General features: G+C 50.1%; 2 protein-coding genes across 2 annotated transcripts in view; both read right to left on the minus strand.

Annotated features, from left to right (window-relative positions):
- Positions 1-6,981, minus strand: part of SERINC3 (serine incorporator 3) — a 7,956-nt gene extending 975 nt beyond the window's left edge. Inside the window, exons 1-9 of the mRNA XM_080354788.1 lie at positions 6,832-6,981; positions 6,288-6,449; positions 5,637-5,830; positions 4,432-4,511; positions 3,583-3,720; positions 2,554-2,723; positions 1,766-1,856; positions 1,194-1,371; positions 564-791 (exon numbers count right to left, since the gene is read on the minus strand). Of these exons, the coding sequence (XP_080210914.1) occupies positions 564-791; positions 1,194-1,371; positions 1,766-1,856; positions 2,554-2,723; positions 3,583-3,720; positions 4,432-4,511; positions 5,637-5,830; positions 6,288-6,449; positions 6,832-6,870 (1,280 nt within the window). The 5' untranslated portion in view covers positions 6,871-6,981. The remainder of the gene's footprint in view (positions 1-563; positions 792-1,193; positions 1,372-1,765; positions 1,857-2,553; positions 2,724-3,582; positions 3,721-4,431; positions 4,512-5,636; positions 5,831-6,287; positions 6,450-6,831) is intronic.
- A 32,849-nt stretch (positions 6,982-39,830) lies between these two features.
- On the minus strand, positions 39,831-60,402 carry ADA (adenosine deaminase). Its single transcript, XM_080354845.1, has 11 exons — positions 60,320-60,402; positions 53,303-53,364; positions 50,058-50,180; positions 49,776-49,919; positions 48,864-48,979; positions 46,859-46,983; positions 44,377-44,448; positions 43,993-44,094; positions 43,190-43,257; positions 42,590-42,719; positions 39,831-41,365 (listed from the first exon to the last, which is right to left on the minus strand). Exons 1-11 carry the CDS (start codon positions 60,353-60,355, stop codon positions 41,264-41,266), a joined length of 1,080 nt encoding a protein of 359 aa, XP_080210971.1. The 5' UTR covers positions 60,356-60,402; the 3' UTR covers positions 39,831-41,263.
- Between the last annotated feature and the right edge of the window lie 7,126 nt (positions 60,403-67,528).

Below are 67,528 nucleotides of genomic sequence, written 5' to 3' on the forward strand. Positions count from 1 at the left end.
CCTTCCACTATTCCTTGCTACCTCTCATATCAGTCTGAAGGCAGGACAATCATTTGGGACACTCTAACGCAAGAGCCTTTGCTAAAGGAAACCTTTTGAAGAGCTGTGCAATACTCTCCTCACAGCTGCTGCTCTGTATTTGCCCATTTATACAATCTGGCACTCCTGGGGACAGCAGTTCAAAGCTGCAGCACCAGAGGATATGTCTCTGTTTAAGTGGTACATATGGCTGTCCTGCACATCTTTCTCAAGGTGATGAGCCAGTAATGTTAGTCTGGCCTCTGACAGATGTCCCAGGAGGCCACCTTCAGCCACTGTCACATGTGTCCTTCCTGCTGACTGCCCATCTGAAGGACAGTAAACACACTTTCTGCCCTTGCAGCTGTGAAGCAGCTCCCTAGGACTACAGCTGCCGATCTTCCCTTTTTACCTCTTAATTCAGCCACACAAAATTGAGAAGGCACAACTCTAATGCAACTGGCAGGGGCAGCCCATAGGGGCTTTTGCCCACCTAGAACCACTGTCTGGCACATACAACTCATCGCTTTGTGTCTTGCTCTTACCTGTACCAGTTGGTGAGTGTCATCATGATGTAAAGAGAGGCAAGAAAGAGCATGAAGTGAAAGAAGGTGTAGCTGTACTGAACACCATCCTTCTCATTATCCGTGACCCGGCGCACTTCTCCTTCCTCCGCAGCCCCGCTGCCTGTCCCCACAGTCTCCTCCAGGATGGCACTGTCACTCCCAGACAGCGTCAGTTTGTTCACCTGGCTGTTACTTGAAGAGCGGATGCTGCAGGGTAACCCAAAGATAGATGGGGTTAAAAACTCCCTTGTCAGTGAGTTATGGTTGCTAATAAAGCAAGTGACAGACCACAACACATGTCTGGGACTAGCAAATAATGTTTTTTAAATCCATCTGGAAACACAAGGAAGCTTGTCAAAACGATCTGTTTTCATCTGAGCTTTTGGTAACTTAAACAGTGCCCCTTGCACAGGTCTTGTTAACACATTTTGTTGTTTTATCTAATTGGGCTAATAAAGCCTCATCCACAAAACAATGCAATTTTAGCACCGGTATTTGGCTTGGGCCTGAGGCTGCAGCCGGCCATGAATAAATGCAGATACATTTTTCACTAGACGCAGATTCAAACAAAGGCAGACAAATCACGACTGATAGCAGTGCAGATCCTACCTGGAATACAAGAGGCAAAGGACGAAGATAACCAGTCCGACAATGCTCTGGGCATCCCACCACTGGAGGGACTTGGGCGGAGCTGGAGTGGCAGGTACAACAGTGGTATTTGCTGGAGCAAGCGTGGGTGTAGCTATCTGGGTAATGATGTTCAGCAAACTTGGGTTACAGCTTCGTTCTGAAAGGGATTTCGAGGCAGACGAGAGATGAGCTTTGACAGAATTTAGCTAAGAAAAGATGACAGAAAAGCCTGCAGTTCATTCCCTTCAACTGCTGATCTCCTGAGTCCCCAGACACAGCAATGGCATGGAATATTTTTCCTTCCCGTGAGCTAGGCAAGGGTATAATAAATAAATAAATAAAATCAGAATGCCTTGATACTGTTTTCTTTCCCCTCACAAATACCCCAGTTTATTTCTGGAATGGGAAAATGTGATGGTTTCGGTAAAGTCAGCTTTCTTGCCTCACTGAATTTAATCTTCACAGCTCAGAGACGTGTAATAACCAAGAGCCCCATCAGCAGCTTCTGCTTTCGCACCAAAAGATGCCACTCCAGACAGGCAGTTGCTTACCAGGCTCGTTGGACATGGCTGACCAGGTGAGGTACATGGTGTAGAGCGTGATCACCGAGGACTGGAGGAGACCGGAGCGACTCTGGTGTTCCTGTTCAATGACAGAGAAGCAAGCCAACGTCAAAGGGGCAAGTTCTTCCTACAGCTGGGCAGTTTTACCCAACTGCCACAGATTCAACAATTCTTAGCATGAAAAACTCTTTTTCAGAAATGCACTGGGCTTTGTTCTATGTTTAAAAACAAAACAAAACAGAAGAAACTCCTTAGAACAATACCATTTATGCAGCGGGCAACTCAAATGTGGAAGGAATAAGCAAACCCAATCCAGTTTTTCTGTGCCCAAGACTAAGTTATGGGGTCTTACTGAGTTAATCCCAACTTGCTTACACAGTCTTGTAGAGGTGAATCTAGCACGTGGTTTATTTGAGCCTTACTGGTTCAGAATCAAGTAACATGCAAGCTTCCTCTCATATTAAACACACGTACCCATAATTTCAAAGCTCCGATATTAAGCCAAAAAATTCCCAGCTTATTTTGCTTTGCCCTAATGAGTTTCTTTTTTCTGTCAGAACCTCCAACACTAAAACCATGCCAGCAGTGGCCTACATAGAAACAAAGTCCAAAACAATGATAGCATTGATTTCAGAGCAAGACGTTTTTTGATGTTCCTAGCTAGCATAGCTATGATAGCCAAATTCTGAAGTTCTTATGTCTTACTGAATTGGTACTACATCCTTCTTACTTCCCTGCTTTGTATGTCAGAAGACAATAGCAGATAAAAACAATACCTGAACTTTTGGAAGGATAGAAACAATGGAGACAGCAATGCACAGGAGCATATTAATGGTTATGAAGAACTTGTTCTCAGTGCAGCCATCAGGCTTCGTGTAGAAAACATAGAAGAGCACAACGAAAACCAGCGACAAGGAGTAGAACAAGCTTGTACAGGACAGCAGAGCTGGAGGGAAAAAAAATAACTGTTACAATATGCAGACAGTTTAGCAGCACATTTAAGGTGGTTTAACGACCAGCTACCACTGTAAAGAGACAGTCTCTCCTCCTCACTTGGGAGTCTAGGTCAGAAAACCAGACTAGCAGAATGCAATTGTATTAGGTCTGGCTAAATTTCTGCTTTGGCTCGTTCAGTAGTGTAGCTCAGAGGAAAGCCAGCACTGCCATCAGGGGAACACAACCTGCCTTTCAGCGTCTGTTTAATTGGTTTAATTGATGTCAGGCCAGAGTGTCAAAATATGATTGCTTTTTCCAAACTTCTGGGCTATTTACAAGCCCCAAGTTCCTCCTTCTACGCTAGAGGCCATGCATTTTCATTTCCATTCTGCTACGTTCTTTATAAGAAGCTACAAAATGCTGTTGTGGCATTCATAGCTATGAGCAAACAACCACAACAATTAGCACTCTGTAACTGAGCGGTCAGCGTGGGAGCAGGCGCTGAGGAGCGCTGTGTGGTACTGCGGCCCCTGTCAGCGACACAGCTGACTTGTGACGACCTCAGAAGGGGAGGCTGGCAAAGCAGAGTTTGAGCTGAAGAGACCCAGGCCGCCAGCTCTGCGTTCGCACTGCAAACCAGCCAAGTGCTGTTTATTATGACTGTCAGATCTGCTAATCACAAACTGAGAGTATTTTGCATTTTATTTAATGGGAAAAAGGCCACCCTGCAGCTATTAATTCCAAATGTTTACAGGAGTGACTCAAGCAGACTGTGGAGTGTAATTCTGGGCATGCTTGCAGACTAGTAAGTGATATTCTGCAGATGGCTGGCCAGCAGAAACAAATGCTTTAGAGGTTAAGACTCCTACCTGCGTACCAACATTTAGAATTTCCCTCCTCCATTCTGTCAACCCAGCTCTCATTCCAGGAGTGAGCAAAGTCCACAAGAAGCACCAACTGGATAAGAATGAAGCAGAAGGCTCCACAAACACCAATAGCAAACCAAGCTAGAAAAGGGAGCAAGAAAAACAGGGTTAGCTTTCATCATGTGCATGCTACCCCAGCTAAAAACAAAACAAAACAAAACCAGTTCCTAATTATACTGCAGACAAATAATAATGAAAAAATCTGACACTATATTTATAAATCCAGATGCTGTTAATAATTTTGGCACCTGTCCTGCAGAAGCATGTGAGGAGTGCAGCTATTTCAAGGGTGCAGCCTATTCTAGTTGGGCTGAGCATGGGAACATTTAGCCCAACATGTTTTCAGAACAAATGCAAGACCTAACACAAGACACCTTTGCATATGTAAGTACCATCACGCCACATTTCTCTGAGGATCAACAACCCTACCAAGCTCCTTGTGATGTGGCCAGACAGTAAAGGTTTCTTGCATGGATTTTTCAGAGACTCAAGAGAAGTATTCAGCACTTTTCAGTGTTCTGAGCTGCCTCTAAACAGTGTCAGAAGACTCAGCCCAATAGTGACCGTGTCACAAAGTGCTAGATTATTAGTACACAACACTTCTGTGCTTCTGGCTTATTACCATAACTTCAGTTGGTCACCAAAATACTGAATGAACCACAATACTCTAAAGAAGCAGGACAGAATCTGTGTCTTCTACAAGATAACTTCCCCCATCAACTACAGCCTACTAAGTCTGTAAAAAGGTTTGAGTTTATTAAACAGAATTCCACACTGACATATTAACTGTACCTCTTGTGAAAGGCCCTTCAGGAATGTAAAACGCTCCAACCATGATGGCCACAATGGCAGCTATTTTGAAGAACCAGAACCTTTAAAAGAAGATATGAGTTGAAAATATTGGTCTTGCTCTGCACACACCAGTCATGTTTTACAACTGCAACAGAGAGGAGTATCTAACAGAAATTTAAAGAAAAACACAGTTGTATTCAGTGGGATTACAGATCAAGATGTTCACCAAATCGAGGGGAGAGGGTGAAGCAACAGTCAATGCAACAGAGACACAGATTGACAGAAACCTCAAAGTTCAACAAGGGCAAGAGTGTTACACGTGGGCCAGAGAAACCCCCTGCAGGGAGACAGACTGGGGCGGACTGCCTGGAAGGGTTTGCTGGAAGAGTTACCCCTCTCCAGCTAAGGAACATGAGTCAGCAGCTGACCCTTGCAGGCAGGGAGGCTGACTCTGCGCTGTTCAGCTTGGAGAAGGGAAAGGGAGATCTCATTACTGTCTTCAGCTGCCTAAGGGAAAGATGTAAAGATGACAAGAAGAGACTTTTCTGGCAGGTGCACAGGGGAAAGACAAGAGGCAATATAAGGAAGTTGCAGAAAGAGCAACCACAATTAGATGTTGCAAAAAAATTGCACAGGTTGCCCATAGGGATCAAAGCATCCCCATCCTGTGGGACATTCAAAACTCATATATACAAAACCCTAAATAACCTGCTCCACTTGGGTCCTGCTCTGACCAGGGGGCTGGACCAGGTGATCTCCAAAGGTCCCATTCCAATTAAATGACTCTATGATAATCTGGTGTAGCCCATAACTAACCCAGTTAAATCAGTGAATCAGAAACCAGTTTCTGCTGGGTTACCGGGTCAGACTGGCCTAGCGGAAGACACAGTGAGTGCCAGAGCCAGTGCAAGGGAGGGGATATAAACTACCTGAACTCTGGTGTCCCTGTGGGGTGCCCAGAGCATCACCCTTCTGGTTACCCAACCTCAGAGCACTGGCAGTGACATCTGGCTTCCCATTTCCACTACACTGATGTGTTAAATAGGAAGCTTTTTAGGAGACTAAAGTGTCATTTTGCATTCAGTTCAAAATAAGCTCGAGGCTGCCAATGTATGCGTAAACAATTTGCCACTGTGTTCAGCAAAGAACCTTGAGAGGGGAAAGGAAAGAAGCTGGAAGAGCAGACAGCTGGCTCACACACATACCCGTTGTGCACCGAGGCTCTTGGATCGTTACTTGTTTTCACTTCTATCATGAGCAGAGAGAGGAGAAAGAAGAACACTGCCATGGCAAAGCTGATTCGATAGACTGCTCTGTATCCAACAAACACATCGCAGCTGACAAAGCCGTTCAGATGCGCTATATGGGTATGAAGCCCCTCATCACAAAATCCGGGTATCTGAGTAAAGACACATTTAGTTATTAATTTACTTCTGTATTTTCAATTACATTCTTAAGCACTCTAACAGTGAAGGCTCTCAGTCAGCCGCCTTCTGTGAGATCCGATAACAAAAGCCCTTGTGCTCAGCCAGCTCGCACAGACCTTATTACCATCTTTGTTTCCCCATGTCATCACTAAAAGCATCCAGGAAGATTAAGATACCAAAGCAGCAGGCCTCTGATAATGACTGGCAATCTCCAGGTTTGCTCCAGTTTTGGAGATGGAGCATGTACTTAAAAACATGTATTTGATCAATCTGCTATTTGAGCTGGAAGCTTCTCAGTACATGCAACCTCTTAACTCAGGGGACGAAGCACATTTGGGCATTTGTGTCCCACCCAGCGAAGAGAATCAATAGTCACTGGCACTAGTAAGGGTCTTGTGGACAGTCAGAAAGAGGTTTTCCCCTCCGTACCTTTTTCAGCTGCTCCTCCATCCCCGGCGCCAGCATGATGCAGGCGAGAACGGTGCTGAGGAGGAGGAGGAAGGCGTAGATGAGCCGGGTCACTGTTGAGTTCTTGCTGTTGGGACAACATCGGCACAGCAAACACGAGGCTCCGCTGCACAGACAGGGAATCTGAAGGACAAACGGACACGGTCAGGGCAGCGCCCTCGGCGCCCACAGAACCCGGACGCCGCTCCGGGACACTCCCGGCCGGACCTCGCGGACAAACCGTTTAACGGCATTTCCGGCACGGCGTTTGAAAGCACCCGCAGATCACCCCTCTCACCGGCCCGGGCTCTGTGCCCGCGGCCACCGCCCAGCCCGTTCGCGGCCCCTCGCCGCTCAGGGGCAGGAGCACGATCGCCGCCCCCCGCTCCGCCAGGCTGCCGCCCACAGCCCGCGGTGGGGACACCGAGGGGTGACGGGCCCCGGGCTCCAGGCGGACCCCGGGGGACACCGCTCCGGGCAGGGCCCGCTCCCCAGGGCCCGGTGTGGCCGCCCCGCCCGCACTCACCCAGCTGGCCAGCGAGCAGACCCCCAGAGCCGCCCCCATGGCGCCGCCGAGCCCCCGCCGGACACTTCCGGCTTCCGCCCCACCCCGCGGTGTCAGGCGGCCGCCGGCCAGCGCCGGCGCCGCTCATTGGCTGTGCCCCGCCAGGCTGGCGCGCCCTGAGGCCGCTGTCCACCAATGAGAAGGCAGAATGACGCCGCGCGCAAGCAGGCGGCTGGCAGGACGGGCGAAGGGCGGAGGAGGGCGAACTGTTGTTTACGAACGCTTCTTCCGCCCTCTGCGGTGCGAGGCGCTCCTAGGAGGGAACGCTGATTGGTCCGAAGAGTCAGTGAGTGGGCGGTTCCTCTGGCGGGACAGCCAATGATCGAGGCTGATGTGCAGCCATTCAATACCTCCCTCCCCCTGAGGCCGCTGGGGGCGCTCGGCGGTGCCTTTGGCACGCGGCGGTTGCCATGGCAGCAGCGCGGGCGGGGCTGTGCCCGGGGCTGTCACCAGGTCACCCCCGGGACACCCCCGGGACACCCCCGGGACACCCCCGGGACACCGCTGCCCCAGGCGGAATGTGGGGCCGATCGCATTGACCCTCCCTGCCCCTGAGCGCCCGCCGCCCGCACGGCGCCCCGTCGCAGCCTGTGCCCCGTCCGCACGGGCGCCACTGACCCCGCGGGCGCCGGGGGGACGAGGCGTCACCGGGCGCGGTCACTCGCGTCACGTCCGTGCGAGGGTTGTGTTGAGGCTGTGTGAGCTACAGCGGTGTCACCGCTGACCTCACCGCAGAGACAGCGACCACCGGGCTGCCCCCTGCCGTCTCAGGTACGGCCCTGTGTGGGTCCCCAGGCTGGGGACAGCGCGGCCGCCTCGCAGAGCCACAGACTCACAGGCTGGCTGGGCTTGAAGGGACCTCTGGAGATCATCCAGTCCAACCCACCTGCTAGAGCAGGGTCACCAGAGCAGGGCACACAGGGTCGTGTCCAGGCGGGTTTGAATGTCTCCAGAGAAGGAGACTCCACAGCCTCTCCGGGCAGCCTGTTCCAGGCTCTGGCACCTCATAGGAAAGACGTTTCTCCTCCCGTGTGTCAGTCTGTGCCCGTTGCCCCTCGTCCTGTCATTGGGCACCACTGAGAAGAATCTGGTCCACCCTCTGACACCCACCCTGGAGATATTTATCAGCATAAATAAGACCCCCAGCCCGAGCCCGGGATCTGCTCAGAATCTCAGAGCTGTTTGACTGGGGCAGAAAGTCTGTAGCTCATTCCCATTCTTGTCCCATCACGATATAGACACAAGCGCTAGTGTCATGGAACTCATATCATGTTTCTGCCCCTTTTCTCCTGCTTTGCTGAGCACCGAATGGTGTCCGTGAGTCCGTGAGGCGTCCTAACGGGGCTCTGGGTGGAAGGGGAGAGCGCAGGAGATTCAGAGGTGAGGAGGATTCTCAAGGAGACACTTGCGCACCAGTTCACACTTGGCTCAGTCCGCATTTTGAAGGTGCATGGCTGTAAAAACTGGAGATGTGCTCCTGTAAAACGGAGGAAGAGGGAAAGGAACCATGTGAAAAGAGACATTGTTCTGGTGCTGGCCAGAGCGCGGGGGCCTCTCCGGTTTTGGATTACCAGCCGACTGTGCGACTCGCGGTTTGGAGGAGCTGGAAACAGCTGAGTGACTACACGCCTTGTCACTCAAGTCTGGGAGCAAATGAAATGGATGAGAGGCGGCTGTGAGGATGTAACAGTGAGATTGTGACAGAAGTTTACACAGACGTTTAGCAAAGCAGTTTGAAACTATTTAATTGCCATCAGTGTTGCAAAATATCAGAGGGCAGGGTCGGAACAGACCAGTTTGGGTTACAGGATATATTCTGGCTCTAGCAATTCCAGCTATTGCACATCGCTTCTCACTATGTCAGACCCTTCTTTCCTTCACACAGTCCCTTCCAAAAAAACCTGCTTCCATCACAGAAAGGGACAAATAATCAGAATGGCATCTTTATTGCCATCTGAAATTGCCAAGAAATGACAAAAAGCATCCAGTAAACCAGCCACTTATTTTCCACAGCAGATTTAACATTCAGAATGTGTGAACTTTCTGTTAACACTATCTCATGTAATCAGCTTCGTTCATGAAGACATACAGGCTTCTTTCAGAAAAAGACCACACCATAAATTAGTAAAACTCTGCTTCCTTCGGATAATACATGAGCTTTTGTTATTAACTTGTTTTTATTACTCTTTTGAATGCACCACTCGCATCTGTAAGAAGGCTTTTGCCATGTCCCTGCTGCTTCGCTTTTCACATGAATGTATGCAGAATAAAGACAATCCAAAATTCTGTGTTCCTTTCCCGGTAATCCTGAGTAAATCATTTCATAGGTATATTACTAATACAGTGATGAATCTCAGCTAAATCCTGAGTCTGAGATGTTTTCCTCACAGGAAATTTATGAGACTGGTAGTTTTGTTAAGTACCGTGGGATCCTCCAAGACAAAGAATACAGATAAAAAGCTTTTTCCTTCCACTGTCCACGTAACAAGAGATTTCCAAGTGCTCATTTTACTCGCCAACGTCAGTCCCCTCTGATTCTGCATAACATCACCTCAAACCACACGTGTTTAACAGGAGATAAGGATGAAGTCAGCGCAGCGACTGTCGGCTCTGGGAACGCGACAGGATATGGCAAGAGGTTATCCCAGTTTGTACAAAAATACCCTGCTCTGGTGTGCTAATCAGTTCTGACAGCAGAACAAAATGGTGCATCCCTGTGTATCTATACCTTACACCACATCCATATCTATATCTTAGTCGCAGCGCCTAGAATAAAAACCTTGCAATTACGTAATGTTTAAAGGAAATGTGTCACATATTGTCATTTGAAAGCAGTTTTCTGCAGTTCTTTGTGCAACTGAGCTCATTACAAAAATGTCACTCAAGCTTGTGTGTTAGTGCTATTCTTGTTAATCTCAAGAGTCCCCCTGTCATGATAACAAAAATCCAGATTTTTTCCTGATGCTCCCTGGGCTATTTGAGGCTCCCTACTCTGCACAGGCTGTATTTTTGCAGGTCTGAGATTCCATACACAGGTTATAATCGAACAATCCTTTGACCATTCAGAATCTTTCAGTCAGGTGGAGGGAACTGCAAATTTGACTGGGTCAAACCAACTGTAAAAATTAAGAAATCATATACAGTCTGTATTTCTGCGGTGGTGTCGCCTTGACCCATATACAGGTCTAAACACCGTGCAGTGCTCTGGCCTGTATAAACTGCCAGATTTTGAGGTATTTGCATCAGCTTTCTAATATAAGGCTCCTAATTAATGGACTTGCGTAAAGTGTTTGGCTTTAAATAGTATTTATAACTGTGCTTTGATTAGATCTCCAGAGCATAAAGTATTACAGAGTTTTCTTTAGGGACAACTGCTTTTCCAGCTGTTTAGTTCAGGCTTTGGCTTGAGCTCTGCTCCACCACCCAGATTTTAAACTGTGCTTTGAGAACAGGCATCAAAGTCCTCCGTCTGTGAGGAAGTTAGTCATTTGATAATGGGCAAAATACTGGTGGCTGAAACCACCAGTGGGTTTAATTAGTCTTTAAATGGTCAGATTTAATAGCGCCTACAAAACCATGATGTTACAGAAGGGTAGAAAGTTCCCTCAAGTTTAAATATCATCATGTTTATGGAGCTCCCAGAGGACTTTCATCTGCACATGTGCTGTGGATCGGGGACTCCTGGGCACTCACACCAGGTGTCACCATGACCCGTCTGCTCCGTCCCCAGGGATGCACGGCGACCGGTGCCAGCAGCACGGCTTTGTGCTCACAAGCCCCTGCAATCTGAGATCAAGAAAAATCAACCTCGTCCACACCTTTGAGTCTTCAAACCTGCAAAAGCTGCTTTTCTCCGCAGTCTTTTGCTGGCGATGGGATCATTCTGCGCTCCCCTCGCTCTGCGGCTGCGCTCGCACCTGCCTCTGCGCTGCCTGGCTCTCCATTTTCCTATCATGTCATGGAGACGTGAGTCATCTTATTTGTGATCTGCTGAGCTGAGGGAGAGTCATAGCAGAGTTGTGCGCTTCAAGGCCATTAGTAACGCTGCTAAAACTTGCATAATAAATTCTTCTGTGTCTAAATCCCTGAGAGATTGAGTAACTGTTTTCTTTTTCGCCCCAAGTGACTATGCAGCGGGGTGAGTCACTGCTGTTATGATAGAGGAATTGGAATCTTTGTGCCTTTCTAGTTTTGTTTGGCCCGAAATTTATTTTACAGGACACCTTTGTTCAATCTCATCTAAGTCCTTATAAGTCACCAGGGACCTTTTCACTGACTTTAGTTCACTTTAGATCGTGTGCTCTGGCCTGGAAACTGCCTTAGTTTAGCTTATTGGTAAAACAGATGGAAAGAAGTGTTCACCTTTATCCAATACCCTGCAATATCACCGAGCTCTTTCATCTCATTATTTATGGAAGTGTTAGTGAAACTTAAACATATTGTAAAGAAAATAACAATAAATAAAAGCTTGTTTTAAAAAGAAATAAATAAATGGTTAAATAAATAAATGCACAAACCACCAACAGAGCTCTACTGGAGGAAATATTTTGTACAAAAAAATCTGCAGTGACATCTGTGAGTGAACCACAGAAGGCATCAGCAACAGATGGCTGGTAAAAAAGGAGGAGGGAGTGAACGGTGGCCAGTTGTGACAGGCAAACAGGTGTCCCTGCGGCAGGACGGATGCTCCCATGGGGCCCTGTGGGGAGCAGGATCTGACCCAGAGGTGCTGACCCTGCTGGACCTTGGCACCTTCCCCGCTTAGCGCAGAACTGGGCACCAGCCCTGCCCAGCAATGCTGATCTGGGCTCAGATTTGATCCCGGGGCACCTCAGGCTGGACCAGGCATCAAGGGTTCTCCTTTCAAGTAGCCACAAAGCAAGCCAATCTTCTACTTGAGCATTGTCCAAGCACCGTTACAAATGTTGCTGAGTTTAGCATTTTAAATGTTTTAATGCTTTTTCTTTGCTTTATTTTTTTCTTTCAATTAAGCCAGGATTTATTTCGTCGGTGACTCCGTCTCTCCCATGAGAGCCTGCCCTGAAATCCCTCTGACCAGCCTTCTTGTACCAGCCATCACTGCAGCAGAGCAGCTTCTAGTGAAACAATACTGGGCAGAAAAGTCAGGAATTTCTGGATTTAATCCCGCCTGGAGCAGTGACGAGCTGTGTGGCTTTAGGTGAACCGCAGGACTACGTGAGTCAATATGTAACACGAGGAAACAAGCACATCCCATGGCAGGCTCCGTTTGTTCAGCTTTCCACACAGCTTCAAATCAGATGATTGCCTGACCCAATTTTTTCTTGTACTGAAAAGACCAACATAGGATCACACTGGCCACGGTCTTTTCTTTTAGCTGGAGGTTTCTTTTCCCCTCTTTTTCCATTGTGCCCCACACTGGTGCTGCTGCTTTCCAAGATGCTTTGAAGCTAATGAAATAGTTTTTTTCTCATAAATCTTTTAAATCATGTAAATCCTCCGGGCATACCAGCTGACATCTTAGACGTTGCATTTTTGCATTTGTGCCAGGAAGCATTTAGCATGTTACAGTTGCTTATGTTGTTGTATTTTTTAAAGAAGGGAAAACAGTTCCTTCCTTTTGTGTCTCCAGCAGAGAGACATTTTCTCCTTGAGGAAGGAATTCACATGATCATATAGATGCGTCAGATAAATCCCTTCCCATGTTTGATATTTGCTAAGTTGAATGATTGTTATTCCAGAGCCAATAGCTGGGATAGTTGTGCGATTTAACATCTCCAGAGCAATTTTTTCTTCAGTTCACAAGGTTTCAAGAAATTAATTCTAAAATATTAAATCCTTCAACTTAGAAAGACTCATTAACCAAACACTCTCAACCAACGTTATCTTCACAAATATTTCTCCCTGTTTGTTTGTTTAAAGCTGGCCAAAAGTTCCAGAAATACTTTTAAGATAACAAAAATGGGCATCCAGATTGGAAAGGAACTCTGTGTTTAGAAACTCTGAAATACTGCCGGGGGGTGGCTGTGCCGTTAACTCTTCTCTGGTTGCTCTGAACCTCCGTGGTGTTGGAGGGTGAGTCATGGCATTCTTCTTTCTATAAATGTTTTTCCCATCCTAGATGATTTAGACAAAAAAAGTACCCAAAGGAAGTCTAATAATATACCACCATCTCTAGTCCCACTGCTGAGTTCAATAGGGTTGTTGCTCGAAAGCAACTAAATGAAATTGTTTCCTGAGGACGATGTGGGGCCGGGGCTGATGAGCTCAATGTTCACTGTGTCCACATGCACGGAGCAGAAAGAGCCACGGGCTGGAAAGCAGGAAAGAGGGAGAACAGAGAGCTGAGTGTTGGGTTATCAGGGGATCTTACAAACCAGCAGAACACACTTGAGATCGCTGACCCTTTACTATAAATTCACACACACGGATTTTTAAAATGTACAGTGAGGTTGTCATGTTACTGCAAAGCTAAAAGTGTCCAGAGGATAAAAAAAGCAGGGCACCTTGCTAAGCTTGACCTCCACAAGTGTTTCAGCGGCAGTTTTTTCCCCCTAATTAGTTATTTCCCTCTAATATAAATAATAGTTCAGTTCTGAATTTGCTGTCTTTGTGGGATAATGAGGGAAGGGCTCTTTTCAGACTCTAAAGGCTGGCTTACAACTTTTAATTCAAATCCATATTAGTATAACTGTATTTGTTACTGTGTTTGAGAGGCTTGTGCAGAACCCAATACCTTGACAGGCCAGCAATGCAGCTCTTCCAGATATTTTCTTTTCAAAGCTGTTTTTTCCGAACACGTATTTAATATTGTGACAGTCCTCAAACAATTTCATGCAAGACCCATCAAAGCAAAGCAGAAACAGACACACTGGCGCCCATGTGTATGTCAGAAAATTTCACTGCAGTGAAAAATAGCCCTGCAAGATCACAGAGCTTTAGGTGAGATACAGCACTATAAACAAGGTGCCTCTTTCCTTTCCTACTCAGATGGGTTTAACCTCACTGCCTGGCAGGGAAATCTCCAACCCGCGGTGCTTATCGAGCTGTCTCTCTGGCCTCCAAGATGCACGGACGGGATGAATTGCTCCCCGATATCTGATCTACCACCACTCCCTCAGTCCTGGCCTCTATTTAGTGCCATGGGAACCTCGATGTCTTATTTTTAGATGAGGTTGGTGGTTTTAGAATGGAAGTCTGATTGTAGCTGGATACTAATTTCGGTGAAGAAAATAACATGCAAAACCTGACACGAGGAATGTGCTGGGCAGCGGTAATCTCAGCTCAACTATCTATCTGCAGGGGTTGAAATTTAGTTAGTGTTTTATGGTTAAGCACCAGATAGTGCTAAGATGTTGCTTAACTGTAGAGCTATTATTTACCATTAATAAAACTGATACCATGACACATTCCTTATGGCGTAGATGTGCTATCATATCTTGGCAACGGGAGCAGGAGGAATTATTCTGCCTGGCTTGCAGTCTTGTCTTCATTGTAAAAAGAAAAAATAGTGAGGCTGTAATTACCCAGCTTGGAACTAAATGAACCCAACTGAAGATGCTGAATGATGAGAGATGATTCCTAACAGCTTCCCAAGCTCCACTGGTTTGGGTACCGGCGCTGCTGGTGCCTGTATCAGCTCCTGGCTCTCGCTGGGCTGGACCCGCAGCCAGCAGGCACAGCTCAGTTGTTTGGCCGGCGCTGGTGTCCCAGTTTGAAGTCCTGCCGAACAAATAGCAGTAAATAGACCATAAGCCTTGCCAAAAAGACCTGTTTTCACGAGGAAATCAGCATGCAGCAAATTAGGATGAAATTCATAGCATGCAAGGCCCTCCATATTAATTATTTGGGTAAAGAAAACTATAATGTAGTGGTTTATTCTGAATTAGTAATTACTTTGCAGGTGGGATCACACACTCCTCCCTCCAATATGCAACATTTCAATATCAAATCTATGAGGTTTCTCTAATTTTGCATCTTACATTTCTCTAATAAGTGTGTAGATTCAATGATTTTTTTCCTTTCATGCAAATAAAGGTGGAAAAAGGGGAGTCTGTTATTCCATTAGTTCTAGTTCTCAGTTTTACACAATTTCTTGTTAGCCAGCAATGCCAGGGAAGTGGAACCCTTCAAAAACTGGAAATGCTAGAATAACCATAAGGGAATAGTCATGACACAAAAACCAGTAAGTAAAATACATCTCAAGAGCAGTGGGGAGTGAGACTGGCCGGGATAAGGTGAGGAAGGTCTGTGGCACAGACCCACAACAGCATCAGGTCGCCTCTCGTGGAGGAGCTGCCAGTAACAGCGTGGACAAGGTCAGTGATCAGGGCTGGGTGATAATCTGTCCCTGTAGCAGCCGTTTAGCCTTCTGTCCTCCCACCAGCCAACTGCCAAGAGGAGATGAAAATACCCCTTTTCTTTTATTTGTGTCTGTCTTGGCTATTTAAAGGATTAAGCTTTCTGAGGCTGGGACTATATCTACTACTACATTAGGGATGGAGCGTGGGATCTCGCTCTGAGGCACTGGTGTGACACCACTGGGATCACTTGGAACTGATGGCTCTGCCTCCTGGCACATCTCGCATCCCTGCCAGGAGCCAGCACAGTCCATAAGGAACAACAGGGTTTTGCCAGCCCCTGTGTCCACCCCAGGGTGGCACAGTCCTTCTCTGGGCCACCCAACACGCAGGGTGGCCCCGTCACCTTGGTTTACACCTCCCTGTGTCAGCCACTGTGCACCTGGGTGACACCTGAGACCCAGAGCAGGTCCCCAGTACGGTAGTGGGAGCAGAGTGCTGTATGTCAGCGCCTGAGTGAAATGCTCCCAGGTCATTAGGCAAACCCTGTTTTTATTTCATGTACACTGTCAGCATAAACAGAATATTCTGTTCCCTGACCAGAACATGGAGCTCTTCCCACGGAGCACCCTGAACTCCTGCTGCTCTCAGACCAAATCACAGGGATGCTGCACCTCCCCAGTCTTAGTCTTTATGGCCTTGGGAATAGCTAGAATAGATAAATGACAGCGTGTCTGAGGACGTGGGATGGCACAGGACACAGAAACAGCCTTACTAAGCTTTTCCTGGCTGTCACAGTGACCAGCCACTTCACAAGATAGCATCTAATTACTTGTACCCCCTTAACGAGCCAACACAGAACACAGAGAATCATACCAGGAAGTTAGGTTGAACTTTTCCTGACCATAGGTAAAGAGTGAGCATATATTGTGAAGCCCCAACAAAGAGGATTAATAACCTGAGTTTGATCCCTCACCATTCCAAAGCAGGAGCACTCTGCTCAGAGTCCATGGAGTAGAAGCCATGTGAAAGCCCATTTAGCTGAGAGCACAAGTCAAGATCAAAATATTTACACTGCTTCTCCACATTTACAACAGGAATACTTGTCTGGCTTCCAAACACCGGGGAAAAATTATAACTGTTGGCTGAGTGGCTCTGGGATATATTATAAAGCTGACAGAAACAACTATTTTCTTCTCGTTTATTAGCCTACTCTGCTCTCCAAAAGGGAGAAGCACAATTGCCAACCAAGCCTGCTACTTGTTTTCTTCCCACTGTCCCACCCAGCAGAAAGAGAGGGACGGGGGGCAGGAGGACCTGTGTGTGGGTCCCGGAGCATCACCTGAGCGGTCGTGACTGACCTGAGCGATACCTCCTGCTGCACCTTCTCATCCTGACAATCCATTTTAGTTCTTCCTGTTTACCTGACCCTTCTTAGCAAGCAGAATTAACCTGTTTAATTAATACTTGCATATTCCCACATACACAAATACATCTCTGAGCTGACAGAGACGTTGCTGTTCGCGTGTGTCCCAAACAAAACGTGTTTGCCAGTGAGTTGATTTCCTGATGAAGAACGTGCTGATACGTGACCTTTGTGGGTTTACACTGAAGAAGCTTCTGGATTCCATTCAGACAAACAAATCCCTTACCACGCAGGATTTACACTCGTTTTGTAGTCTTTGTGCCGCTAACCAGCTGTCGCGTTTTCTCCTGTCAGCAGCAGGTAAAGTGCTTCTTATACGGAGTGTGTGAGGGAGTTTGTGATGGGCTTGGGGACCCTCTGGGGACAAGGTGGCACAGGCAGTGCTGTTACTGACCGGTGACTCTGCCTTGCCATGGGATTTGAGTCTGAGATCTGCTTGTATTTGTTGCAGCTGCAAAGAGGTAACAGTCAAGTGACTTGTTTTTCAAGAGGCTTTGGATAAACGACTTTTGGAGAAAGGAAGGATTAGAGGGTGCATGTCCATGATGGGCTTTCAGTAAAGGCTTTGAACCGGGCTATTAAAAAAAAAAGTTAATTTCTTTTCCAAACTGAATAGATTCCCTAGGGAAAAAGAAAAAATGCTTGGGCTGAGCCTCCAGCCTATCTAGCTGGGACAAACCTTTTGGAGGTGTTTGGCTCAGCAGAGGAGATAAGGTCCCTGGGGAGCAGCGGCCGCGAAGGGACGAGCTCAGGGAGTGAAATTGCCCAGAAGCAAAGCACAGCCACTCGCTTCGCAATGAAAAGCTTTATCACCTCTGCAGAGATTACTGGAGCTAAAAATAGTCCCAGCTCAAAGTAAACAGTTTTTCGAGCGCGCTCTGCCCTGCTGGCATGCCAGCCCCATGCCAGCCCCGTGCCAGCGCGGCCCCAGCGCCAAGAGGGGCTCCCCACCGCCGGGCTCAACTCTTCGACCCCGTGCGCTAATAGAGGTGACCCTGGAGGGGCTTCGCTAATGAGTTTAGCCTCATTACAGGGTTTTTTTTGTGTCTCACTTGTTGATGAACCTTTCTGGATGAGCAACTTTCATAAAAACAAAACGGGTCTGAGTGCTGAGTAATTCATTCAGACATCCCGACACCCACTCCCTTCCATAACCAACGGCAAACTGTGTCCTTCCTTTGACAGCAAAGAGCGGCTTGTCACTAATGTTGCTTTTACCTGTCAGTTTGTCTTCTTCTCATGAACCTCTGAGTACAAGCTGTTATGTGGTGGCTTAAGACATCCACACTTTCCTTAGGGAGCCCAGCAGACTGTTGAAATAAGTTCTGGGGGCTTTTTTTGATCAAAAGTTTATTTAAAGTGTTTTTTTTGGGGGAGGAAGCCTGGAAAGAAATCAGGTTGTCACAATTTTTCCATGCGTATCTTGTGCCATTCAACATTTCCTTGCAATCCCGATGACATCAAGCAATGCTGAGAGCTCAAGGCTTGGGAAAGGCGGTGGGAAGCTGCTCTTAAGTGGGGAGGCTCCATACGACAGAGGGATATCGCAGAGCTGCTCCAACCCCAGCAGCACGGGCTTCGGAGGGAAATGAGGCTCAGGCTGCAAAAACACTCAGGTCAGAGGCGTGTCAGACCCTTCGGAAGTGACAGCTCGTCTCCTTGCGCTCTGGAGCATCCTGGAAGGTCCTTTGTGCAGGTGGTTTTTCTTGCTGGAGCAGGCAGCGTGCAGCCCTGCACTGCTGTTGGGGGAGAGGGGCTCTTTACATTAGCACCCCTGGGGATAAGCTCACCTCGTTTTGACACTTATGCTACAGGATTCCTCTGGCTTTGTCCCTCCTCCAGCTAAACGTTCACAGCCAACCCACGGAACAGTCTCTTGCTTTTCCTGAGCTGTGCTCTCTTGTCCTGCGCTGCCCCAGAGCAGGGAAGGTGGCACTGGCAGCGTGGACTGTAGGACCATCCCTTCCTGGGGTGCTGCTCCCCACATCCCTCTCCGTGATGCAGAGCTAAAGAATAAATCCCTGCAATTCTCTGCAGAGCAACTGGACGGTCACAGCAGCAGCGCAGAGCCAAAGCTCCTGGTGTCCAGAGCGGCAATGCCAGTAACACCAGTCCCAGACCACATAGGATAGCACAGTGCAAAGCAGCAAAAATGTCACCGAAGACAAGTGTATCAGTCAAGCAGAAGCCACAGAAGAGTACAGGCAGCTGTTAAAGCTGATTGTGGCTGCAGCTGAGTCAGTTGGCTGAAGGCTGTGATACCATCCATCACAAAGAGTGTGCCACTCCAGGCAGCTGTAGCATCTTCTCATTATGGCAAAATAGGAACTGCATTTATTCATAGCCCACACCTCTCATGGTGCATGAAATGATAGGACAAGAGATGGTAAACCTGAGAATTAGCTGGAAGTTCAGGTAGATTTCCAGAGAAAACATCAACTTTCATTTTAAAATAAGACAACTGAATACATTGAAAGCTGTGCATTTTTGTCCTAACGTCTTAAGATCTCAGGCAAACTTTTGCCATCTCAGGATTATTTTTTTTCCCCCTTGTGAAATCCCAAACTGCATTTTTCTACTTAAAAAGAGTTTTGATGAAAAATGTTGGACCAATCCTTGTAGGGGACAGCATTGGGTGAGCAGGTCACTGTAAGCACATGTGATGTGTACAGAAAAGGACAGAATCTTTGACCGAGGCTTTGGGGGACCTGTTCCCAGGACTGGATGGTTTGAGTAAGACAAGACATCCATCCTATTTTAAAAGTACATATACTGTGCGCTCCTGGCTTTCCAAAGTGTTTTGTTGTTGCCATTGCTGTATGTTGCCAGCATTGCCATGGTGCTGGCCACAGGCTGCCAAGAAAACGCCGGGGTTGCTGGTGCAGCATTTGCATCCTTAACAGATTTGGCCTTCAAATGCGGCAGCCCAAGCGTCAGAGTAAAGCTCATAGTCTTCTGGATCACTTTCAAACATGAGCTGGAGTAAAGAGAAAACCACAGCCATGGCAGAGCCAGCGTAGCAGCCTCCAAGCTGCGCTGGCCCTCAGCACAGCGCGGCAGAGCCTTCTCCTGCCGGTGCATCCCATGCGGACAGACAGAGCCTTGTGGTGAATCCCTCACCAGCACTTTCAAGTAAGTAGTAACTTATGACTCAAAAGCACTGCAGAGAGATGACTTTCTGCCAAGTGATACATCTCAGGAAATCAGACTTGCTTCCCAGGGCCAGTTTTGAAATAGAACTGAATTGAATCAGGAGGCAAAGCTACAAGAGGCTAGTTTGGGATGCACTGAGCATGGGTGTGTTTTGCTCTATTGAGGTCCGTGTTCCCCCTCCTCCGTATCTTTGTATTGTCACCAGGGTGTTTCCTGTACTGCCTGCTGCTTTTCTTGGTGTTTTTATCTCTTCCTGTGGGCGATAGCAGGGGTGTGGGTACAAATCACCGTTAGCAGCGTGGTTTTGGGTGCACACACGCATATTCTGGCTGGAGGTGGTGAGGCCAGCGGAGATGGAGCAGGTCTGGCTGTGCAGCCAGCGCCGGAGCAAGAGGAGAGGCTGGTGCTCTGGGTCTGTCTGTCACAGACCTGCAGGGTGGCAGAGACACCTCTTCTCCACCTGCCTGGTGCTCTGCAAGATGGCAGGTTGGGAGCGCCAAGCCCTCCTGGCTTGCATTGCTCATTTTGCATGTAACCAGAAATTAAACCTCATCTGGCTCAAGCAGGGACTGGATCCAGTCCTTCGCAAGCACCTTTTGTGCCCTTCAGTTTAACTGTGCCACTTCTTCTCCCCCTAGCAAGGCTGAGGACCAGAGTGTCCTTACAGCAGGGATGGAGTGAGTCTTTCGCTCTATCAGCAAAGCAATTAGCACTAACGAGCTCTATTGCAATCCAGGCATTCAGGCAGGAGCAAGCAAACAATATGTAGACCCTTGTGTGCTCACACACCTTCCCACCACACCAGTGGAGCTGGGCAGGAGCCTGGGCCAGGGGGACAGCTGGAGACCTGGCACTGCAACCAGCTCATCCCTTTGGCTTCAGACACCCAGTGGTATCTCCAAGGCTGGTGTGACACAGGGAGCTGATACCATCCAGAGGGACATTCCTGGGGAAACAGGAACAGCCAAAACTTCCTCTGCTCCTGGTGTGGCCCAGAGCTGACTAAGAGCTCACAGGCTTCACAACCAGGTGGATAGAAAGGTACGTGCTTGAGATGCAGTACTGCCTTGCCCTGAGCATCTTTCCCCTTTTAAATTTGGCTGCTGTCACCAGCATTTCGCCCCAAATAAGGCTGGCACCCAGGGGCAGATGAGCTGAGCAGGCTTGGATTTTAACCCACGGTAGCCTGCAAAACGAAAGGCACTCTTAAAAACGTGAAGGTACTTCCCAGGTACTACACGTGGTAAAATAGCTCAGGCTGTATGGAGTGTGATGGTGCCTTTGGCCAGGCCCTGGTGGAGAGGTGGGATGCAGCTGGGATGTACATCTGAGCAAAGAACTGGAGAAAGTTGAGGGGAGCAGCCGGAGGAAGCACCGGCAGCAACAGCCGCAGCACCGAAGGGAGGATGTTCGGGCGCACGCAGCTGCCAGGAGATGGGGTTACAAGGCGAAGCTAAACAAAGATCTCTGTGAAAAGGAAACAGATCCCTCCTGCCGACTGTAAGGTAGGAGCCGAGCGGTGGCTGCTTGACATCATCGGGATGAGCATTGGATTACAGCAGGCAGGGACTGAGTCGGAGGGGAGGAGAACACGCCCCTCGGCCCCAGAAGTGCAACTTCATTTAGCGGCTCGCAGCACAAGGAAACTGCAAGTCTGAAACTGGCTGGGACTCCCCGGGCCAGCTTGGCTGCTCACCACCGCGGGCAGGGGCGCCAGGAGGGTGTAATCCAGCTGCGATTTCTTCCTTGGTGGCGGGACCGCGGGACTCGGGAGCGGAGAGGAGTCGGGAGCCGGGGTGGCCGTAAGTGGGGCTGAGCACGCTGCTGTGTGGGGCTGGTGACGGGCTGGGACAGTGGGTGGCCACGGGATCTGCTTCTAGCTGCTCCCGGCATGGGAACCACACTGCAAAGGGGTGATTTGTTTAGAGATGCAGTTAACTTTTACCTAAACAACTGTGAACAGCGAGATTTCTGCTGGCCACAAAACGTGGGCTGAAAAACTAAGCTGCATCCTGGTTTTTCTGCTGTTGGAAGGAGCTCTTTGTAGGCTGATGGCAGGGAGGCAGCTGCTGTTTCACTTGGAAAAATAACGCAGCTCGGTACTTGCTGCGAAGAGGTAGCATGGAGAGCAGACTCAGCGGTTAGAAATCACTAAGGACCGTGGATCAGTGACCCCCATGGGGATTTTTGGTCTCATTTCTGACGTGTGTCCATTTATTCTGAGCAACTCACTGGAGGGAACCCCTTACAGCATCTGCCTGGGGCTCCCCTTTGAAGCCAGATGAGGGCTTTGCAGAGTGTGGCAGTGGAAGCAGGCTCAGAGGCTCCCTGGCATCCAGCTTTCCAAGCAAATGTTTTAAAAGGCAAAGGCTTGGAATAAAAAAACCAACTGCTGTGTGGTAGTATTCTCAGGAGGCTTTACAAATTCCTCCCCCTCGGAGCTGTGTGTCTTTTTCTCCTCACTCTGGATTCTGCTGAGCAGCTGGTAGCAAGCCGCTGTGCTGAGCTTTCACGTGTGTGTAGTGCCTTAGCCCCAAAGGGGTGCTTAGGAAACGTTTCCCTTTGCTTGGAAGTGGTAAATGTGCCCACAGAACAAGAGCCAAGTGTACTGTGAACCCAGGGGCAATGCCCTGGGTGGCTCGGCTGGTGGCACTAACTAGGAGGAGGACACGCTTGGGTCACAGGAGCAAGAGGCAAGTGCAGCAGGGATGCTGCAGCAGTGCAAGAGCCAGGGGAGACTGCCAGGTGGCAGAGACCATCAGATGGTTGCAGCCTGAGGCTCTTGGCAGTTTGCTTGTGGCGAGGTTGGCTGGCTTGGGTAGCAGTGGAACACACCTTGGCTTCTGGGACTCTTGGCTGTAAAGAACCACCCTGCTAATGCGTAGCCACCCAACTGAGAGATTATCACATCTTTGCTCTCGTGGGGGATGGTGTTTAGGAGAGAAGGATGCATGAAGAGATCATCAGTGGCTGGATTCATTCATAGTGTAGATGTAGGTTAAATGGCCATTTACAAACATGGACACACCAGTAGTGCTTAATGTACCATCAACACAGAACAGGGAGCTGATACCATCAGACAGAGCTCTCCATGGGTAAGTCCCCCTTGTCATCATTTTCAGGGACAGTTTCCAGAGAATGAAGACTAAGTAGTGCCTTAAAGAACTGGAAATCGCTAGATATGGTACATAGGCTCTCAGTGTACGTAGCTTGGTCATGGAGACCCAAGGATGTTGATAGCCATGTGTTTTCCAGCCACCCTGTGCTCAGTGGCTGATTCTGAGGAGGGGTGCAGGCACAGAGTGAGCTAGGATGCAGAGTTTTGCCTTTTCCCCCTTATCCTCTTATTCCAAGGAAAAGTACATCTCCTTTTGAGGCCACTCAGAGGAATAACCACAGGCATACAACCTGGCCCTCCAAAATAGCCATGGAAAACATTTTCCAAGTTGCTAACATGTCCCGATCTCCCACGTTTCAGAGCCAGTTCATGCAGCATGCTGCTGTGCATTAATCCCTCCATCCTGTCTGGGCAACCAAACACCAGCATTATTCCTATTTTACAGGGGCTACACACAAAGTAGATGATTTTCCTGGGCTCATACAAGGTCTGTGGCAGAACCAGGGATGAATCTACGAGTCCATAAGAAACAGCAGAAGCTTCAGCCCAGCTTCTCATTTGCCTTTCTAAGCCAATCCTGTTGTGGTCTCCCCCCACTTTCACATTCAAAACCCTGTTGTGGTCTCTCCCCATTTTCACATTCAAAGCCTGGATCCAATAGTTCCTCCATACAACTAGGAGTTTCCTTAGCAAAGCTGTATACATGGACTGAGCCAGAAAACAGATTTTCCACCACAGTATCCATTTCAGAGAGGATGAGAGGGGAAGAAAACCAAAAACCACCAACGATGCTTCTAGCTGTCTTTAGCCCACAACTAGAAAGAGCTAAGTCACAAAGGGAGCTGCTCCCAAGGCTTGCCAGCACCAGCCAGTGGGAAGGGAAGGTTCAGGTGTTGTGTGGACTTTGTCCTCACGACAGTTAGAGCAGTCAAGACATCTCTCCAGGACTCAACTGGCACCTGCAGCACGATCAGGAAGAACAGCACCTGGACTATGAACCACCTATTCCACGTTTCAAAGCTTTCCCTCCTCTCCAGCCTGCAGGGATGGGTACCTTACAAACCCATTGCTGATCTGCACATCAGGTTCCCAGACGCTCCCTCCCCAGCCCAGCCCGGGTGCTCTTTGCACGGCTCCTCCACGCTGGCCGGCCTGCAGACACGTTGTTCATCACAAGCTGCTGCCTCGGGAGCTCCCCGGCAAGCACCCAAATGCCAACATTTGTTGATATTTGCAATGATGTAATAAGCCAAACATATCCCCCACTGTAACGTCATCAGCTTTACTGGGGTGACTGTTTCCACAAAGTGTAATTAATCTGTGGTGCTCATTGCCACAAGATATCACCGGAACAGAGAGCTCAGAAGGCATTTCAATAGATACAGGTAGTTATCTCTGTGTAACAAAACAATCCTGGGTATGATTAGGAAGATATTGCATTTTAAGGATTATGGAGCCTGGTTCACAGTCATTAGTAACTGATTAAAAACATTCCACTACAATTAGTTTTCTTGTACCTCTGAGGCTGAGGGTGGCAGCTGCTGCTGGGGACGGGGCACTGAGCGAGGTCTCAGCCCTGTGCACAGCCTGTTGTTTACCCGGGAGTGAAGAGACGCAAGAACAAGCTTCTCTCTGCTGCCATCACCTCTCTTGGAAACAGAAAGGATTTCCTCTCTGGATCAAAAGCAGCACCAGAACAGCTGTTGTGTAGAATAACGCTCAGTTCTGCCAGAAAGCATCCTGGGTTTGTTTGGAACATATATTCATTTTGAAGCAATGCTGAGAGCACAGAGTTTGTTTTGTGTTTGTTCCTTTTGGGTAACAGCTGATAAACACAGAGAGAATGCGAACCCCAAACATGCATCATGCCAATGCCCTTACAATTAATTCCTGATGGGGTATGGATGCCTAACTGTCCAAACGTTTCCACAGGGGTCCCAAAATAATCTGTGGTACCTTGATGGGTTATGGGACTCGATGAGAAAACAAAGTGTTCTGTAACAAGTTACTTTAGCCCATCCTTAGTCACACTGCATGGACTGATCCACCTCACCAGCCTTAAATCCCCAGGTTCCCAGGGTGGGATATCGCATGGCCTTTGCACAGAGGGGCTTTCAGAGCTCTGCCTATCACAACATCTAGAGAAACATCTAGCCAGAGCCCTGGCTGCAGGTTTGCAAAGCCAATACCAATTTCTAAAGAGTTTCTATCTCCAAAATCAGCTTATTTTTTTTTTTCTTGAAAGAAAATGTGGGTTTTCCCCCCACCGCCCATGGGGAGCAGGGCTGCTCAGTGATAACTCCTACTTCAGAGCATCATTGTTCCGATTTGCTTTAAGCCTCTCTCGGCAGAGAGCCATGTATTTTGAGATATTTTGCAAAACATCTGATGTGCTGAAGGTTTAACTATTTGGGCTACGTAACACACGAGCCAGAGCAAGGCAGGAAGGCAAAGGAGGAAAATAAAGCATCGTGGATTTCCAAAACTGGCTTTCTTCCTTCCTGCTTTTGTTTGCCTGCCTGATGCCCCAAAAGGGTGATGCATATTCCCAGAGTAGTGGGAATCCTGTTTCTCTTCCGGTCCAGTGTTTCCAGTAAGCACTTCACTACAAATGGGGATAAACACTAACAAAAGTGTATTGTTAAATCCCCAGCCCTTTGGTTGGCTACTGCCATGATCATAATTAGTATTTTCCACTTCTGTAAGCCTGTCATCTGCAGACCTGAAAGTGCTTTACAAATATTTGAACCATCTAGCGAGGGGAGCGAGTATTAATAGCTCCATTTAACAGATGGGCAAACCGACACACAGCAGCAGCAAGTGCCCTGTCCTTGAAGCAGGGCCAGAGCCAGCAAGTGGTTGGCTCCAACAACTGGGGAGTTTTGAAAGTGGGTCAAAAAAACAAAGAGAAAGGCTGTAGATTGATACCAACTTGGAAAATGATGGGGAATAGTTCCAGCCAGAATGGTACTCAACCCAAATGGGCCAGACAGATGAATTGTTGGATGAGCTACTGCTTATATGGTTAAATGGTTCATCTCTTGCTTTCTGTTCTGCTGATATTTGTCCCTGGGACAACATGAAAAAAACAGTCCATAATGTTCCAAGAAGTCTGAAAGCTGAAACAGCTGCTAAAATAAGCAAGTGTCTTGTTGGCTGGGCTCTGCAGGTCAGGAGATTGCAATGCACCCACAGATGTTAAGGCCACAGAGGAAATGTCTTTGAGCTGGGGCTTAGGGACTGGCGAGAAGGGACATCTGTGCAGAGAGCACACAAACCAGAAGAGCAGACACACCAAACGAGGAGGCTAAAAGTACCAGATCAAACTTCCCCTTTTGCCTCGGAGAAGCTGATATGGAAGTTTCACTTCTTTAAGGGGCATTGGAGCTGCAAACCAAGATTCATTTATACTCTTGGGCAGCCGTCAGGTGCCCCTGCGGTGCAGGGCGAGGGAAGCGAGTTGCTCTGGTTCTCCCCAGCTCACGCACAGGAGGGCAGCAAAAGGAGAAGCAAAACCAAAGAGAAGTTCTCTGTGAAGCCAGGACTGGGCTTTCCTTGCTCTTAGACACAACAAACCAAATCTCTATTAGCACAAACCCTCCTGAGAAGGTGCCGTACAAACTCTACCATCCCACAGCCCTTTGCTTGGTGTCTCCACATTCACCAAGCCTTCAGCTGAGCTCTGCCAGACCCCACGTCTCCTTTGCTGTCCTAGTCATGGAGGGTGGAGAAAAGCAGCTGAGCTTTATACTTCCCAACAAAAGCACAGAGAATGTTTTCTTATGCTTATTTTCTTTTCCTCCCCCAGAAGCTGTGCCCTGCTGCGTATGGAGCTTGTTTGAAGTCATGTCCAGAAGGAAAGTCAACTAAATCAGGTAGGGATTCACACTATGGACTGACACACTTTTCATTCACAGGGAGATATTACATAAACAGGAATGGGGTTTTTTCCTTCTATTTTATAGAACCATTTGGCCTCCCTCTATATTCTGAATGACCAGATGCTAGAAAGATGCTAAGAGGGAAAAGAAAAAAAATCAATAATTCTACCAAAACGAGTTTTCTGCTGTATTTTCCATATTTCATAGCCACGTACAAAGGCATGTTCCAATGCCAGCTCTCAGGGCAGCCCCTAAGGTAACAAATCCTGCTCACAACCTGCACAGGAATGTTGTTTGCCCACACGTAACCATGTAAGCAAGTTCTGCTCTGCATGTACAGTCAGCCCAGCAAGATCCAGGGATCCCCCAAAGCTCAGCCTTTTGTGGCACTTGCGTAAACTGCAGATCTGCCAGCTCACACAGTCCTTTCCATGGTTTCACTCCCATGGTTTCTGTGCTCAGAAATCTCCTCGGTCCTCAGATCATCTTGCTGCTTACTCTTGTTCCTGCGCTGAGCTTTTCTTTCCACAGAGCTGCCACGGTTGTGTTGTTTGCAGATCTGGCAATATAGGACCTCAGAACTATTTGGTGCATGTGGACATTCCTCCTGCACGTCTCTCAGAGCAGTCATCTCTTACATCCAGCATCTTTGCCATGCATACTAGACACACTCTGTGTCCTTCTGTACCCAGTCTGCATTTTGGTGGGTCATGAAATAGTTGGCAATTCATTTCATTAGAAGCTTTCCCTTTTCTGAGACTGGAACTTGTGATGATCACTAAGCATCCCCAGTGTAATGTCACAAGCACATCTCAAGCACCGCTTAACTCGTGTCTAGATGTCACATCCCCAGTGACTTATGCAGAGAGATTTATCCTGCCTGCAGAAAGGATCAGGAGCTGCTGTCACCTAACACAGACATACAAATTCTGCATCCATCACAGAAATACTCAGAGGAAAGGCTGCGCAGGCCAGCATTGCTTTCTCTGCCCAGGTCCTTGCAAGGGAGCACAGCCAAAGGGACAGGGACAACTCAGTTCAGTGGGTGACAGAAGCCATGGAGCCACCTGAAAGGGCTTCGCTCAGCCACCACTCACTGCCAGCCTGTTTTAAACTCTTACACTTTTCATTTTCTATTGCATGTAAAGCACCAATAGCACCATTCCAGCCACCTCATCCTTCTTGCAGCTCCCAAATACAGACCTTCCCCCTGCTCCCGTCTTCTCAGGCTGACAGTCCTGCTGGGGCTCTCTGCTGCACGCTGGGGTGGATGGGCAGGGCAGCCAGCTCCAGAGAGCAGAGCTAAGCCCGGTTTTAGCTAATCAGCCTCATTCCACACTGACATTCTCAAGAGTTGCCCTGGTTATTTTTAGGCACTGCTGGGAGCTGCCAGGGCTCTCACACCTCAGGAGGTTTCACAGCTCCTTGCTCAGCCCTGTACACCACCCTGAGCCAGAAGGACCCTTTGGACGCTGGATGGGAGTTCCCAGGGGATTGTGCAGCCTGAATGAGGAAGACTCAAGGCTGGTGGCTTTGAACTTCATGCCCCCTATGCTAAGCAGAGCTTCCTCAACTAGCAGCAGCCAAAACTGTACAGTTACAGCCTGCATAACAATTCTTCCAAGCCAAGTCCTTCTTCCCAGCCACGCAAGCACTGCTTTCACACAGCAGCAGAGCTCAGCTCCTCAGATGATAAAGAAAAACTGGACAAAATTGCTCTTTTTTCCTGCTAGGCATAAAAACAAAGACCCATCTTCGCTTACCTCTGTCCTGTAGAAAGGTCTCTCTCCCCCCAGAAACAGAGCTGTCCCATTAAGATCTGCTGTAGCTTCACCTTCCTTTTATAAGTAACATGGGCAGCTGTGCTAGAAAATAGCCCCAGCTGCATCTCCTCTGCACCTATTTGACTTCTCCTTGCCCAGCAAAGCCTGCAAGGTGTTGGGGTGGGGTGTGTGCTGGGATCAACATCTCTGGGCAGGAATTCAAGTGGGTTTGAGTAGGTGATGCTCACTCAGAGGTCAGTGCCCTGGTGTGATCAAAACACCTGTGGGACCACTGGGGAGTTTGAGGTGAAATCCAGCAGGGACTTTTCCTTCTGAATGATCTGGGGGAAGACAGGGAACATGAGTGTGAAGGGGATCCCCACTGCAAAGCAATCCACCCCATGGCCCAGGTGTGGTGGGGTGACTGCACATCACAAGCCGGGACAACATGAGTCTCCCTGGAACAAGCCTGCAACAGCAGCTGTGGGGCTTTTGCAGCTGAAGGGTTTAAAGTGACTGGTCTGTGGTTCCTCTGCTTTGCACACTCAGGTATTAGCAGCTCTTCCACACAGTCACTGGTTTTGTTTATGTAAAAATATGTTGACATACAAAGGCAGCTAAATAAGAAGTTGGGAGAGAATAAAAATACTGGAGAAGGGACTTGTAGCCTCATCCTGCATACAGCTTCGAAAGGGCCCCTGCAGGGGACAGAGGGACCCATGGGTGCTGGCTGACAAGGCAGTGGGTGCTTGTGGCCGTGCTGGGTGAGCACAAGGGGTCTGGGTCGCTGCTCTCAGCTCTGCATGAGTCAGAATGTCACATCCACCCAGCGCGAATCTGGCTTGAAGGGCTGAAAAACAGGGGAGAAGGTGCCATGTCCTAGGGTCTGCTGGGCCTGAGCCTTGTCCTGCTCTGCCACCCCATCCCTCAGAGGATGTGTGTTATTCAGAGTGCCCTGGTTTGTCAGCACCTTGAAGCTGTGGGATGTGAAAAACAAGCTTGACCTGGGAATAAAACAAAAATACAGCTGCTGTCACGGCAACTGTCTCCAAATGCACGAAGAGACCAATTATTTCCATTAATCAACTTAGAAATAGGCTGTAGAAGAGGCTTAAGCTGCAGCCGAGGCTGGGTGCTGAGGGAAGGGAGGAGCAGAGAGCTCCATCAGACCTGGTTACCAAGGCAAACAGTGATTCCTCTCGCGGTGGAGGGTTTGGGAGCAGCCGCTCAGCACTCATGCCCCGTGGGGGCTGGCAGAGGGGTGCTGATGCCCCAGGTGTGGGGGTGCAGGCTGGCAGTGCTGAGTGGCCAGAGCTGGGCACTGGGCTGCGCTCCCGGCGGACAGATGGACGGATGGACAGGCGGCTCTCTCCTGCCATCGCCCACACATCCTGACAATAATGAGATGCTGAGCAATCCCCTCCTGCCTCCCCCGCTCCTGCCCAAGCCTCCCCTGGGGACCGCAGCAGCGCACATGAGGGCTCACCCTACATGCCAAGGGGCAGCCAGGATTTTGAAATCTGGCTGGAGCATCTCTGACGTCAGCTGGGAGCCAGGCGGTGGCCCAGGGGACGTGGGGCAGCAGGACATGACTTGGTGCAGCAGAGACACCCCAGTGGGGGTCCCTGGGGATGTGCTGAAGGCCAAGAGGGAGGGAAGGGAGTTTAGGGAGCTTGGTAGAGCTAAATGCAAAGCTTGTGAAGTCACAGAGGAGTAGGTCTAAGCCTAATCTTAAATCTGAGGCTAAGCAATTAGTCACTCGTTCTATGAGCATGTGGTCTGTTCTGTCAAACAAGGGCAAAGCAAATGCCGGGATCTGTGTATGAGCACTGAGCCTCAGTCCCTCTGCTCTACCTGCTCTCCTCCTATATCAATGATAATTTTCCACTAAGTCCTAGAGAACCTTAAAAGCTCTGTTGCTGCAAAACTAGTGCAGTGGCTGGAGAAGCTGCAATGTCCACACTGGCTGAATTCATTGTGTTTAGTGTTAAGAGCCAGAGGGTGTGGAGTTATGACAAGGCATGGCACAGCAAAAGCCTGATGAAAACACCCATGTGCCATGCCCAACCTTGACACCTCTGATCTGTCAATGTGTGGTGAGGCTTTTCTGCACTATTCTCACTGGGAAAGAAGCTGCTGAGCACATGAGATGAACACAGGTGCCCTGGTAGGAGATCAGGCTGCTGCCCTGGTCCTGCCTGTTTTCTCACCCACCTGGGGAAGTCAGGGCTCACCAGTTTGGAGCCCATCTATTCTGGCCAGTAAGACCCACCACCACCACATTTTGGAGAACACAGACGCAGCAGGGAAGCAGGGGAGCCTTACCAACACTGTTAAATTTGTAGCTGCTACCAGACCAGGCTCCCAACAGGACATCTGCAGCTTTAGTTCGGCTTCTGACCGCAGATCTAAGCTCTAGTGCATGGGGGTCATGAGCCATAGCAAGGCCTTGAAGGCACGAGCACAGGTCTAAAAATACTCTCTAACCACGATAACACCGTTACAGAACCCTCCTTCTTTGATGTGCAACCCCTCATGCATGTTCCCAGACAAGAGCTAGTGGAAAATTTGCTGCAATTCCAGCTGGAAGTTGTCAGGCAGTTGGTGGAAACCCCCTGACCTCAAGTGCTGGCTTCAGCATTACAGGATTTTTTTTCCCTCCGTGCTGGATGTGACTCTCCCAGCAGGAAACCTCACGGCAGACCCCCAGGAAGCACAGAAATCCCGGTGCTCCCGGCTCTGTGCTCTACCAGCCCCCCCTCTGCCATAAACCATCTTACACTGTAAATATTTTAAAAGTGCTGCAGGGCGGGTGAGCATGTTTTGCTGTTGTTATGGATCCGGCCCCAGCAGGCGAGGTCTAATAATAGTCACTGTACCCTGGAATGAAAGGGCAAGGGGCACAGCACGATGTGGAGAACTTGAAGGCGTCTGCACAACTTCATGCCCTGGTCCGTGCAGGGTTGCGATGAAGGGATGCGGTGCATTGGCAAAAGGAGAGGTTGCATTCCTGGCAGAACTTTGAAATTTCGCCTTAGAAACACAGCACGGTTTAGCTTGGCTTCCTGGCTTTATGAATCGAGAAGTTACAGAGCATTAGATCCTCTAGCGTGACACCAAGAAGGCAGGAGAGCATGTCCCAGCCGGGCTGCAGGACTGGGGAGCCACCTCCAACCGGGACCCGCAGCTGTTGGTTCCAACTGCCGCTGGCAACAGCAGTGGGGCCGCAGCTGGGCAGCAGCAGCACAGGACGTGAGTCTGTTGGGGCCCGTGCCCCGCGGAGCTGGGTGTCCCTGTCCCTGCCCTCAGGGGCTGACTCTGTGGCCACAGAGGTGGCCGAGGTTCAGGGCTTTGCTCCTGGGGTGGCCCGGGGGACAGCACGGCTGGCCGAGCAACTGCTCCTGCTCCTGCCTGGCCCCGAGGAACAGGGAGGTGCCTAAAGAAAATGGTGGAGGGTCTGGGTAACAAGTCTGATGCGGAGTGACTGAGGGACCTGGGGGGGTTCAGCCTGGAGAAAATGAGGCTGAGGGGAGAGCTCGCTTTATACTACCTGAAAGGAGGTTGTGGCATGGAGGGGGTTGGTCTCTTCTCCCAAGTAACAAGCTATAGGATGAGAGGAAATGGCCTCAACTCGCGCCAGGCCAGGTTTAGATTGGATATTGGGAACAATTTCTTCCTGTAAAGAGCTATCGGGCATTGGGACAGGCTGCCCAGGGCAGTGCTGGAGTCACCAGCCCTGGAGGGGTTTACAAGATGCCGTGATGTGCTGCTTGGGGACACGGTTTAGTGACAGACTTAGATTATGCTTGGACTCGATAATCTTCAGGTGCTCTTCCAAACAAAACCATTCTATTCTATGAAAAGCAGGCTGGCATTCAGCCTTAGCTAAGCAGGCCTTCACCTTCGCTCTCTTTAACCTTGGAACCTCCTTCCTTACAGCAGCCCAGCTCTGCTCTGCTGGACACCCTCGGCCCCAAGGATGGCCAAGAAGGAGCCTGAGCAGCCCCATGCCCCAAAGTGCCGCAGCTGCCCTGCACAGATCAACAGGACTCACTGTGACCCACAGGCCCTTTGCTCTCACTGCAAAGGCAGGTTAGGTGTAGAGGAAAATAGTAAGGAAGGCTCGAGGTAAGAGAGGCAGAGCGGAAAGCAACAATGCCAACTCAATTCAGCACAGCCTGCTGATAGCCAGCATCAGTGCCAAGTCCAAAAATAGCCCTTCCTAGCCATAAAGACCTGACCGTTTAACCTACACAAGGGACAGATGCAATATCCTCTGAAGGGTTTCCTTGAAACTCGAGGCCAGGGCTGGTTGTGATTGTGACATCCATCCCATCCCTCGCAGTGACACCCTGGCTCACTCGCAGGGCTTGTGTTTGCTCTGCAAGGCAGGACTTTAACTCTGCGGCTGGAGTTTAACCCACCCCTACCGTTTCCACATCATTTCTCTGCCACTCTCATATCATTTGCAGTAACTGCTCACAGGCCCTGGGATCTGTGCTGTGGAGAAACGGGCAAGGGGGAAAATGGCAATTAACTGCTGGCTTGCCAGTGGGACTGAAAGGGACACTGAGCTGGCCCAAAAGAAATGCCACAGTTTCTTCTACCAAAGGCAGAAGAAACATTTAACCCTTTCATTCCCTAGCAACCACCTTCTAAAAGGGTACAATTCAGCCCCGCTGTGCGGAGCCACAGCTCCCCAGAGCAGAGCCAGCTGCTCCGGCAGCTGCTGGGTGATGTCCCTGGAAAATGCCAGCGAGCCCAGATGCAGTCCCACCGCAAAACGGCTCTGGGAGCCCAGTCCATGCCAGTAAAGCCAAGAATATGACAGCTCCAGATTTTTTAGTCCTTGCAAGACACTGGAAAAATAAGAGCGGGCCAAATGGCAGGTTTGGCAGAGTTTATTTCAGCCGGCAGGGGAGCAGAGGTGGCGCAGGGGATGTGTCTGGTGTCGGTGACAGCTTGCAAGGGGCTTCCTTGCTTGTGGCCAGCTGCCCTGGGACAGGTAGCACTGTGTTCCCATGGTGGAGAGGGGACAGTCTCCCTCCAAGCAGCACAGAGAAGCTTTTCAAGAATGTGCAACAGGCAGCAGGTCCCAGCCCCCTGGCTATGGCTTTTGTCACCACGTCATCCTCTGCCCTGTCCCCACGGGCTGGCACGCTGTGCTGAGGGCGCAGGGACCGTTCCTGTTCCCATCAGCAGCAAGGAGGGCAGGGAGGCAGCAAATGACCCTCTGGGGACAGGTTGAATCATCTCTGAAGCGCCCTGGAAACCCTTGCGCGGTGTATCGTGTGCTGTGCTGCGGGCTTATTTCTGCAACGCCTGGCAAGAGCTGGCACATCAGCCCCTCCCACTGGCCCACGGGAGTATGAAACACCAAAGACGGGGAGCTGGTGAGTGATGAACCCTCCCTTGTCACCCCCTGCCACCACTAAATGACTGTCCATGGTGACGCAGTTTCAGGTTGAACTACGTGGGCAAGAGGGAAGGTGATTCCTCTCTTGCCCCTGGCAGATGTTAAAATATGTTTCCACTGACTAAAAACCCCCTGAACTGTTTTGCACCTGCCTGGAAAAGTGAAAATGCTCTTTAAAAGTCAGGTTTTTCTACCAAGAACTGAGGGGACCCCATGTCATCATCTCCTCGGTCCAACAGCTGTGTGGAGGCAGAGGCTGGAGTGTCTCTGCCAGCGGGCAGGGATCTGCCTGCAAGGCTTCTGAGAGCCACCCACCTTCAAAAGCCTGAAGGAACTGCACAAATTCGAAAGCTTTGCTCATAAATCTGCCCCTCTCCAGCTCTTTCCATGGAGAGCTAAAGGCAGGAGTCTTCCCAGCCGAGGAAAATAAATAAATCACACACGCCACCTCCCGGCCATCGAGCTGGGACCCAAACCTGCCCGTTTCTGCACACTTGGCTCCTGCCCCTGTTCTAAATTCGGATCCCATCCTTTCCCCATGCCAGGGGGCATCCAGTCACTGGGCAGAGCGCTGCTGCAGCTGAGCACACCCAGGGACATCAAGGGAAAATGCTGCATCCCGGGGGCTGGTCGGCTCTTGCTCCCTGGTTTGTGGAGTCCATTCTGCAAACCAGCTCCCGGTGCAAGGGCAGGAGGACTCCTGATCATATCAGATCTGGACTGGCCTCACATTACAGCTTGTGGAGATGGACCCCGGCCCTTAGGGAAGCCTCCCAGGTCCGGGTGACATCTCTCTGGCAGCTACAGGTCAGCAGGAGCCTCTAAGCTGTGAGAAGGACCTGTCAAGGAATGATGGATGCTCAGTGGGACATTAACCTCGAGTGAATAACAAGCAGCGGGATATTTTTATTTTACATTAGACATCAGCATTTCTAATCAGAACCTCCTTCAAGTATTGACAACACCAGCAGGGCTAGAGGCATTTTTTACAGCGGGCAAAACCACAGATAAGACAACTATTAATCTCTAATTTCTGCACAGAAAAATAAACTAAGTGCCAAACTGAGTAAACAGGAGCAGAACCCAAGGGCACCAGGTTTCCAGCACAGAGGCAGCTTGTGCTCGCCAGCTCTGTGCCCAGGAGCCAAGACACCTGTGATACATCCCCTGAGCTGCTGAGGTCTCTGGACTCAATGCTGGCAATTTAAACCATCAGTTAAAATGAAAAACCAACAGCTGAAGGACTCACCAGGCTGACCTAAGAGCTGGCTCATAGCGGTACTTGCGGGTGAGAGTGGCCGTTCTGAGCTTTTCTTTGTGCTCTGCGCTTGGCACAGACACAAACCTGGAGTGAATGGATCTAAATATCTCACAAAAGGGCAGATTTTCACGTGTTAAAAGTGCTTACCTCAAAGCCGTCCAGCCCAACCCTTGTTCAGTGACATCCAACAGCCAGTGGAGGCCAGTACTGATCCAAAGACCTGTAACACACTCCTCTGCTCCCCGTGTTCTCCAGCGTGTATCCACGGGGGCCTGATCATTTCCCATTACAAATTCAGGTTGGATCAGCACCTCATCCCCCGTGCAGCGAGGCAAACTTGGCCTCTGTTCAAAGCTCTTGTGGCATTTTGAGGAGAAAGGAGGGCTTTTTCTGTAAGCGCTTTTCTTTTGTAGGAAGCAGCTGCTACAAGCGACCTCGCAGCTCCTAAAGAATGCCAGAAACTCAAAAGGAGAGGCGAATGCCTTGCTTTGCAATGGGGTGGCAGAGCAAGGGCTGGTGAGGCAGCTGGGATGGATCCTTCCTGCTTACCTGCCCTCAGCTGGCACGGTGGGTCACCCAAAACAATGGGTCATCCAACACAATGGGTCACCCGACACATTCGGTCACCAGGCACAGGGGGTCACCCTGCATGATGGGTCACCCACTCGCCTCACGAGACGGGGTTGATATCTGAGATTTCAGCAGCTCCTGCTAGAGGAACCGGAGCAGAGTTACAGGGACTATTTTTTCATGCTGTAATTTAACTCCACGGAGTAACCTAACCTGGAGGGGGCCATGACTCGAGCCTTGCTGAGCAGCCTTGATCTCACAGCTGTGTTTTCTCCACAGCATTTTGCAGACATATAGAGATGCAATGGAGGTAGAGTCCAGCACCTACACTGACTTTATTTCCTCTGATCGGGCTGGCCGGAGGAACGCTGTCTACGACATCCAGCAAGAGGCAACCACCATCAGCATGCGTAAGCTGACCGGGGACATAGGTAACCTCTCTGTGGAAGGACCAGGTGAGCTGCTGCACACACCAGTAAGCCCAGTTCCTGGTGCTGGAAGGGCAAGGCACGAAATGGCAGCGCAGCCCACTGGTGCGTCCCTGGGAGCATCACAGGTGCTCAGGAGGAACGTCCCATTCCTCGCTGCAGTCAGCGCCTTCGTGCTTGGTGGGTGCTCAGCGAGTGGGAGACTCCCCGGGCTGAGGGGCTTTTGCAACAAATAGGATGGTCCTGGGGTTCACTGCACAATCCAGTCAAGGCCTTTTGCTTGGTGGGTTTGTAGAGGCATGAGTGCTCAAACAAGACATGGACTGACCAAGAGTGAATTACAAATCAGTCACATCTTAGGCTTTATAAAAAACCCAAATGTGGGGCAGGTTACAGTTAGCTTTTTCTTTGTTGGCTGGTTTTGGGATTTTTAAAGACAAATCAGCCTTCAAATAGTTCCACAGTGTTTAAAATAACAACAGAAATAATTTTAAACACCACTAGCGATCTCCGAATCTTCCCCCATAGCCCAAACACAGCAGCAGTATCATCATGCTCAATTCACACTGACCAGCTTACTACAACCAGCATAAATCCGCCATCCAGAGCCCGAGCAAACCAGCCAGACTGATTTCACTAATAAGCCACAAGACATACAGCACCACTGCAGGAGATAAGCTCATTTTTTGCCCTTTCTCTTTTACTCCTCCAAACTACAACCTGTAACTACAAAAAAATACTTTAAAACACATTACCCCAATGTGTCCATACTAGCATATGCCCATCCACCTGTCCATAAAAAGCATAAATCGGAGCTTTTCTGAGATAAAAGTAGCCGCCAGGCTGTTGGGCAGACATTCCTGGAGCACTTGCAAGATGCTGTTACAGGTTGGACGAGGAGAGCACATCCCTGCCCCGAGGCTCCCTCCCAGCATCACCAGGTGTCAAGAAGCCTTTGTACTCCAGGAATGCGAAGGGAGGGAACCCAATACTCCTAAGCAAAATACATGGCTGCAGGAAGGTAGTGATAGGTCCTCAGATGGCAATCTGAATACAATCAGCTGCAGCAATTACTGGTCACTTGTGTTCTCAGCAGTGTAACCAACTGTGCTTTCTTCCCGATCCTCCCTCAGCAGAAACCCAAGGAGATGCCGCTGCTTCTGAGAACAACCCTGGAGCAAGTCCAAATGAGCAAGAAGACAGTCCCTCCCCATGACAGCGTGCAGGGGATGGGATGGGAGGAGGGCCTTGCTGTGAGCCTGGAACAAGGATTTGCTATTGAATCTGCAGATAAAAGCCAATGTGGGACAGCAAGTTGTCTGTCAAATGCCTCTGCTGCAACCATTTTTGTTTAGAGAGCCACGAGATGCTGTGCAAGGACTGGCACCTCCAAAAGACTTCTGCTCCCATCCCTAATGATTTAGAGCAACACTGCCATGGTTGCAGTGATATGAGCCATTCTCAAGATGCCTTAGCTGCAATTTTCCCCTCGGGGAAAAGCCAATTTCAGTAATAATAGACACATCAGACTTTCCTGTCCAAGGTACCTTCCTCCTTCACAAATTTAGACTATTATTTATTCTGTTTCCATAGATTAGAAATTTAGATTATTGGTTTTTCTAAGCCTCACCCTCATCCACATTTTACACCTGACTTGGCCTCTGGACCGTCCATGTGGCTTCTTGTCAGGGTGGGCAGCGGGGAGGGGACCCGGCCAGTCCCGCTGCCTTCATGTCACCTGTGCTGCTGCCGCTTGGCATCAGGAAAGGACCAAAGCACAGCTCCATGTGGGCGAGCTCCACCTACAGACCCAGCAGCACCAGCCACAGGCATCTTTTTCTTTGGGTTTTAGGATTTTAAGATATTAAGGGGAGGGGAGAAACATTTTGCTGGTTTGACTGTTGAAATTCAGGCTTAACTTTGCAAGCTGTTAGCCCAGATGATCTCTGGTAGGATCTCACACTGTTCTCTCTTTTAGGAGACATGTTTTGTGGTAAAGATGGTTTGATAAAACTATATAAGCTGTTGGAATAAATAACACAGCCTTCAAGTACTGAAGGTGTTGTTTTCTGTCTGCATGTTTCTTCTTCCTCTGTTTTGCCTTGTAGCAGGCTGAGCTGCAGGGCTCAGCTTACCCTGACAGGGAGATGCAGAGCTGTGTTACAGGAGAGTCCCTTCCATTTGGGTCTGCTTTGCAGCACCCAGCTAGAAGCAGATGCATTCGGGCACAGAAAATGCTAAAACTCTGCCCCAGCTTTCCCAAGTTTGCTGCCAGGCAGCGCTTTCCCCAGGTGTGTTTCACCCACTGTGAGAGCTCAAGGCTGGCTTGGGACTTGGTGGAGCAGCCCAGACATCAGATGTCTTCACTCTGCAGCACAGAGCTACAAGGACATCACCTTGCCAGCCAAGGGAAGAACTGAATGTTGCGGGTTTGAGATTTATTGGTGAAAACTAGGCCATAAGTAAGCAGAGAAGCAGCTGCCAGAGGGGGAATTGTCTGTGGGCCTCCAAAAAGCAATGGCCACAGGGCTGGCAGAGATGTCCATGGCTCCAGCCCCCATGGGAAACAAGGATTTGGCAGCCAGGTAGCGGCTGCATCTGCTGCTTTGGCAGCTGCAAACCCGCTCGGTCCCGGAGCTGCCTGGATACCATTGCAGCTCTGTGCCCGGACAGCAGCCAAGAGCCTGCTCCCATTTCCCTGTGCTCGGTGGCAAAACAGCAGGGAGCTCCTGGGTTTGGCTGACCACACACTTGGGTGTTTAAGCCCTGTTTCCAGCTCTCCTCACTGCCACTGAACAGTATTTTTGGCTCGCGCTGACACACACAGAGAAAGCCAAAGGGCAGTGCAGAGGGACTACGCAGCAAGCAAGACCTCCAGCAGTCAAGCATGGGCTAATCTTAGGTCTCCCTGGTCAGAAAATATCTGTTCCAGAATTATGTTTAGACAGATGATTAGGGACCCATTGGCCAGCCAACCTCAGAGACCAGGCAAGAGGCATCAGGTTCTCCCTGCAAGCGAAAGAGCCGGGTCAGCTGCCGGCGCCGATTGTGCTGAAAGACCAAGGGCACTGGCTTAATCCAGCCACATCCTGACTTACAAAGCTGCTAAACACACGGATGCTCCCAGCCGTTCACTTTCATTGGACATAGGGGCAAGCTGGACCTCCCACAACTCTGAGCACTAAATGGTCAGCAAGTCTTCCAGCAAACGCTGACAGCACAGCGCAGCCCAGCAGCCAGGCTGCACCACCTCCGGCTTTTGGCATCAACCTCCTCTGCAAAACTCAGGAGATGCAGAAACAACCTCTTGTAAACTATTTTGGATACATGCTCGAAAAAGTGAGAGTACATAGCGCTGGTGCTGCTGTTGTAGCAGTGAGACACATCCCTTTGATTAACAAAGGGAAAAGGACACGTGAGGTTGGAACAACCTGCGTCCATAAAGCCAACTTGCCTGTCGAGCAAGGGAGCAGGTACCTTTCGGCTGGCTGTCCAAGTGCTCTGACCTGGCCACAGGAGATGGTAGGAATTGGGCTGGCAAAGCTCCCATCACACCTACTCACTAACCCTCCTGCTTTAGCAGGGCTACGATGGCTCACGGTGTGGACCGCAGTTCCTTGAACCTTGTTTCCCTTGAACAGAAAGGCAAGAGGATTTATCTTTTAATAGAAATCAGTTATTTTATTAAACAGGATTAACAATCCACCATTCAGAATCCAAACAAGCAACTCTCCTTATGAAACCATTTTTGCAGAAAAATTACCCAAACAAAGCCTGGTTCTTACTGCAGTCATCTTCTTAACAGTGACGTTTTAACATTTGCTTTATAAAAGGAAGAAATTCACTCTCATATCCATCTAGCTAGCTCGCTCTCTATAGGTGTATATATGCACCACATACCTTCAGAGATCAGTCTTTTACTCAGAAGACAAATAGGGAAGCCCAGAAAGAATGGAAATACTCCCAGCACACGGTCACCGCTGGCTGAGACTGGACCAGTCTCACACACTGTCCACGGTCATGGTGACCAGGGCCCCTTGTCAAAGGCAACTTTTTGGTACAGTATCTTTGGAGGAAGCACCTTGGCAGCCCCCCCCGGATGCTAAAGCACACCACACACGCACGTAAGAAAATGATGGTCTCCTCTCTGCATGCAGAAGTGAAAATACTAGAATGCACCAAAATCACTTAGGTCTGACTTCTAGCCAGTGTTGTGGTTGAGTGAGAGAAGCAATTGAGATGGGATCTGAGTCAGCACATCACAGTGGGCACTGGCTTATTAATGTACTTATTCAGTTTTAATAGTGCCTAAAGATTAAATATTCAGATTTTAGAAGTGCCTCAAGTTGGGAAGAGGGCAGAATGGTTAAACCAGGCAATCGATCATGGTGTTTCCATGTCTTAGAGGAAGAGCAAACTGCAGTTCACAGGAATTCTTCAGGATGAGTATAAAATTGGGAAAAGTCCCAGAAAGCAGATTTTGGCCCAAAATGGTAAAAATATGTTCCAGCTTCCTATACATGCGGGAGCATAGTCATGGCCAGCTGTGAGTATTTTCTTTTTCAAATGCCCTTTGGACCTGTGCATGGGCAAGAGCACAAGCTTCCAGTTTGTTCTTGTTCCAGTCTTGTTAGTACAAGACTAACCCTTTGTAAATACAGCTGTGGCCAAGTCCTCCTACCCACACATATGGGAATAAAGCCTGTGTCTTAAGTGCTGACTCCCTGTCAGCACCAAAACACCTTTTTGCTATGAAGGTTTATATTAACCCAGGCCACAGTCACAGTTAAAGGTGGTTGTTTCTCCACTGCAGGCAAGGGCTGGGCTGGGCAAGTCAGATAAAGCAGGGGGAAAGAGGGGGCGGAGGAGCGGGAAAGGCAACAAGAAAGGAAGCTGGATATTAACTTGGGAGAGAGTTTGTGGGGTGATAGGTGGGTGTATGTGATAGCCCAATTATGCTGAGCTCTGTAAGGGTAAACACAGGGCTGCCGGTAACAGAGACCGGCTCTGGGCACCTTCTCCCGGTGCTCCCACCAGCACAGAGGAGTCGAGCACACATGCAGAAGGGCCACAGCTCCAGGCTGGCTGCAGGGACGGGTCACGACGCGCTGGGGTCCATCCCGTAGGCTGCGTACAGGGTGTTGAGCAGCTCCTGCTTTTCCTTCTCAGGTAAGAAGCTGGACTGAGCTGCATTGATGTTCTGGGGAGGCAGAGAGGAACATAAGGGAGACATTAAGACCCATCAGACATGAATGTGTGGTTGGGCACATCCCAATTTCTGTCTCTAAGCGGCAGCAGGCAATGGGGAGTGCAAAGTTTCCAGTCCCAGATTCATTTCCATGGCCTCATTTTACAGGGCAACTGCTCTGGCCCTTCACTAGCCACAGTCCCAAGGCAGAGACAAAGCAAAGGTCTTTAAATACTCTGTAGTTTTTAGACCCACTCCTACCCTCCCAGCCCCACTTTGGACAAGAGCCTCTCCCAGCACAGCACTGGTGGCAGCTTGATGGGACACAGCGGGGCTGTGCAACGTAACCTGCTTGTCTGGCTTGTGCAGAGGCTTTTCTTAATTACACAGCAACAGCCCAGCTCCTGCAAGAGCAGGAGGGGACAGCTGGCAGCAGAGCTGCCGTGGATCCAGGAGCCCAGAGCTCTCCTTGCTCCTCCTTCCAGACCCAGGGAGCAATGTCTGCAGGAGAAAGGGACTTATTCCTCCAGCCAGAGCTCCGAGCAGGACTGACAACCTCTTGTAAAGTGCATTCTGCACTTCCCAATCCAAGCAAGTATTTTGGGAGACATGCAGGCAAAAATGCCGAGCACGGCTCTCATTGCAAACCAGGAAAGCTTCCCCTGCTAACCAGGGAAGTCCAACTCCCAACAGTCACCCTGTCTTTCTGTCTTGGGTGAGAAATTAGAATAAACAAGACACCCATATGCCTGCATGTGCCAAAACCAACAGTCACTTTGTTTCCAGCTCTGTTGTTGTATGCTCGTGTTACACATACAAAAACTGCAAGCGCTTTCGTAGCTGCTGAATTGTGCTAATTTCTGGGCCAAGCCTTGAAATATTCTACCTACGATTCCAAATCCAGAAAAAAAGCGACAGGCACTTTCCTTCCCTCCTTCTTGCTAAGAGCTGCTGTGAGGACATCAGAAGACAATTTCCACTCTGACCTGTCACCCATTGAGCCCAGTCAGCCCAAGCGATGCAAGCCTTGCAGAGCCCCCAATGCGCAAAGCAGCCCTGGGATCCTCCTGCTCCCCCAGCACCCCTCCAACCAGCTCAGCAGCCCTCCTTGCCCTCCTGCTTACACGGCCAATAAAGGATTTCCTGATTTCCATTGAAATCTCTTCAAAGAAAGCAAGCAGGTTGTTCTGGGCTGCCCCAGGACGTCAGCAGAGCATCCAGACAAGACTGACTTACCACTCTCTTGAAGTCCTCCTCAGTGAAGCCCATGTAGTCCTTCACTATGCCATAATCCTTGTCGATATTGGAGTTAAAGATGAGGGGGTCATCCGTGTTTATGGAGTAGTTAGCTCGATCCTTCTTAAATCTGCAAGGAAATCGGGTTGAACCAGTGGGTAAAACACTGGATGTGGCACCAGTCATGCATTTCTCAGGGTAAAACACAGTAAAAGCAAAGACCCCACCATGGTCCCTGCAGCTTGCGTTGCTGGACACAAACACGGGGCTTGGCTTGTCTCAGCAACGCGCTGCACTGATCGGTGTCTCCAGTACAGCGAGAAGCAGAGAATCTCTTACCTCGAGGTTCCACAGCCTCAGCTGTCACCCACAAACCAGGGCCAGTGGCTGGTGTGCAGCACCCCGTGCCCCACAGCTGGGGCAGGGGGGACAGGACAGCCTCCCCAAGGGACCCCCGTATCCCCCCTCTGTGCCAAAGGACAAGGATGTGCCACATTTTCCTAAGCGGTTAGACGTGTGTTACCTTTGTAAAGCAATAAAGCACCTATAATCCACCCAAATACAGATCATTTAAGACTGCACGTAATTGAGAAGTCTTACTGTGTTAGTGGGTGTTTCCCAAAGTCTGGATGACATGCTCCAGTGAGATAACTGGACCAAGGGCAGACCTGTTTCAGGGAGTTAAACATGAAAACCATAATCAACCACGCGGATCTGAACCCCAGCCATTTATGCAAATAGCTAAACACGCTGGTAAAGCCAGATACAGGTTTAGAGCTTTGTTCACAGCCATCCCTCAGCACTATACATCCCAGGACACAAATGCAAAGAGCCCACAGCCTGTGTGACAGCGGCAGGAGTCGGTGGGATATTTCCCACGGCCAGTCAGCCGAGAGCCATGCTTTGACGACAGTTAAGAAAGCACTGGCATTAAATATATACCTATATATTCTATATATTAGTTGGATACACCCATTCTAGGGAAAAGTCAAGGAAACCTGACCATGCACAGTAACTCCCAGGCACTTCCACTTTCCAACCAGACAAGCTTCTGATTTGCGGGAGGGGGAGCCTACAGGCCTAAGTTATATAAATTAGTGAATAAGCCCTCCAAAATTTATCCTCAGCCAGAGCACGATCCATTTCTCTGTGCTACACACCTCCTGCAAGCTGCTGTGTGCACCAGCACTCCCTGCAGCAAAGGTCCCAGCACACAGGCAGGTGTCCCCACCATTTTTGCTGTGGAGCTTTGGGCATGTGGGTTCAACAGCAACGTCACCACACACACGGTCAGCACTTGGGTGTCAGGTTGTGTCCCTGGCTGTAGCACAGCCCAAGCAAGAGCCGATTTTCCACCCAGACAGCAGCTACCTGGCTGTCACCCTCCTGCCACACATGCCTACCTCAAAATGCATCTTTGCTCTCAACAGCTCCTTGTAGAGCTCAGGGTCCTCCAGGACGTGGTATCCATGGCCAATGCGCTCAGCCTTCAGGTGATAAACTGCCTAGAGAAGGTGAGAAAACCACATACAGCCTGAGAGCACCTGCTCAGCTCCTGCCAGCCCAGGGACCCCTGCCCCACCACGGGCACAGCCCACGCGACCACCCCAGCTCCAGGAGGTCCTTCCCTGTGCCGCTGAGGCCACATCCCCAACGTTTGCTCTGCTATGATGTTCTTCCCACGAAGGACCTGGGCTTCTCTGTGCCCAGTGCAGGGGCTGCAGGGGCACTCCCCACCCTGTCCCAGTCCCTCCCAGTCCCTGCCCTGAGCTGGGTGCTCCTCATACCTCCTTGATCATGGCAGGCGGGCCAGCCTCGCCAGCATGGACAGTGCGATGAATCCCGCATCTTTCAGCTTCCTGCAAAGCAAAGGAGGACACACTCCTGTCCCATCACCTGCAGCAAGGTCAGCCAGCCCCTGGACCAGCACTGCTCTTGGGGGCACAGCAAGTAACAGGGCTCCATGCAAAGAGCCCCCAAACCATGAGCCCTGCACCCCAAGAGCTGTGTGCTCACTGCTGTTGTGCAGGCTGCGAGAAAAGGGCTCGGCAATGCCAGAAGCAGAGAACCTCAGAAAGCCTGGTAACCTTCTCCTGGACCCCAGCCAAACTCCTCCAAGGCCTTTTAATACCCGGTGAGCTCACCCCTGTCTCCTCTCTAGACACTTGCCCTTCTGCATGAACATTGCAGCAATTCCTGTCTTTGAAGCCTCTACATTTTGGGCCAGCTGCAGCCGAGTGGGAGAACTCAAAAGTCCCCAGGGCAGAGATGAAGCAACGCTCAGACACCCAGCACCTCCCTCCTGCAAGGGGCTGGGGATGGACCCATCCCAGCTGGGAGTACCCTGCAGGCGCAGCTTTGGGAACATTTCGAGCTGTTCTCCATGGCCACCCTGAAAAACCCCTTGCCAGGGTGACCACAGATCACCCGAGTGCCGGGAAGCGGCACAGCCCCGAGGGGAGCCCAGCTCCTGCCTTGCTGGAGAAGGGTCGCCCAGCCGGCAGCAGGCAGGCTGCAAGCCGTGTCTGGCAGCAGACGCTCTTCCCAGCCAACTCCTTCAGGGCATTTCAATCATAATTTTTTTCCAGCTGCTTAATTTCCAGCTCCTCACGTGCTACAGGTCAAGCAAAGGTCACGCCAGGTTCTGTTTGGGATGTCTACAGAAGAGCCCTGTGTGCATCAACCTGAAAGGCAGCCTATGCTCCTTACATTTGAGTGTTGACTTTTCCCAAACAGCTAATATTTTACACTTTCTAAAATAACCACATCCCCCTGGCCAAAGTACTAGACTGAGAAGAGAGAAAGATTCACACCAGCACTGAGATTCTTCCACTTGTTTCTACTGGGTATGAAGACAAACCAGAAACTCTTGTTCCCCCTCTCCCAAGACAGGCATCCCTGACTATCCCAAGAGCTGGGGATACGAGCAGAGGGGTCAGGAACACCACATGTAGCAGGACTTCCCCACTAACCCTCCTGGCCACTGAAGCCTGACCTCCCCATCTACTGCACCCAGGAAGAAGCTTGTGTCCAACATCCATCCATGGACGCATCTTCCCTGCAATGGCTTAATCTCTTTTTCAACCCATTTGTCTGATGACACATGGTGCCTCCCTTGGCTTCTCTTCCACGACTCGCTGCCTCCTTGGACATGGTGGTCCCAGGATCCTTGGCTGTATGTTTCTGCCCCGGTTCTCCTCCACAGCAGATACAGTCGAGCTTTCACCGCTATTTACTCTTTCCTCTCTAGAAGCCCGCAGAGCTCCCAGGCAGAACGCGCCTGCCCCAGTGACGCCACAAGTCTGTCCAACTTCCCTGGGTGTATTCTGTACCCCATGGAGCAAAGCAGCAGCATTTATGGGATGCACTTCCCTGTCCCGCAGGCCAAGGGGGACAGTGGTCAGCAGTGTGGTTTGCTTCAGCATCTGGGAGCCTGGGCGAGTCCCTGACACAGAGACAGATGGAGGAGTCTGGACCTGGGTACTGCCCACACACTAGGGCAGGATGAGACATGCCTGCCTATCAGTCAATAAAACCCCATGCCCCAGTTTATAACCACTCAGTTCATGCAGCACAGACAGATCTTGTATCAGCTCCTGCTGATGGGGGCAAAGACCCCGAGAAAGCCCCACGTCATTTCAGACCTGAGCACTGCTTGCAAACCATCCTTTTTGGCAGCGATCATTCACAATCTCCTCTCCCGCTGATGCAGGGACTGACGACCCCAAATTGCCCCCAGCACAGAGGAGAGAAACACAAAGCTTCCCCTGCGAGCTGCTGCAAAGCTCCAGGTCTGGCAAGAGTCTCGGATCCGGCTCCTGAAGCCCTTCCAGCATCTGCACTTGAGATGATCAGATAAAAGCACTTCAAGCACCAGCTGCTTCTCTGCTCCTCGGGTGATTTCTGCCAGACTGGACTGGCCGGTCTCTTCCACCCTAGGCCGTGGTTTTGCTGAGCCCCAAGAGCAGAACCCAGCAGGAGCTGCTTTGGGGACACAGGCTCCATGTCACTTGTGTCACACTCACTGCTACAGGGTAGCGTGCCAAGCTCCAGCTCTAAGGCCATGTTTAAGCAATGACGCCTGCCATTAATCATTTAGGAAATATAAACAAATAGTTTTGCTATTTAAAATAACATTTTTAGTAGCTACAACAAATTTTTAAGCTGTCCCAGCTGTCTGCAGTCTGAATAACAAACTGTGTATTCCCTCATGCACATCTCAATATACGTTTTTCTCGTAATTTCTTTTAAGAAACTTATTAAACAAACCTCGTAAGCCTTCTTATGCTCGGAGGCATTATCCACCTTCGCATTCTCATCCCCAGCCAGGTCGATGGCCACCACAGAGTTGTTTCGATACTTCTTGCAGAGCTCCACCACCTCAGGAGACCAGCCTGGAAGAGACAGCGCCAGTGTTCAGGAGAAAGCATTGGTGCTTCAGCATTTTTCTGAACAAATCCTGGTCATATAAGTAGAAGGCTAGAGCTGTTTTCTTTGATCTTTCCTAAAATTTGATGCTCAGAAAGAAAGCTAACCTACTCCTAGAAAGGTCTGCCATCTTCAGGCAAATAAAAGCTGCCAACTGATTAGTCCATCGTCCATCAACGGGAAATCAAATGTATTCACCAGCTATAAAGCTGCTCTCATCAAAAAAAAGGAAAACAACTTGCTCCTGAGCTTCCACCCCATCCCCAGGCTGGCCAAGGAGGGGAAAAGGAGAACTGGCCCGTCAGACTTGTGTTGTGGAGGCGTTTGGGCTGGGGGGTGTCTCGGGGGGTCCCTGTGGGACACTCAGCCCTGCCTTGCCGCAGAGCATCCTCAGCTCCCCAGACAAGATCCTGGATGCTGGTGCTGGTGGGAAGGAGCCGGTCAGAAATCCTGAAGGGCTGGCCTTGAACAAGCACCATTTTATCTTTTTGGTATCAGTGAGAAAGAGATCAACAAGTGGCCAACAACCGCTTCAGAGCTATCTCTGATCAAGAGAGAGGACAACCTCAGAGAAAGGACATGCATCTGCCAGCTCACATAGCACCTACCCTTAGCAAAAAGGCCAAGAAACAGAGAGAAACGGTAGTGTTACTAACAGGCCCCTGCTGTGTACATACAATCCCAAAATCACACAAACACATAAGAAAATGTGTGCAATTTCAGCTTTTTTTTAATCAGCTTCCAACTCACCAGGTTAGAGCTATTATTTTATTAGCAAGTTTAATATGAGCTAGTTCTGGCTGGCATCTCTGCCTTTCTCTCAGCAGTTCATAAATTACAGGGTGGCTTCTCACAGTGCAGCACATCCCGAACGCAGCGCTCAAGACTCCTGGTTTGTGTGTATCGCTGGCTCTGGGGAAGAGTTGGTGCCCTGGGGCACAGGCACAAGAACATCAACTCTTGTTTGCAGGAACGGCCCCTCCTGCTGTGCAAGCACATGTTCCCTGCACATTTAAGGTTCAAGTTTTCAAACTACTGTTGGGGGTTGATTGTGCAGGCAGGAAAAAACCCAGTTTCAAATCTCCCAGTTTCTAAGAATATAGTTTTTCACATTTCTAGACACAAATGAACCATGTACTCATTAGTAAAAATCTTTCCACCATCTACGTTACTAAGCCTATATAAAACTGTTGTGAGATATGACGATATCAACAACAAAGTCTTCACATAGAACAGCTACTGTCATACAACTTCGCTCCAACTGCATGTTTCCCTAGAGGAAGATGCTCACAGAGCTCAGCAGCCCAATGAAACACTGGAAATTGGGTTTTCTCCCTATTCTGGGTCACAGCTCCTGTTACCAACAAAGTTCAGAGCTGCTGATTTTATAAAAAAACATTTTGCATATGTGACTTAAGTATATTTTACTTGTGTCTTCAGCTTAAACCAGCAGAGACTGCAGCCAGCATCCCAGGGTCCAGGCTAATGAAGGAGGATGCTGCTGTAGCAGCATGATCATGAGCAGGGGCAGCATGAGATCTCATGCCTGGTCCTCCTGTGACCAGCTGGCCCAAGGAGAGCCAGAAAAGCCCACTCAATCTGTCTAGCAAAACCATTCAGACAGTTGTACCCACAGATCTCGCATCCAGTGGGTGCTTTCCCCATAATTAAGGGAAAAGAGGAAAAAACTACTCATTCTCAGCACTGTCTGGTCCCACGTCAGACCCAGGGCCATGGGACTGGGGCTTTCCCCACATTTTTGCAGGGACCTGAACCCAGGGACCATCACCCCCCGCCACGCGTCAGGGAAGGGGAGCAGAGCAGCAGGGGAGCTGCAATACATTACTTGGCATATGGCGCATGCAGCATAGAATAGACCTGGCTTTGATGCGGAAATCCCTTTCTCCATCTTGCAGTCCCTGATTTACGAGGTTAACGACTTCATCTGGAGTGAGGTCTCCCCTGCAGGGAAGAAAAGTCGTCAGCAAGAGGCCAGACACCCGTCAGGGAAGCAGGCAGGAGCTGCAGGTCCAGCCCAGCATCCCCATGGGACACCCCACACAAAATGTGGGGTCCCAATTGCCTTAACGTCCAGAGAAGCCTGATGAAACCACCCAGAGCTGCAGAGCACCTTTTACACCCTTGGTGTGCCCAGATTTACCAGATATCAGACACAAAAGCATGCAAAGATGATAGTAAGATTTAGAAAAGCCTCAGGGAACTGGATGCCAATCCTGCCCAAGCAGAAGAACCCACTCTTTGCCAGAGCATCTCATTAGGGCACATAACTGCCTACAGCCAGGTGGAGGCAAGCACGGGGGCACAGCACCCATCACCGAACTTTTTGCAAGGAGCCACAGAGCCCAGCACTGATTTAGTCAGAGGGATGACAGGTAAAGAAGGGAATGGATTGTCAGCCCCCTCCAACACTGCCCATTGTCTCTGCCAGTTCAAATCACATTTTGTGTGCAGGCAATCCACATCCAAACGCTGCTTTCCCTCGCACAGGCGTTGGCTCCAGCCACAAGTTTAAGCACAGATGCTCTGCGCATACAGAATTGATGCCCAAAGCAAGGGACATTAACACACAGCAGCACGCAGAAATATCCTAAGAGGAAAAATCCTGTCAATAGCGAAGAGAGGTGCTCACTGCATTGGAGGAGAGAGAAGGTTTGGTTACTTTGAACATGTGCTGGCCATACCTTCTCCATGCCCAACTGGCCACCCCCCAGCTCCCCGGCACGGCGGGACCACTCACTCGGTTTGGCCCCAGGGGATGGGATCCACGTGGCAGTTGGCCAGGAGGTGAGGGCTGTACCGGATCTCCACATAGATGACGCCTTCTTTTGCCTTTGTTTCCACAAGCTCATACGCAATCCTCCTCACCGCCTCACGGTCACCCCTGCACGGATGGCAGCAGGACCCGTCACCAGGACCCATCACCCAGGCATGGGCGAGGTGACCACCAAGGCTGAGCAACGTTAGCCAAGGGCTCCTGCCAAGGGTTGAGGGGGAAGAAGCAAAAAGCAGGGGTACTTACGCAATGGCAGGCATGTAGTGATTAAACTTCTCCAGAAATTTGGTAAGTGTCAGTGGTGTTTTGTAGCTGACATGCTTCAGGAGGTCATCAACAGTGCTGCCGGGGAGCGGAACCCCTCTTTTCCTGGAAACGAAGCCACGCATTACTGATGGGGAAGGCTATCGCATTCTTAACCAGTCCATTTCATACAGCAATCGCATCTTGAGCTGGCAGCACTAAACGCCATTTCCTCACAAAAAAGATATGGCACATGTTGTCCTTCCAAAACCTCCTCGCAGACACAGTCCTGAATCTCAGCGGGGAGAAAGGCAAACCAAAACACAAACAAATCGAAATCCAAGCCCAGACTGACTGGGCAGGAACACAGCCAGAGCACATTTTAAGCTTAAGAAGGAGTTCATCTAAAGAGAGTCTGAAATATTTCTTGGCACCTCCTAGTCCCTAGCAGCATAAATGCCAAAATTCTTTAGAAAAGTTAGATTTCCACTTATGCAGTTTCAAAGGCTGGAAAAACCACAGAGATGCTCCCAGACCCAGGATCACACACACAGGAGCGTTGTGGCTCATGGGTTTAATGCTGCAGCTCCTGTAACTGAGCTGGTTCCCCAGCCCAACATCACGGTGGCATCTCCTCTGCTGGGGACACCTCCCACACAGGAGCAAATGGCAGTCCCAAAAACCACTCTCACCAATGGGATGGAGATGGCAAAGCCCACCTAAACTCTTCTAGGAGGGAAGAGGCCATTTTTCCCCAGAGCATCTAAAGTCCTGGGTGGGTGGAGGTGTCTCCAGTGGGGTGACAGCCGGGCTGGAGTGGGCTGTGAGCCGAGGATGCTACAGGCTTCACCACCCCCACTCCATGGGTTGTCACTCTGTCTGTGAAAGCCAACCTAAATTAGGAATAATAACCAGACATTTGTTTTCAGTTCTCTTTTCTGCCACGATTAATTACAGCCGATGGATGGAAGTCTCAGCTAATAGAGACAAAACACCGCAGACGGCTTTAGCGTCCTGATGCCAGCAGCCGTCCCGATGAGCAATCTGCAGGGAAACAGCCCAAATGACCCCGCTCCTGGGCCCAGCAAATGTTACTCATCCCCAGCTTGGACAGGGAGGACACCAGCCCCACGCTCAGCCTGCACACACCATCCGCATGGATGAACTTGCTGGCACTCGGCAGGGGACACTCACCTCTGCAAAAGCATCAGTCTTCCTCCCTGCCTTGCCCTTTCCACGGCACCGAGTCTCTGCTCCAGCAACCAGCCCGTGTCTTCCTCTACCAGCCCAAGGAAAATTACCTACAGCAAACCATTTCCCTGCCCTCTTTCTGTGCTTTCCGAAGGATTGGCTCCGCAGAGCCAGCAGCAGCGGCACTTTGGGATGATCCGCAGTGCTGACACGCTGGAGTTGGGTCTCTGGTTGACGGGGTCTGGTGGATCTCCCCAGCGTGGCTTTGGGAGCTGCTGCCGCCCCATCCAAACCGCCTGGCAGGTGGGAGCCTTCCCACAGCAGAACTGCCCCAGGGGAACGTGCTCATCCCCCCCGGCACCTCCGCATCCTGCCCAGAGCTGCCTCCAGCCATGTCCCACTGCAGACAGGTCACCTCTCCTGGGGACACCCAGTCCCAGGAAGGGTTTGCCATGGCTCAGAAGCCTTTGGCTGGGTAGGGAGGCTGCAAAGCCTGACCCAGACTTCACAGAATTGGAGTCAAAGTTTAAAAAAACAGCTGCATTCAGCCACTGCCCAAGGGGGCTTGTGCATCCCAGCAGCATTGGGCTATTTCTACGTGGTCAGCCACCACCTGGCAAATTTATTTCTAACTCTTTACCTTTAAAAATAGACCACAAGCAGCTTTCTGTGCCCAGGGTGAGGTTATTAAGGCAGTCCCCTACAGTGTCCTGCACTGCCCTGTCGCTTTCACATTTGTGTGCACGCTCGTTTTAGAGCCCGTGAATAGCACAGCTCTGCTCCAGCCCCGCAAAGGGCAGCGCCCAGGGCTGGCAGCCCCGGGGGATGCCAGGGCTGGTTAAAAATAAGAGGGGACTTGGCACATGCTCAGGCAATGAAGGTTTCTGTCCTAAGCAAGAGAGACGCATGGGACATTCAGATGGCTGGTGTCTCCTGGGCTGCAGGGCTCCTACAGCCACCCCAGGGAACCACAATGGCATTTTTCCTTCGCTGGCAGCAGGGACCCAGCAGAGCCCCAGGGAGGGAGCACTGACTCTTCTGTCCATCGGGACTTGTATTCCAGCCCTGCAGCCCACCAGCGGCGTGAGCAGAGCCAGCTCACCGTGCCAATGACCTGCAACAAATGAGATGGACATCTCTGATCCACCCTCTTTACTCCAACTACACTGCAAAATATATATGGCCGTGCCCAGCAGAAAAAGCTACTTCAGAAAGAATATTTCCCCCTAGGATGGCGCTGCCTTGGAGTCTGCTGTGCTCACAGGACGCCCAAACCGCTTTCCATCCTCCTCAGAACTGATTTCCTCCTCAAAGTACCAGAGCTGCCCCTAAGAGCTGCTCCCTGAAATCTTTAAGCTCGCTGCTTTCTCTATCCAAAGGTCTCTGCTAGTCTCCATCGGCTTTTTAAATAGTGACAGCTGGAAGTTATTTTCCTTACAACTGTGGAGCCAGGTCCTCACCCCAGTTAATCATTCACCCCGGTGCTTCCTACACAAGCTATGCTGAAGCAAGGAGATGCACGTGGGCTCTGTCAAGGACACGACCTCTCTTTAAGTCACTGCAAAGTGCCTTCCCAGGTCACCCTCACACGAGCACGGCTCCTCGGGTGCCGGCAGCAGGCAGACACCTGCGGTTCAGCAGGGCAGGGAGCAGTGCCCAAGCTGGTTCTTCCTCCCAAGACCGCGGTACGGCACCACCACCAAGACGGCGCTCCCAGCCTGCTTTCATTTCCCTTGTGTTTGCAATTAGGAACGTGGAAAAAGATGAGAATACACTGACTCTGCCCATTCCTGGGTACACCTCAAAGGCAGGCACCTTATGAGACATCTCTACTTTTCTCACACAGGCTCCCCTCAGCTTGCCCAGCTCCCAGGACCAACACCACCTCCCCCTTGTTTGGCATCCTCACACCGGGCAGCCGGAGAACCGGTCCACAGAACAGAACCACCATATCTGCTGCCTGCACAAAAGCTCTTCTGTCAGAGAACTGGACAAGAAGAAGGGACAATCCTTTTGGACTGCAGCTCCCAGAGCTTGTTTTTCTCCCCGTGACTCACCTGCCAAAGTATAAGATGGTTTCTGGTCTAATGGCTCCATCCAGGTGGAGATGAAGTTCGACCTGCAATAAGATAAAGAGAAATCAGTAAGGTACTCAGAGCTGCAGCAAAAGTTCAGAGAGAAGCAGCAGGTGCTAACACAGGTATATATGCAGGAAATACAAGGATAAAGTCATGACAAGAAAGTACAAAAATGTTTATAAGACACCATCATTATGAAGTTTATTCTTCAATATCTAACTATTGCCTAAGTATTTTCTTATTGCTGCTGCAGCTCACGCATTTAATGGATCTTTAGAAATTTAATGTGTTTCCAGTAACTTTCAGGAACTGCCCTATCCATATTTAGCTTGCATGGTTTGGAGTTTGGGATGAGCAAAACAAACCAAGCCCCAAACACCTTCAGCTTCCACCTTGCTCCTTCTTCAATTCACAGGCACCCAAGCACCAATTAATTTGCTAAGAGTCATTACACAAAAACTTTGACTTCACTTCCAAGAATCAGCTCCTGATATATTAATTACTTGGTATTATCAGAGCTCACAGGCTTTCTAATCCTACGTGTGGCATCCATCCCGTGGTACAAGGTGATGTGAAAACCAGAAACAAAAGCTGTCCTGTAGACCCAACAAGCTGGTATCAAAACGAACCACTTAAATTTTGATTCATTAAAAATGGGATAGTAACTCAGATCTCTTCACTCTGAAACCTGGTTTCCCTGATTACTGGTGAAACAATGGATCTTGGAGAAATAGCCTCAGAAAAGCAAAATAAAGCTTTTTTCCATTAGGCAGCTGGGGCTTTTGGAGGAACATGACAAATGTCATTTGGAAGTTGAACTGGGAAGGAAAATATTAGCTGTGAAATGTTTCAGCTAGATTTTCATATTTCCAGAACAGCTTACAAAATACATAAATTAATTTTCTTTTTTTAATGAAACCGTAGAGCAGTAATTTAATACATGAAGTTCTTGTTAGTTATACCATTGTGCAAATTTTCCCATGCAGATGATTGCTGCAGGATGCTGAAGGCAAGAACTGAGCAGAAGGCAGAAGTGGACTGGATATTTGCATGGATAACTAAACTACTCAGGGTTACTAATTAAAACCCACAAGCCCAGCGTCAGGTTACATATCAAATAACAACTATGAGGAGCCGTAAGAAAAACAAGCAAGCATTCCCTACAAGCAGGGCAATATGTAGTTGTCCATCTCTAGATCCTTTTGCTCCCCTCTGAAGCATCCCCCAGCAGCTGATGTGAGCTCCATCGCTGGCCCGCCTGCCTTCAACATCAGAAATACCCATCTTCTGACCCACGGCCAGGGTCTTCATGGACTGCTCCTGCTGCAAAAGGCCACCATAGGGTGGCCATGAAGCCACTACCGAAATGCTGCACCAGTGGGACGCAAAATGCAGGTGTCCAGCTCAGGGCAGCCCGAGCTGCTGAGGCTGCACTGTTGCCATCAGCTGGCCCAGCCATCATGGATATCCCCACTGACACCCCTGCTAGCAGGTTGTAAAAAGATATCCACGTCACTTCTCCTACCCTCAAGACACGATCTGAATCTACACGGATGAAGATTCTTAAAGGGCAAAAGCTGATCTTTCCCCTCACCTCGAGTTGTGCAATCCTGCTCACGAGGACTAAATGTCCTGAGAAGCAGCAGATAAAATAACAGACTATGGACATGATCTGCATCGCCAGATGTGGACGCCTGGCATGTTTTCCACTCTTGAGCTCCAATTCCTATTTCAAAACCATGCAAGCTCCATTCCTCGAGGTTTTCAACAGCCCTTGTGACTTTCTGATGGAGTTACAGGCTTGAAACGTGCTCAGGCTGGGTATAAAAGCCAAGCAACCCAAACCTCAGGGGCTCTTTTCACTCTAAACGTTTTCTGCAAGAACATCCCAACGTGACACTCCTGTTAATGTGAAAGCAAATCCAGTGGTGTCCTTCACCCATGCAAGCCACCTCCTGCTGCTGCTGCAGGGGAGATGCTTGCAAAGCAGCAAGGTTCTTCTCCAACACCAGCAACAGGCTCTCCCTCCGCGGCCATGCATTTCTTTGGGTCTGGAGTGACCTGAACTAAGTGCTAGGAAACTCTTTTGCAATGCTACTCAAGCCAAAACTTTGTGAGGTTCCTGAACATCAGCGCTTCGGGGAGTTGCTTTCTGCAGGTGGGAACTAATCTAGGCAACTCGGGCGACCCAGGGCCATCCAAGGGCAGAAGCAAAGGAGTGCCCACAGGGTCTCCACCGCGAGCTGGCCCCAGATAAGGATGCAGTCAGCAGCAGCACAACCAGCAGCCCAGCTCCTGCAGGCTCCTCGTTTGCAAACCCCGCTGGTTTGCTGCTCGCTGCCGATTACACTGCAGCTCTCCTCCTGCCTGTTTGTTCTGGGCAAACAAAGCACAACGCTTTTCCAGATACAAGGGGGTGACATGACCTTGCTTTAAGTCAAGGAAAGTACCTAGATAAAGATGAAAAGGTTTTCTCTGAACTACGGCTCCAGGAGATGATGCCTGAGCAAGCAGAAATAAAGTGAAGGCAGGAGCCCAGCGCCTCTTCCAGGGCTCTGCTCCTCAGCACAGAGGTCCGTGCATGTGTGGTCTCCCACCCCAAGCCCTCTGGTTTACTTGGAGAAGCAGCCTGTGCACACGGATTAAATGGGGATCTCAACAGCACGACTTGCTGAAGCAGCACTGGAGCCCTCAGCCCTGCTGGAACCAGCCATGCTCTCCTTTCTCCCAGCAAACCTGGACTCGGGAACGCTGCTTCTGATGAAAAACGAGAAAGCAGCAGAGCTCTCACACACTTGGATGGGGCAGCAGCTCTGCTCTTCCCCCAGCTGCAGCCAGCACCCAGGGGGCCACCTCTGCACAGCCACCATCAGCCCTTCTGCAACTCCACAGCACGAAGCGAGTTCACCGACCCCATCATAAAAACATAGTGCAGTTCAATAAAATCTCCAAGTGGTCAAAAGCCAGAGGAGTTAGTTCAAAAGACATAAATGGCCATAAATTATGCGTCCTCAGCACCGACAGCCCTCGTCAAGGCTGTCAGAGCAACCCAAGTGCTTTCCGTTTTCAGGCAAAGGAAGTTTTAGCTCAACCCCAGCACGTGACTTGTTAGGGCAGATATCAGCAAGCTGGTTCAGATTATAAAAAAGGAGTTTTAAGGGTTCTGGCTTCCCTTTCCTCTTCTGAAAATATTGCAACATTTTCTTTGAAACTTGATAAGCTTCAAAACTAAATTCAAAAACAAAATGAGGTACTTCAAACAAGTATGTTCCATCCAAAGATCAAGTCTGATTATTTTCAGTTTAGTGAGATTAAGAGGAAAATGTTAACCACGCATTAGAAGTATTTTCAGCTACAGTCAACCCAACAGAATTTGTCTATTGCTCTACAGTTTGCTCGGCAGACCATAGCAAAGCAGTTAATTGCTCAGTTCACCTATTATGGGGCATAAAAAGCACCATCCAAGCTAAAGCACTTGAGAGAATTTCTCTAGTAGGTGGTTTTAGGTTTTTGTTTGGTTGAGTTTTGGTTTTGTGTTGGTGTTTTGTTTTTTGTGTTTTGTTTTAATTTATACAATGAACAAAGTCGCCTCAACACCACGGTAAAAGTAACACCAACCTCACCTTTTATTTTGATGTTTTCCAGCTCACGTTAATAGATAATCCAGGCAACTATTAAAGTTGCATCATTCTAAAACCCTTGGTAGAGACTTGGCCCAGGATTCTTTATCAGCACATTAAAGGCTGATACTTTGAAGTTCACTCCATTGATTTCAACAACTGAAAACTGGAGTAATTACAGCTACTTATCAATTTTTAGATATACGTGGCAAGAAAACATAAATAGAGATAAAAATTAAACAAGAGATAGAACTAATGCCAACCACTGCAAAAAGCATGAACTGTGTTTCCCAAATACCGGTTTTACGAAAGCACGCTGTCAGCAGGAAAGATAATCCTCACCATCAACTGCCACAACGCTCATTCAGAAGCACCAGAGGGACATGCAGCAGGAGAGGCACAGTGTTACCCTCAAACCTGACGACACCCACAAATGCATTTTGGAGATGGATCGGCCACATGCTTTAAGGTTTGAGCCTTTAAAAGAGAAATATGGGAGACTACGAGACCCACTCACTGCTCCACTGCCACAAATATTCCTGCTTTGTGGAGAAGCGTTCATATGATCCATGGCTTTGTTGACCGAGGAGGAGGAAGATGCTCCTGTGCTGAGCAGCCTAAAGTACCATCCTTCCCAGCACCAACCACTCAGTCTCCACTGGCCTCGCTACGAGGCTCCTGGTGCTGTTTTAGGTGATGGTGATAGTGTCACCTCCTGCAGGGACACATCCCTGCCTGAGCCACCACAGACCCCATGCCCCTCCGGGGCTGGAATGAGGCAACGCTTTGGAGCCATGAACCATGCTTGCACTCTGAGCAGCACCATGTCGGGTGCAAGGAGTGGATGAGCCAAAAAAACCCCATCATCCTGGGTGCAACCTTGTGCACCGGCACTCCCCACAGTAAGAACCACCTTTTTAAATTACTGTTTGTGGTTTAAGTTTTGCACCCAAGGCAAACACCTGCACCATGAGCTCAGCACAGATGGGCAGCTGGGAACCTGGGTCTGACCCCAGAAGCCCCTGTTCCCATCCTGCTCCCTGCGCCATGGCTCAAGGCACACAGGAGCCACAGGAGAAAGAGCCACGTGTCCCAAAGCCCCCGAGCTGGGGCTGCCCATGGGGAGAGGAGCCAGCAGTGAGCCAGGACACCATTCCTGCCCTGGCTGTGGAGCACAGAGAGAGGAGGCCGATGGTCAGCATGCAAAGAACAGCAGTCTTTCCTGCTCTTTTATGGCCTGCGATAAGCAGGGTTCAAAGTCGCCCTCCAGCAGCCCCAGTAGCTCCCAGTTCATCCCCTCAGTTGCTGGGAGTCAGCAAGTTCCTGAAAAACACAAAGGCAGCCCTGGCCCCACATTCCACCAGGGCTCGAAGCTGCTCCAGTTACCAGAAACGTCCCGATAACACAAAACTGATCATTCCCAATGGCAGAGGGTCCAGGGGAATGAACAGCGCTCATTAACTTCAGACCCATTTTTTTTTTCCCCAAGCCTGACTTAGCAGGTTCACAGGACTGAAAAGAACTGCCTGACTCAGGCAAACCAGTCTCGTAATTGCCAGCTCCCAGACAACAGAAGCCGGATCTTAGTGGTCAAACCCTGCATGGTTTTTCCTAGGTGTCTCTTTTCAGCATCCCACTCTCCCACACACTGGAAGAGTAGGAAGAAGCACAAGTGAAAGAAGAACTTAACTTGCTTTCCTCAGCCAAAAGTTGAAAACCACTGGGGTGAACCACCAGCTTTTTTCTTTAGTGGAGCTGATGAAGCACCAACATCTCCCAAAACTGAAGTAGCCTTGAAAAGCCTTTAACCATTAGCAGATGCCAACGCACCCTGGATTTTGATATCAAGGTTTGTCTGCTATTGCATGGGTCACTCTCCCCATGAGAGAAACCTCACACAGCAACAGAACAAAGCACGAATCAACCCATGCACACAGGCTTTTCCAAGCACACTAGACATTTCTGGTGCAAGCTCAAACTGAGAGACAGATGGCTCAGGAATGACAGGAGATGCAAACAGTAACAAAACAAACAACTTTTGGATTTTCAGAGGCAATCTTCTATTCTGGGAGAGCCACACCCACTTGCCGCCACTCAGGTTCCCCCAGAGCAGGACCACTGTGACTCTTACATTACTTTTCTTTATCTCCTCTGCCCTGTTTCCTCACTGCCCACCACAAGCCCAACCCCACCTGGCGGCATCAGAGCCAGAACGCAGCTGGGCAGAGACAACCTGGTCTCCGTACACCAGCTTATCCAGACACCAACCTGCGTGCTGAGCTGTCCTGCAGCACAGCAGCGCTCTGCCAGCTGTACGGGGTCATTGCTAACCACATCTGTCTCATCTTCCTCCTTCTCAACATTTTTAAAAATCTGATAACTAAACACATTACTGTGTGATCCTACTTGAGATGTATTTATACAGTGCGTGCTGAGAATGAAAGACTGGAGTAGCATCTGAGAGCAGTTACCAAGATGTTATCTTGAGTATCTGAGGAATAACTGAACTAAACGTTTAAGAGAAAAAGAAAAACAACAACAAACAAACAAAAAACCTAAAAACACCCGCCAACAGAACAGCACAACCAAACCCCAAAACAAAAACACAAGAGAAAACATTTGTTTGAGTCAACCAAGGCAACGGTCGCAGTGCTCGCCTTTTCCCCAGCCAGGCTGCCAGCGCATCTCCCGACCGAGGCGCACAGCGACCCTGGCCCGGTGCTGGGAAGTCCCCGCAGCGAGGAGCCCGGACCAGCACCGCTCCGGCGCTGGGACACCTGGAATGTCCCGGACACCCGGGGCAGCTCCTGCGCGTCCCTGCGGGGCGCACCGGGCAGCAGCAGCACAGACCCCGGCTGGCACCGTCGAGTGACACCTGAGGCCACGCTCCCACGGCTCAGCCGCCGTGGCCCGGGCATGCCCCCACTCCCACCCCGCTGCATGCCGCCTCCGCGCCGGGTCGTGCCCCAGCTCCCCCCCCAGGTGCATGTGCGGCGGCTCGGCTCCAGTGTATGGCCCAGTTCTCACACCCAGTGCATGACCCAGCTCCCACCCCGGTGCATGGCCCCTTCTCGGCCGCGGTGCACAGCACTTGGGCCCCGGTGCATGTCCCGTTCCCAGTCCCGGTGCACAACACTTGGGCCCCGGTGCATGCCCCGTTCCCTGTCCCGGTGCACAGCACTTGGGCCCCGGTGCATGCCCCGTTCCCTGTCCCGGTGCACAGCACTTGGGCCCCGGTGCATGCCCCGTTCCCTGTCCCGGTGCACAGCACTTGGGCCCCGGTGCATGCCCCGTTCCCTGTCCCGGTGCACAACACCTCGGCCCCGGTGCCTGCCCCGTTTCCAGCCCAGTGCCTCCAGCAGCACTTCCACTTCACCTTGGGGTCCCCGAAGACGCGCACGCCCCGCTCCATGCTGCCGCTCTGGCTCCTGCTCTGTTCTGTCCTGCTCTGCCCGCTCCTCTCCCGCCACCCGCTCCCCCGGCCACGCTCGCCCGCCCCCTGCCGGCCCCGCCCCGCCCTGATCCCTCTCCACCGGCCGCCTCCTGCCGCCCCGAGCCCCCGAAATCCCGCCCGGTAACGTCCCCTCCTCGCCCGCCTTTCCCTCGGGAGCCGAGCGCCAGGCGGGTCCATCCTGCGATAACAGCGAAGGAAAAAATCTAACAGGACAAAACAACAGCTCGGCCCGTAGGACTCGAATGTGGTCTCCAGCTTTGACTGCAGCCTTAAGCCAACGCAATAATATTTTTTTAACCCAAAAAGGACTTAATTGTTCAGTCTAGGAGCAATCATTCCTCACCCCCTTTTCTGCTCCCAAAGTTGCTGCTCAGTAACTCATTTGTTTTGTCCAATGACTTTTCAGACTTGTTTAGTCCATCATACATCTGCTTTCAGCTCCCACAAACTCACACTCAGAGTTTCATTTCTTGTTTCTAGTGACCTGGCCACGTTTTATGCTCTCGTCTGCCTCCTGCCTTCCTCTCGCATTGACAATGCACACAACTGCCCACATTGCTGAGGGACAGCAGGGCAGAAAGTCCTGCTCATGCCCACCAAGCGTGGTGCCTGTGGTCCTGGAGAAAGCAGAGCTTTCAGCCACTCCAGCCGCAAAGCACCCGCAAAGTCACTTGCACATACTTAGCTAAAGGCAAATCTGCAAAGTGGAGCCACTCCCCAGGGTGAGCTTTGAGGAGCATCCATGCAGCCCTGGGTGAGAGGAGATCCAAGCGGCCCAGAAGACATCGAGCAGGCAGATGATGTTTCCAAAATCATCACAGAGCCAAGGACCACAGTTCTGTTCTGCATGACTGGAGCTCACCTGCCCAGGTGAGGCCATCCCCAGACAACAAGCCATGTCTGCAAGGAGCCATGGAGATTAAAATCACTATATCAATGCAAAATAAAATTAATACTTGCTCTGGCATGTAAGCGGAGAAAGAACTCGGGGCTGTAGAGGTGAACGCTACCACAAAAAGGTTAGAAAACAGAGTTTCCTCTCCTTCCCTAGCTGCATTTATCACATCTATTTACACTAGAGGGACACTGTGGAAGGTGGCAGCAGCGGATTAGCCATGCCAGAGTCCTGCCATGCTGCCACCCCAGCACAGTGACATGAAACAGCCCAGGGGAGTGAGCAGTCTGAAGGCAGGGGCTGCAGCTTGCTGCTAACCCTGCTTAGTAAATGTAGAACACGCTACACACTCATTGCTCCAAAGGGAAATGTCACCAGGGTCCCTTGTCACTCCTCCCCAGCTTTGCCAGGAGAGCAGTGATGGAATTTCTGCCCCAAAGCCAAGTAGGCATTGAGAAAACAGCAGTTCTTCGGCTCGAATCCCAAGGTCATTGGGCATACGCACCGCAGTGCAGCCTGTGGGAAGAGGACAGGGCTTGACTGGGGAGGAAAGTTCATCAATGTGTTCTCTTTTATTAAGTACCATCTTTCAGGGATGCCCTGACTGCATCTGTACTATAGAGATGAAAATACATTAGCCACAGTTTACTGGCAAAAAATATTCTTTACAGAACAGTGACTGGCAGGGGAAAGTAAGGGGTAGTGCCAAGTCAGGTGTCAGCACCACTCAGGGCTGCCAGAGCCTGTGAGATGGGGCAGTGCTGAGCCAGGCTCATGGGAAACCAGGGGCAATAAGCAGCAGGTATTTTCTGCACTAAAACTTGTGATTTCTGGAGTCACCAAAGGTGACATTTTTCCAGGCTGCCAAAGCTTCACAAGTGGTGAATTTGTGTAAACTGCCCAGGTATGCACAGAGGGTCTGGGCAAAAATAAAGTGTTTGAGTGCACAAATTAGCAACTGGGTATAAAAAAAAAAATATCCCAGATCTGGCTCACATGGACCATTTCACCTCCACATAACAGGTTTTTTTAGCAGTCACTTGAAAACATCTGTTTTGCCTGGAGAATGTCCCCCAGCATCACATGTTTGAGGTCTGACTCCTGGTTCAAAGCAGCTATAGCACAAATGCTCCCAGTGCGAACACATGGTGCTTTCTAATGGTCTTCTGTGGGCACAGCCTGGCTCAATGCACCTTCTACCCTGGGAAGACAGAGGTCACTTAGAGCCTTTCAGATTAAAGGAAATTACAAGGTAAAAATAGCATGCGGGTAATTTTCTGCTAGGAGAATTGTTGTTAGCAAAGGTCAGAAAGAGGTAAATGGAGCCAAACCGGCCTCATCAATTGGGAAAGGTGCAGTAAGTGCAGTTTATTTTTTTTGTCTGCTTAGCAAGTATATGTGTGCTGTGGACTCAGCTCTTTCCAGGAGTGTCAATGCCAGGATCACATAGTGCATTTATTGCATGCAACTGTATTATCTGGCTTTATGTGTTGTGGGTTTTTTTAAAATATATACAACGAACAAAGTCGCCTCAACACCACGGTAAAAGTAACACCAACCTCACCTTTTATTTTGATGTTTTCCAGCTCACATTAATAGATAATCCAGGCAGCCATCGAAGATGCATCATTCTAAAACCCTTGGCAGAGACTTGGCCCAGGATTCTTTATCAGCACATTAAAGGCTGATACTTTGAAGTTCACTCTATTTCAACAACTGAAAACTGGAGTAATTGCAGCTACTTATCAATTTTTAGGTATACGTGGCAAGAAAACATTGAGATAAAAATTCAACAAGAAATAAGACAAATGCCAACCACTGCAAAAAGCATGAACTGTGTTTCCCAAATACCGGTTTTACAAAAGCACGCTGTCAGCAGGAAAGATAATCCTCACCATAAACCGCCACAACGCTCATTCAGAAGAACCAGGTGGGAGCGGGTCAAGAGGGACATGCAGCAGGAGAGGCACAGTGTTACCCTCAAACCTGACGACACCCACAAATGCATTTTGGAGATGGATCGGCCACATGCTTTAAGGTTTGAGCCTTTAAAAGAGAAACATGGTAGACTATGAGACCCACTCACTGCTCCATTGCAATAAATATTCCTGCTTTGTGGAGAAGCGTTCATATGATCCATGCAGAGCCTTCAAAGTAAGGCTCAGGCTGATTTTAATTGTCCTGACCCTGATCCACTTTATCCCTCTTTACCAGTGGCTTAGTCAGGCAGCTGCAACAACTGCTGTACTGTTGATATCAAATTAATGCTTTCTTATAGTGAAAACCATCCCTCCCTGCAGCCGGAAGGCTCAAGAAGAACAAGAGTATTTTATTTAATGGTTGATGGTGATTTGCCACCTGGGAAGCCAGAGGGGCACAGGCAGGGACCTCTGTTCCACCCAAGCCTTTACCTGGCTATTTTTGTCAGCCCAACTCTTCAGACCTCATCTGCTTTCCTTCCAGTCTTGGCCAACCCTTGAGTCACTTATAAAGACAGAAAGCCCTGTGCTGGGTTCAGCTTCAAGGAATGGTGATTTTTGAGAGAAGACCATACCCCTCTGTCCCTTCAGCACAACAGATGGTACCCAGAGCCTCACTGTTAGGAACAGAACACAAACCACAGCCCGGGGGGAAAACACTGTTGTGAAGGGCCCTAGTGTGACTTTGCTCACTCTGTTCACATAGCTGTCCTGAGTTCAGACCCTCTCCTGACATGTGCAAACAGAAGGAGGAGGCAGCCCCAGCCAGGAGGATGCACATCTGGACAGCTGCAGGAGCACCAGCTCTGCTGCTTCCCCAGGTGCCACACACTCACAGGGCTGGGAGGTGCCAGCGGCACCTCAGGCTGCATCACACACATGAAAGCCACCAAAGGCCAGCAGGGAGGGCAGGAGGGACAGGGACACACCACATGCTTGGGGTGGTCTGGCCAAGCGCAAGGCACGACAGGGGCCATCCCTGCTGGAAGTGACTGCTCATCTGTACAACCTGCCCACAGCTCTGCTCTCTGCTATTGATTATTTATCTTTGGTATTTGTAGAACAAGCCTATGCAGCAAAGCAGGGGTAAAGCTGATCTTGGAAGATACTCCAATGCTTATTTCCCAGGGGCTGTATCAAAACCTGCTCCCTTTCTCTTGCCCCCACAAGACCAGCTGTGTGTCAGGGTTGCTGACACCCACAAACAACTTTCCAAAAATACTAAAAAGTGCACTTGAGCTGGGCTTAGTTTTTTATGGGAAAAAAAGCACTTCCGTGTTTGGTTTGGGGTTTTTTTTGTTTGGTTGGGGTTTTTTTTTCCACCAGATACCAAAGAGCCCATTGTAAGTGACTAAGAGCAGAAAAAATGTTTTAGATTCATTCTACCGGTAAGGGATTATAAATGCTGATGTCCTATACAAACACAGCATACTGCTATACTGGTCACTTTTGCAAGAATAGACGCTCTCAGCCCAAACATCCATGGCTTCTGCAAAATTTTTGTTTTTGAGACAAAGCCCTAACTTATCTCAGCATTTCCTATTTAACTTCTGCAGCTTCCCAGCCAGGCAGGGAAAACCTTTGCCCCAGGGTGAGCCAGCACCAGTCCCCATGCTGGAGTCACTGGTGGGAACTCAGCTGTGTCCTGCTTGGTTCCTGCTGAGTATCACAGGACCCTGCGGTCAGTGGGAAAGGCAGAAACACAGCTGAGGGGCCACCCTGCTCCCCACAGGGACCTCATGCTCCCTCTGCTCTCAAAGGAGCTGGAAGCAGACCCAGCACCAGCCTCCAAAAGTAGAAGCAGGTCCTGCATCACATCAGTCCCAGGCAACCTTCCCCCAGCTCTCTGCTGGCAGGGAGCAGGTGACAGGCTTCTGCTAAGGATATTTATGCAGTCCCAGTAGCATTAGGACAACCACAAGGTGCCACTGAGCAGCTCCTCAGAGGGCTCACGGCTGCCTGGGTACATGTGAGAGCTACCACTGGGCAGACCTCGCACGGAGATTCTGCCTGGTGCAGCTCTTGGAGAAACCACAACCTTGCACCACTAGATGCACCTAGCCTGAAAACAGGAAAACCTATTAACCTCCAAACTGGAACCACCCCACCCCCAAGATGTCCCCCAGGGTACAGATGAGGGTACCCTGTTTACAGGTTGCATTTCCCCATTTCAGAGCATTTCTGAACAGCACGGAAATGCACACCCAGCTGATGACAATGTCCCCAGCACAGACACCAGGACACACGGGCACATCTCAAGATGCAGCTGCCAGCAGAGCCACGTGGACCACTGCACGCCTGCCACACTGATCCCCTAACTGGATTAAGACTGTAACATGGAGGGCCAGTTCGCACTGAGCTAATGTGTTTCAGCCCGTTCTGAACATCTCCTGGACCAGAAAAGCTGCCTGAACTGAGCTATGGGGACATCAGGCTGCTCCAGGGCCCACGTGACATTGGTACGGAATGGTTTTAGAGCAGGGAAGAGGCAGAAAAATAGTGTTAGCACTTTGGGCTGTGGAGAAGAGCAGCAGTCTGGATCTGGCAATGTTTCAGACCTGCAAATACCCCCAAAGCCCACCCTGGAACTGCAGGCAGCTCCACTCTCACCCAGCTCCTGAGACCATGGGGTGCAGATGGACCTGGTGCCCACATGGGGCAGTTTCACAACCCTTCCCTCTAGCACCACCTGCTTCGTCAGCTTGCTCCACAGCATTAAAGTGTGCAAGTTCAAAACCAAGGGTAATATCACCACAAATGGAAACAAGGGTCACCACACCATGGAGGTGAGGTGCAGACAGCTTGTCTCCTCCTGGGCCCTTGGGCTCAAGATGCCCTTCGATTTCTCCTGTGTGTAAAGAAAAGGAGCCAACTCCATCCTGTGGGAAAGATGTGGCCCTTTTGTACTGTGCCAATGCTGTCGAGAGAAGGAACTGAGAAAATCCTGTACCAGCCTCAGCAACTAAGACGGAAGCCTCACTGGGATGTGACCTCTTCTCAGGTTAAGGCCAACATTGTTATCACCCTAATAAGGCTGAGAGATAAGGGGAAGGGCAGGTACGAAGGTTCCCTGGCCAAATATCCAGAAAAAAACCCACCACCTTACCACAACAGGCAATGCCTCAGGCAATGGAAGAAAGCTTTGCTGCCAAGGAATTACTAAACCTGATGCTACTTGCAAGACTGCAGCCACCTTTTCACCAGCAGTTGGTTGGGATGACAAAAGGTGCCCTCCCTGGGTCAGAGACTTCCACCACATGGGACAGGAGAGCCTCCCAGCGCCTGTGCCCCGGGGCACCCAGCCCAGGCACAGTCTCTCCTTGCCCTGGCTCCCATTTTCACAAAGGGAAACCCAGAGCAGAGGGGGATGTGAGCCAGGCATGCTCCAGCGTGTCCCCACAGCATGCTGGGACAGGTCCCAGTGCAGCTCGGTCCGATTCCCGGCAATAAAGTGCCGTTTATTCCCGGCAATAAAGTACGTTGCTGGGGCACATTCCTCTGTTACATTGTTCCTTCAATAAACATCCCCCATTCAAGGCACTGGATCTAACAGATATGGGGGAGACATCATAGCTTTGCCACCCTGAGTAAAACCTTCTAGGAACACTCAGAGGACCAAGGGCAGAGCCACCCTCATCATTTTGCAGGAGGAAGAACCATCCTACAAGAATGGAGAGGATTTGGCTTTTCTCACTCTGCTGAAGTTGCTGCACTCCTTGTAGACATGAGACACCAAAAGAGACCAACATTTGCACCCAAATTCAGCCCAGTCTGGCACAACGCTCTTCTCCTGAGGGTTTTTAGCACCAGCTGAAAAGGCACAGCTCACCCGTGGATCAAAACCTCTGCAGGAGCAGAGACAGTATCCAGATTGAGGATGGAACATGATCCCCATGTCCCACTCAGACCTGTCTGATCTCTCCTGCAGAGCTGGACTAGCCCTTCTGGGCCTGGCTTAGAGCACCATGAGCCAGCAGTACAGCTTATCACAGAGGGACCTGCCAGGGAGGAGCAGCAGGAAGCGTGCCAAGCCTCATCTGGAACAACCCCCCCAGGCACCCCCTCCTGCAGTTGTCTCTCAAAGAAGTTCGGTACAGGGCAGGCTGTCCTGCTCTAGCCAGGGGGTCACTGAGCAGAGCAATGCAGACACAGCTCCCCGGGCTGAGCACGAGTCCAGCTGTGTCCTGTTAACACATGACTCTATTCAAACCCACTTTTTGAATGAGGACCAGGAGACACATGGGCTGACACCTGTGA

The sequence above is a fragment of the Nesoenas mayeri genome (assembly GCF_963082525.1).
Source record: "Nesoenas mayeri genome assembly, chromosome: 16".
Taxonomy (NCBI): Eukaryota; Metazoa; Chordata; class Aves; order Columbiformes; family Columbidae; genus Nesoenas; species Nesoenas mayeri.

Coding starts and splice junctions, on each gene's coding strand:
- ADA (XM_080354845.1), bottom strand. CDS start 60,355: ATGGAGCGGGGCGTGCGCGTCTTCGGGGACCCCAAG. Junction 49,920..50,057: donor CACTACATGCCTGCCATTGC/GTAAGTACCCCT, acceptor CCATCCGTGCAG/GGGTGACCGTGAGGCGGTGA. Junction 42,720..43,189: donor GGGAAACACCCACTAACACA/GTAAGACTTCTC, acceptor ATTTCCTTGCAG/ATTTAAGAAGGATCGAGCTA.